This window comes from Dipodomys merriami, unplaced genomic scaffold (genome assembly GCF_024711535.1).
Source record: "Dipodomys merriami isolate MVZ:Mamm:240054 unplaced genomic scaffold, mDipMer1.0.p SCAF_49, whole genome shotgun sequence".
In the NCBI taxonomy this organism is placed as follows: domain Eukaryota; kingdom Metazoa; phylum Chordata; class Mammalia; order Rodentia; family Heteromyidae; genus Dipodomys; species Dipodomys merriami.
The window spans coordinates 5249744-5321832 of record NW_027206057.1 but is presented as its reverse complement, the minus strand read 5'-3'; the positions used below and the strand labels follow the sequence as shown (position 1 = coordinate 5321832).

The 72089-nt window shown below is 36.0% G+C and overlaps 1 long non-coding RNA gene across 2 annotated transcripts; it reads left to right on the top strand.

Annotated features, from left to right (window-relative positions):
• Positions 1-43724: 43724 nt before the first annotated feature.
• Positions 43725-64479, top strand: LOC138809292 (uncharacterized). 2 transcript variants are annotated; one of them, XR_011366778.1, is made up of 3 exons: positions 43725-44003; positions 51344-51472; positions 64402-64479. It is a non-coding gene; the product is annotated as an uncharacterized lncRNA (long non-coding RNA). The 2 variants fall into 2 exon arrangements; XR_011366777.1 differs by lacking the exon at positions 64402-64479 and adding an exon at positions 52421-52595.
• The last annotated feature ends 7610 nt before the right edge of the window (positions 64480-72089 follow it).

The following is a 72089-nucleotide window of genomic DNA, read 5'->3' as shown; positions in this document are numbered from 1 at the left end:
TATTCTGCTTTTCCTCAACATACCCGTGCATTGTGTAAGGTAAGAACTATGTGTAAGGTAAGAACTATGTGGAAAGTCATTTCATGCACCCTATCTAGGGCTGTCAGCTGAATTATTTTTATTTAATTCCTTTCAATTTCATAATGTGGATGAAGAGTAGTTGAGAGAAATACTTTCCCTTACATAGGTAGGAATCAGTATAACTTATTTATAGAAGTCAAATTATGCCTTGAAGACCAGCACTAAATAAAAGTCTATTTAGTGGGAATTAGAATTTAATAATCTAGAAAATTCACTTTACCACAATCTTTTCTTTTGGAAACCAGCCTATGCTAAGAATATGAAGTTGTGTAAAACCTCTGAGCTCTGGAGCCTTCATTCAACATCTGCCCGTAGAGAACCAGGAGTTTGTGTCTTATGAGAAAAGAGTTCAGTTTTGATCATAAGCCCTTGAATTTGAATAAATAAACTCAAATGATATAATTAATCTCAGCTTAATTTAGCATTAAACATAATAGCTCTTATTTTTGCTATTGTAGCTTTGTATTTTATCACACATGACATAAAATGTAACAAACATAAAACCATACATCTCTGACCACTTAGAAATTATAGCCTGGTCTGACAAGTGGTATTAAAGAATTAGGGAAAATGATAGAACAAATAGAGGTAAGTTTTATTCTCTACCTGGCTTTATAACAAATCAAAGATAAATGTCCCAAAATTAGAAAGCAATTATAAACTACTGACTCAGGCTAGGGATGTAGCACAGAGGTAAAAAGACAAAATGAAATAAAAAACCATTGCCGCATACAGGAATTTTTGTTTTTGTACTTTCATGAATAGCACCAAGAAGTATTAACTTTATTGCTTTTCCTGTTTACATCTTAACTCAATCACTACCCAAATGCTGAGTGTAATGAGTTTCCTAGTTAGTCTTCTTTATGGGCTTGGAAAGTTTGGGTAGAAGATTCTGCTCCCTCTGAGGGATGGTTGACTTAAGGGACTCAGGAAAGAATAACAGAAAATTCATTTTTTTCTGGTCTTCACTAGATTGTTGACACATGTTGACACAGTTACCGTGACTATCACAAACAACTGATCTAGAGGTGATTATTGTGTAGTTTTGATCTTTCCTAAACATTAAATATCAAAAAAATCTTTAAGTGATTGTCAAAAGGAATTTCAAGTCAAGTTGTCAGTTAATACCTACAATGTATCACCCTTTCCATTGTTCTCCCCATCTCTCCTAGCCTAATTATCTCCCCAAATTACCTGGCTCCATTTCACATATGTACACTGAATATTATGACTGTATACATCCAACTGTCCTCTCTCCATTCATCTGCTCTTCCTCTTACTATGACCTCCCCTTCCCTGACAAAATGTATTTCAGCTACCTGGTTGTTGATTTTTATTAAACTGTGAGTTACTTGTTCAAAGGTGTGTGTATATGCATATGACTCTGCATATGTTTTTCATATGTGTTTATTATTTAGATCTAACTTCTACATACGAGAGAAAACATGAGTGCTTTTAACTGAATTTTTAAGCAGCTTTTCATAGTACAAAGATCTTCAGTGTCTAGAGGATTTATTATAGTCTTTTAAGCCATATTCTAATACATATCATCATGTAGTTATTTTGTTTTCAAGACTTACTAAAAAATTAATCATACTCGATTGGCATTTATTCTATGAATAACTAAGATCAATTTTAGAGACTCTGGGGAAGTAAGCGCAAGTGATCTGTATTGCCTCTTCATCCAGGTTTGGTTTTGATCCTTTTCTTCTCTGTGTACTCTTTCTAGGAACTGCTTGTAGTCTTCCGTCTTCCCAGAGTCCAAGCCCAGCTCCTACTCTATCATCAATGTGAATGTTTTTCTTCAATGGTATTCTTAAAGTTCTTCATATTTTTTATAGACTTTCTACTTTCCTTGTATCTAAGTTTTCCTCACTTCTTTTCTAACATTATGCTGCCCTATCAAATGACTAGCAATCTGACCTACACATTTAATAACATCGTTTATATTATTAGTTTGACCTAAAAGACTTGACATTTGTAAATTTTATCCTGTAACTGACCCAATGAGGAAGACATTTTGAGATATGATTTCTACTTACAAGGAATCAGATCAAATCTGAACAATTGATAGAACAGCCCAAGCTGTATTTGAAGCTTTTTCCTTTCTCCAACCTCCATCTGTTTCTCTGATAATTTTTTTCTCACTATTATTATCTTTCTCACCTTTTATCCGTTCAGACATTCCAAAACCTTCTTTGTGTAATGATTAGGACATTGGATGTTGCGTTTCATACCACAGGAAATATTTTGCATGAATTTTGAATGTGCTAATGCTATATTAATGACAAAGGCCATGTTTTATAGACAGAATGTGTCTTTATAATTAGATCAGAGGAGAATGGCATTGATTCATGGGACCTAGTAATAAAATAGATTTTAGTTCTTTAATTATAATTTCAGATGTAAATAAATAGATGAATAAATAAATGAATTAATTAAATCTATTTTTTCCACATTATGCCTAAATTTAAAGGAGCATTAAATAGTAAGTTACTTGAAGGAAGAACCAAGAAACAATTATTTCTGTATCTTGTATTTCAAAGAACAATTGTAGTTACTATGGCCACAACACAGTCACTGTGATTCAACACTGTGAGCACTATTTAACTAAATTTTGTTTTATTATAAGTTTTGATACTATTAGAGTATCTAGGTTCATAATAGACAAACCATCAAATGAATCCACTTTTGGAAACAGACATAAGTAAAATCACTGTTGTTAACCTGAAATCTATATTTTAATAACTTGCGCATAGTAATTTCTTAGCAAATGGAGATTGACTAGTCCCTGACATCAAAGGAATTGTAGTAACAGTGCTCCACACAGAAAAGAGAAATTTTGGACATGGTTTCACATGTTTTATGATTAAACTTTTTTCCCCCATAGTACAATGAATGAAATTCAGCCATCATTTACCGAAGTCTATTGCCTAGGGCTTAGAACATTCTTGATATTTAGCAAGCAGGGAAACTAAACTGAAATTGTGGCTTATGAATAATGAAACAGGCAAATCTACTCCCTCTGGTGAAATGGAAATAAATACTGTACACCTCTTCAAATATTTGTTTATTTGTCCATTTTACTCATTCTTGCCCATAGGATTAAGTTTTCCCTCTCTTTTTAAATGAAAATGACTTGAAAGTGTTCCCAGGTAGGAATATATTTTCAAAAATGTAAGGTTTTTATTCCACCAGCAAGGAATATTTTCTGTTTATAACTATATCTAGCTTTTAAATAAGAATAAAGAATACTTGGTTAGGGCTAGATGAGGACCAGGTATCTGAAGGGGAGACTGTTGCTGAGCGAATGCCAATTATTCAGAAAGGGACTTAGAAATGGCTTGGAATAGCTGGTCTCTACAGCTTCAGGGAAGGTTGAGAGTTACAACGTGTCACTGAAGTTTGTCTTTATGTTATATTAACAGGTCTCAACCTAGAGACAGTGTCTGATTTATGGGTTTCTCTGGTTATAGGTTTATGGGTCCCCTTCTCACGGAGCTGTCCTGGGAGACAAAGGAGCAGCTAAGATGTCAGTTACCCAAAGGTCTAAGGTAAACAGCTGATTTCAAATCTTTGTTGCTGTTGTTGTTGTTGTTGCTGAAGTTGCCTAAACTATTGTAATTGTGATGACTCAGGTGGCCACAGTGTCTAAAAAATAGGCTCTCAAATATTTTCAATTTTTTTTCAGTCCTTAGCTCTTGGTCTGCGAGAATTTGATTAAAAACACTGTGATTAATACTGAATGAATATATAAAGAATAAACTTGCATTTGGGTAATCTTCTTAACACGGATCATTCATTATGTTTTATCTTGTTTTGTTTTGGAGGTACTGCTGTTATAACCCAGAGGCCTGCGCTTGCCATGCAGGTGCTCTGCCACTTGAGTCACACATCCTATTCCTTTTGATTGTTATTTTTCAAAACAGGATCTTGCTTTTTGCCTTGGCTGCCCTAGACCACAAATTCATGATTTATCCTTTCCTCATAGCAACAAGAAAAGGTGCATGTCAATATGCCCAGTTGTTTATTGGTTGAGATAGGATCTTTAAAACTTTTCACCCAATCTGATCCTCCTGATTTCAGCCTCCCATGTAGCTAGGATTCAACCTCCCATGAGCCACTGTAACCAGCTGGTCAACATGTATGAATGTTTGAAGATAGAGGATGAATTGAAAGAAACTGAATTTCTCTCTCAGATTTATTTATTCTTCTTGATAAATTGGTAGCACTTTAAGAATGGCTTTATGGAAGAGCACTTAATTATTTTCTTACCTAGGTAAAGGTGGATTAAAGGTCTTTAAACAGGGCCAGCTAAGAGAGGAATAATGCAATCCTATCACTGGGACGGGTTACAAACAGATTTTAAGCTATTCATGAGCTTAAAGGCACAGAATCATTGTTTTATTTAGGACAATTCATAGAATTTTCCCATTCTCAAATACATGAGCACTATTGGTTAAATGCTAATGTGTTAGGTAGACTATTTCATTTAATAAATCTAGGCAGTAGTTTTGTTGTTATTCTGAAGCTCATAAAGGTCAATTAACTTACCTAAAGGTCAAATAGAAAGTAAGAAGTAGAAATGATATTTAATCCCAGATCTTATTGATTTGACAATGAGTGCTTTTAAGTGTTGTAATGATTAGCAATAGCACCCACAGACAAAAATGGTGCAGTTAAACTAATGTGACATTTTTTTAGAGATTTGTCCTAGCTCTATTGCACAAACACTATTTTAGAATCTGAGCAGGAAATATTCACTTTTGTGATTCTGAAATACATTTTTATACCTCTTTAATTTGTAATACATAAAATAATCACTGGTAATCATTTTATAATTACTAACTACCAAGTAGCAATTGCAGCATGGCAATTATTGTCTTAATAAACTTGTTTTGCTATATTTTACTTTTTATGGATGCAATAGAGTGGCCTATTAAAGAAAAGTCGATGTCAAAATAAGACCAAAAGATTCTTAAAATAAATGTAGGAGATTTTTTTCGATGATGAGAAAACATCCTGCCATACTTTAGTAGGGGTTTTCTTTCTTACTGAGACTTAAAATGATGTGTTTTATAACACCTTAAATTCAATAAAATATAGTGTTCACACAGCATGTTAATATTAAGGAGAAAAGCATAAGGGCTGACTGACTAGAGCATGATGCAGGCAGTAGCGCATCTGTCTTGCAATCATGAGGTGTTGCATTCAATCCATAGTACTGTCCAAAAACACAACAACAACAACGACAAACACATAAAACACCAGCAGAACATTTCTCTTTGTACCCTGGAAGTTGCAACTTGCTAATTGTGTTGTGTTTATTACCTTAACATCATCCAGTGTAGTGCCAGGCTAGTAATACTGAATAAATCTATGTTGAGTTGTATATATAATGAAGTTGATTTTCTCTTATAAGCTGTAATATAAATTCAAACCAAGAATCCTAGTAATATTAAGAATTGTCAACATCATAACCTTTTCTGCTGATGACCTTCCTTGAAATGCCATGATAATTTTAATATACACATGCTAAGTTTAATATGCTCACCACAAGGAGCATCAGCCCCCAACCTCAGGGTGAACATAGCTTAGGCATTTAAGAGATGTTTATATTAATTTTAATTCTGACACCACTTTTCTATGGCTCCTTTAGGTAAATTATTTAACCACATTCTGAGCCATCTAATACTTCTTGTAGCTGTTGTTCATGGTCAAAGTCATTGGGACTATAGGCCAAATTAATAGTGTTGATTAATGTTCATGAATATAGTACATTTGTTAGATAAAATTCCTTTCAGTTCTAGAGCTCAAGGTCTCAAAAAAAAAAAAAAAAAGTCCAGAGAGCCAGAGTCATTAGAATAGGGACTGTCCTACATTTTTTTTTGGTAACACTGATCTTGGCAGGATAGCTGTACAGTACATGTTTGATTAATGAGGGTATAAATGAACATAGAGATACAATTAATAACAAATTTGAGGGACAATTCATACATTTTATTAACATAAAATTACATATCTTTTTGAAAAGGAAGCGAGAATAATGGAGTTACCTCATTTTTACTCTCTGTTGAGCTAGGATTAGAGGTCAACTTTGCTATGTGGTTACATATTACTTAAGAAATCCTACATCTTCACATTTGATCGGATATGCTTGAAATATTTGGGCAGAAGTGATAACATTTTCTCTAAGAAAACATGCCTAGTTTCCAGTCTCTGAGAGCTATGCATATTTCTATACCAACCAATGTTCTTATCAACCTAGCAAAATAAATGTTTTCAAAAACAGGGATAGAATCTGGTCGTTTGAAGCATATTCTAATTAATTCAAGTGAGTCTTAAGAGTAGGAACATATTTTTAAAAAGTGAAGTATATTTAAAAGAGAAAAAGAATTGGTTAGGTATGTGATACATTGCCACTTGGGGGCACTCTTTACTCATTTAAAGTAGCTTTGATGACAAGCGAAAATACGTGTTTGTAATAAGGAAAGTGACAATCCTGGGAGAATTTCAATAGTCTAATTTTAGACTCGGTATGCAGGTGTTTTGGAATTCTGATAACCTGGAACTGGTGGTTTCTGGAGCTTGCCAGGGTACTGGAGGGCTAAAGAATGCCACTCAGGTAAATGGAATGCATTGGGTTTGCATATAATGATGTTTTTACTCTGCAAAATTTGGCATATTAGATTCACCTCTTTGATTTTCCTTTGTCTCCATTCTGGAGGACATGGCTTTAAAAGTCTGTATACAGATAACAAATGCATAATGAATAACTTTCCAAAAGCATATTCTCCTCCTAGGCAATCACATAGATCATTAGAAATTCTACAAAGTAATCTATGACAAGCTCTTTCTTACTGGATAGCTGAGCCTTATTTACAAATGAGTTTTGGATAAGGTAATTGAGCAACAGCTGTCACGAGCCAGTTTATTTGTTAGAGAGCCCTTTTTAGGAACTGCAAATTGGGGGTATATGAACACATATCCCGAATGCAATTGATTGTTAAGTCAGTCAGAATGCAAACTGTTAATAATGGCATGCTGGCCAACTGTCACTCTTTTGTAAGATCAGCCACCATTCCTAAGCTTTAATTTGACATCAATTGCTTTACTAGAACATTAGGAAAGAAATTATATTAGAATATGTTCACTGGGATACATGGGAATAAAATTTCCAGCTCAGTCTGTCTTGTTCTTGTTATGTATGAAAATACTCAGTACTAACTATTTTTCAGTGTTTGGGGGTCTTAGATAGAATTAAAAATTCAACCCTATCTTCATTACAATCATAGAGTCTGGGCAGCAGTCCCAGCCTCCAGCACAAAGAACCTCCCAGAGCGTAGCACATTAGTGAGTACAGTTCAACTTTATCAGAAATGGCATCAATCACATGCAGAATAGTTATATCAGTTCCCCACCCAAGCCACTCAATTATGAAAATCTGTGCACGGTGGAACTTACCTGCCGCTACATTTAAAATCAACTTAGATAGCCGCATTGACACTAACAGACCAGGCCCCCATTTCAGTAGATGAAGGCAAGTGAGAAGTAGTCACATATTTGAGTTTATAATTCTTGTGAGTAGAGCTTTGGGATGCAATGTCTTGATATAATAGCTTGCTGATGGATGAAATGCAAGTTTTCAGGCCCTTCTAAGGCATAGGTGAGTATTTTCAGAAGCTCTTTGAGTGGTTTTCTTTCTCTTTTCTTTTGTAGTTCTAAGGACTGAATCCAGAACTTTATGCATGCCGGGTAAATACCCTACTTCCTATGCCCCCCAGTTGTCCTTTCCCCCTTTTAAAAATTCTGTTTCTGAGATAAGATTTTGCTTTGTCTTCCTCCGCTGGAGTAGCTGAGATGACAGGTCTACCCCACCACACCTAAGTCTCTGAGTTCTTTTGTTTACTGTAGTTGGAGAACTGCTGTTGAGGAACAGTTCCTGTAACTGTTTAAACATCAGTCATGTGTTGTGTGTTTCGTGCTGTTTATCTTTACTGTGAGCAGCTTCTGACTTTCATTCATCCTCTGGGGTTCTCTGGAACCAGAGGCAGGGATTTAGAAATACGGTGTACATCAAGTATCATAGAAGCAGAAGACTTCAGCACTAGAATGAAGTTTTCGTTTCTCAGAAGTATTTTGTTCTACAAAGTATTCTTTGCCTTCTACGTAATATCGAAGGACAATACTGAGGAATGGTACTTTCCCAAAGGAAGTTGTTGATCACCAGCAACAAGTTCTTGTAAGGTTATCTTTTCCATCTCCCACTCAGGAATCTCACGGAATGACATGAGTGTAATCACAGGGACCTGCCACTGCTGCCCACGGTTAACCACATGCCCTCAGAGATGTGCAAATGCTCATTGTTAACACACACTTTGAAGGCTGTTAAGAATTTCTGCACCATTGTTAGCTGTATTGTTTAATTTTTTTTCTCTTGAGAATCTTATATCATATGGGATATTTTTAGATCCTCCCACAGGCTGCTCTTACCTTTTATTCTGTGAGCTCACAATAAAATGTGGACTTGAACCAAAAAGTTCCATCATGTACTTTTCTTTTTGAGTTTCCACCATGGTGTTCCTTCTGCTGCCCTAGGGGTCAATGTTACTGAGAAGGCAAGCTTTGTAGCCTAAATAGCTGCTAGTCAAGTGTGACAACTGTGTTAAAAAGAAACAGATTTTAAATCTTATTTCTTAATTCTATATTTCTAGGTGGATATTCTATTTAAATGTGAAGATTAAAAAGAATAAGGGCTATGTGGATGCTAAATAAACCCACATCCCTCATTTCAATTTGTGTGTGTGTGGTGTGTGTGTGTGTGTGTGTGTGTGTGTGTGTGTGTGTGTGTGTGTGTATGTGTGTGTGTGTGTGCACGCACATACGTGGGTCCTGGGATTGAATGCAAAGCCTGGGTGATACTCCTGAGTTTTTTGGCTTAAGGCAAGCTCTCTACCACTTGAGCCACAGCTCCACTTTCTGCTTGTTGGTGATTAATTGGTGATAAGAGCCTCATGGACTTTCCTGCCTGGGCTGGCTTTCAACTATGGTCCTCAGATCTCAGCCCCCTAAGTAGCTAGGATTATAGGTGTGAGCTACTGGTGCTCAACTTCACTTCAATTTCTTAACCACTATGAGGACCTCTTGACAATGGTACAATCTTCCCAGAAGAGCAACCAAGAAAGCACACAAATCATATTTAAAGGCTCTTTTATAATATAGGAAATCAATTCCATGAGTACTACTGTGTGACAGGAGTGGAGTGAATATATCTAGGTTCATCAAGATTCTGTTCTGTGTTCTAAATCTGTTGATATGAAAATCATGTTTCTAATAATGGAGACTGTTTACTTCTGTCATCTTTCTTTAGGCTTGCATATTGATGGGAATCAGACATAATAGCTTCTGCCGTTTCAACTCTAGCTTGCTAATAAAGGTCTAAAAGTGGTTTGAGAGTAATTTGAATAAGACTTCTTAAAATTATTACTCAACTAAAGTAAACAGTAAGTGTAATCTGTTAATTTTTGAATTTTATAACTATAATCAGCTGTAGTGACCATGTTGTTCAAGCCTCTTAGTTGAAAAAAAAAGAAATAGGTTTAAGAAAACCAATTTCATTTTTATTGTGAAACAAAATTTACAGCTCTACATAATAAAATGCTAATCATATAAACTGCCAAGGAGTGAATAAAACTTGAACACTCAGGCTTGCCACTTCATGATTGAAAAGTCTCAAGCTGCCTTTTATGTTTGTTTTTATTGTCTTTTTTTTTTTTTTTTGCTTTAGGATAAGAAGGATTTTTTTTTAATATTATTTTATTCTATTTGAGAACATACTGTACAGAGGGGCTACAATTACATGGGCAGGATAATGCATACATTTCTTACCAAGCATTGCAGCCTCCTCCTTTGTTTACCCTTCACCTCCCTTCCCAGCCTCCCCCCTCCCCCCACCCAATTATACCCCCCTCCCCCCCCCCCCCACTGACATTGTAAAGCTGGTTTTGACATGACATTTTGTACTTCTCCTTGTTGCAACAGGTCCACCTGAATCCTTAAACGACTTGTTTGTCCCCATCTCCTCCACATGTTATACTGACATCAAATATAGTGAAAGCGGGGGTTACACTGTGGGGGAGGGACATACAAAGCAACAAAGAAATAATCTTATAAATGCGTTAGAAACATATGCATGAAAGAAACGAAAACATTAAAATACATATTTAAGGGTTCGTTTTCCTAACATCACATTATCTGACCTTTTCCGCTTGACTCATACCTATACGAGATATTGCAAATAAGGGAAACCATGGGACCTATGTTTCTTTGGGCTTGGCTTACTTCACTTAATATAATTTTTTCCAAGCCTTTCCATTTCCTAACAAATGGGGAAATGTCATTCTTTCTGATGGAGGCATAGAATTCCATTGTGTATATATACCACATTTTCTTGATCCATTCATCTACTGAGGGGCATCTGGGTTGGTTCCATATCTTAGCTATGGTAAATAATGCTGCAATAAACATAGTTGTGCTGGTAGCTTTAGTGTTGACTTTGGTCTGTAATTATTTACAGTTAAACCACATATCTCTAGATGCGTGATCAACAAAAGGCTTGATTTTCTACAGTTACTAATGTAGTAGGATATAAATTTATAGGATACATTTATTCTGATACTCATCAAAGTCTTGCTTAATAATGTCCACTAGAATTCACAATAATAATTCTCACAGATTAAAAAAAACATTGTTTTTCTTTGTCTTGGGTTGAGAGAATTTGATTTGGAACAGTTAATTGCTTATGTCGTTTATGATAGTCTGATTGTGTTCTTCGTGCTTGTGGCAGTTCCTATAAGGAAAGGCAGAGAAAGCAAGCCTAGATTGATTTCTTGGTGTGGCTGCTTTGGCTATGCTCTGTGAAAGTCTGAGTCAGATGGACAGCAATGGTGGAACACTGAAGAGCAAAACTGGGATTTCTTCCATCATAGTCTATAATGTGTGGCATACCACATTCTGTTATGATTCTCCTGGCTCATCTTACCTTTCCACATCTGTTCATCTCTACATCTCCACATCTTGTCATTTTCTTCTTTTGTATTTCTCTTTTTTATCAAATAGTTTACTCTGAAAGAATATTTAAAATGATTCTGTCAGTAATTACATGTCTGTTATATGAATCACTTCTATAGCATTTTTGACAGATAAACTTCCAGTTTTACTTGAATATTTCTAGTTATTAACTACTTTGCCAGAAATTTTATTCATGGGCAACTTGAATGGCTAGAAATTATTTTGCTGGTAGTATAGTGAAAATTCATTCCTCTGTGACTATATAGCCTTTTATTTTTGTTTTCAGAAATTATTCAAAATAAACACAAACCAAATTTTAGGTTATGATTCATCATTATGCATATAAAATCAGCTCCAATACTCCAGTCAATGGCCTGACCATACTTAGCAAACACAGAAGCACATTCTCCAACTGCCAGTCCAATATCCCCAGATCTTCATGGTTTGTAGACTGCTTGCCAACCTGTTTACTTCCTGTGGTTTTATGATAATATATCAGGCTTGAGCTAAAAAAAATAATACATTTTGCCTGCAATATATTATTAATCTTTCAAAGTCTGAGCCTAGCATTGAACCTGTTGGTTTGGTTACTTGTTCTAATAAAAGTCATATACTTACTATACAGTTTCACTGTTTCCTTAAAAGTAACAAAAATTTACACTGGAATCCTAACCTAGAAGTCGTGGTCATAAGCTGGTAGCACAGATTACACTATGACACTTTTATCAGTCAATCGGATTCTCCTATACTCTCTTATACTCTATTTACTACTTTTTGGGGGGGCTTATATTGCACTGAAAATGTCTACTATTATTTTTCTAGGCTATGATTTTAATTTGTTATGTTTCTTTTCAGAAAATAGCACAGTTTATTTATGCTACTATTTTTGGGAACATTAAAGAAGGTTAGGCCATGCCCACCAAGTTTATTTTACGTTTGTTAGTCTTTAATTGATGCTAAAAAAAAAATACAGGAGCTTGACAGGTGGTAGAAAATAGAGTTTGATAATGTGGTAATCATTATACTCATTAATATTCCTTTTTTTTGTTTTTCTAAAGGTAAACCATTAAAATTAACTTTGAATTAAAGAAATATGGAATTGGGGCTGGGAATGTGGCTTAGTGGTAGAGTGTTTGCCTAGTATTCATGAAGCCTGGGTTCAGTTCCTCAGTACCACATAAACAGAAAAAGCCAGAAGTGGCGCTGTGGCTTAAGTAGTAGAGTGCTAACCTTGAACACAGAGAGGCTAAGGGACAGTGCCCAGGCCCTGAGTTCAAGCTCCAGGACTGGCAAAAAAAAAAAAAAAAAAAAAAGGAGTAAAGGGAAATGAAAAATAGGAGTTGATTTAAAAGTTAAAAATTTTAAACATTTTTATTGCTGTTAGAAAGGTGATGTAGAGAGGGGTTACAATTACATGTCAGGTAAAGAGTACTTTTCTTTCTGGACAATGTCATCCTATCCCTCACTCTCTTCCAGTTTTTCCCTCCCATCTCCACTCACAAGTTGTGTAGTTCATTTTCAGCATAGTTGTCCGGTGAGTACCACTGCAGCATTTGTTTTCACCTTTTGTCCCTCTATTTCTTTCCCTCTCTCACCCTTCCAAAGACAGAAAAATAAAAAAGACAGAAAAGAAAACAAAAGTAGCAAGAAAGAAAAAACTTCCTATTTCCATTTCCTGGAGGTTTGTGTACACAGATGCACATAGACATTGCGCCTTTCTGTAAAGTTAATGTTTTTATAGGAATAACGTTTTGAAAGTATGTTAATTGTAATATTTTGTCAGTAAAAGTTTAATCTGCTTATAATTAACTGGATTACCAAAATGACCTTAGTTTTTCTTATATTTTCATTATTGGAGAAGCTAGTTGTTGCTTTCTATGCTTTATCTAATAAATGTTGCTTAAGAAACAAAGAAAAAGACAAATTATAAGATATATCATGGGTAGATGTGCAATGTGGGAAATCTCTTCTATTAGGCATTGTCTACCATTTGAAGAAGAAAGATGGATTGATAAAGGCTATTAAAAAGTGGAATTAATGCATATTTTATGGACTCTACAACATTAAGGGGAAGATTAAATTTAAAGGTGGCCATTTCAGGCTTTACACAGTACTTTATAATTTTATTTTCATCCTTTCAAGTAATGTGGGTGTAATGCCAGCAGACCAATTATGTTCCCGAGATGAAATAACTGTCTTTAGCAGCTTGGCAATCAAGGATCTATTGTCTAGAAATCTTCCTGGTGTTTATGATGTAAAATTGTTGAGGCATCTGCTTCTTTATCCTGATAGAATTCAGATGGTTCACAATGTCCACAGGCCCATTTATCATCTCTGACCTTCCCCCATAGTGTGCAAAAGATGTTTTATACTGAATTGCAATGTGCTTTTTCTCCCATCAAAACCCATAGCCATGAATTAAGGTAAAAGAGTTGCAAATAGAAGCATATGTATGAATCAGTGTATACACTGATTTGTACTGCAGGAAAATGAAAATGACAATGTTTTCCTACATAATATGTCCATAATTGTGTTTCCTTTTAATGCATTCAGGCACCAGTCATAGCTTTCAGCATTTACAGAATACACCTTTTGTTGACTAACATTTTTCTCTCATAAAACACTTGTGGGAACATTTTCTCACCAGTGAGGAAAATATTGGATGCAATGCAGCACTAGAGATACAAGAACAGATAAAATCTATTTGGCTATGAATGAAGAACTTGTCGATTGTGGGTTTTTTTTTTAGTCTCATATCATTAGGTCGTTGCAACACAGTTGTGCCATCCCAAAACATGCCTAGAGCGGTCAATATAAGAATGAGTATTGGAGGAGTGAGGTGAGGTAGATTTTAAGGAATAGCACTTTGAATATAAATCAGTGGTTCTGTGCTAACACGAGAGCCTTTTATTTGACATAGAATGAGGTGTTACGCAACTTAAAAAAGACTAAAAAAATAATATCAACAGTTATAAAACTTACCAAGTCTAACATACCACAGCCATATGAAAAACGATACAAAGTACTGTTATTGTTTCAAAATACTAATGAATTAAGAACTGCACCTTGTCACAGAGGGCTCAGTGATTTCTGGCAGAAATCATTTCTGGATTGGCATCTCCATACTGCCCCAAATGATGTAATATTTGGGCAACCAACTGGATGGTATTGAATAGGCTTGGAAAACTGGAGTCTCCATCTGATAACAGCTATGATTTTTTTTTTGATTCTCTTTCCAACTGTAGAGTAAACTCTTAATCATCCACAACACATTCTATTCTCTCATGATTAACTTGGCATGCTTGGCCGTGGCAGGTTCTTGCTAGCAAACAATTTGGGCATTGTTCAGTGGCTGTCAGACTTCTGGCAAACACCAAATGGATGGCAAGGGTAATCTTCTCGTCTGTGGAACATCCTGAAGTCATATTTCTGTAGCACATAAAATTGGAAGACTAACTGTATGCATATTTTCTTTTTAGATATCCCAGCTCATCATCAAGAAATGTAAATTGCCCTTGTAAGATGCAACTTCATCAGGAGTCAATGCTTATAAATCCATATGTTGTGTGCATATGTATGCATGAATGTGTGTGTGTGTGTGTGTGTGTAAGAGACAGAGAAAGGGGGGAAGAGAGGGAGAACTAATTTAGAGAGTTCAGATTTCAGATTCATAAGTCATAATTTCACTCACTGTTTGTCTGTCTCTCCCAAGTAGCCCTTTTAAAGCCTCAGTTGCAATCTTCATGAAGAATTTCAAAGTAATATTGTAAAGGGCTTTTCGGAGATCCTCCAAAGTGATTTATGTAATGATACAGTAATTACATTTCAAGGCTATCCGAAGCATTTCTTCCAAACTTGGTAAAATTCTTCTGAGCTTTATTATTTTCAAATGGAGGGTGAAATATTGAATTTTGATTTTATTTAAATGGATTGTAACTTTTGGCAATTTGCTTACACTTTGACTTTGATTTACTAAGCTAAAAAATAATAAAAATCCTCCTGCATAGATTATTTCGAAGATTGATGTAGATAAGATGACACATGTAACGTCCCTTAGACAGATTAGACATTCAATAAATGTTAGTTATCATTGGTCCGTACAATCACTGTTTAATGTAGTAACAAATATGTGAGAAAACGGTACAAATAAGGAAAAAAGAAGCCTGAGATGAAAAGTGATACAAAAAAAGAAGAGAGGGATAACAGGAGAAATGGAGTGTTTTAGTTTTATGTAGCTAAACACCAGAGACCAGTTACTTTATAAAGAAGAGAGGTTCACTTGCCTGACAGTTTTGAAGGCTGGAACTCTAAGTTTAGGTAACCCCATCTTTTGAGATTTCCTCTGTTTGCATCACAATATAGTGGAGCAATGGAAAGAGAACTGGAAGCAAGCAGGAGGAAGTAGTTTGGTGTCATGAGAGCCTCATTATCTCTCCTAAAGGTGATTTCCCCAATGACCTAGGCATCTCTCAAGGCGCCATCTATCAAAGATTCCACAATCTTTCCACATTACCACATTGGGGATGCTACTTCCAATGCATGAGTTTTAGTGGCATGCACTCAAACCATATCCATTCCATAGCACAGAGAGTGGAGAAGATGCAGAGGGCAACAGAAAGGGAGGAGAGGGACAAGGGAAAAGAGGAAAAGAAAGAGGACGGTATAGAAATGGAAAAGAGGAGAAGCAGGAGGAGGAAGAAGAGAGAATGAGCCTCGGATATGGAGATGAATGGATGGAGACCATAAGCAAATATGAGATGAAATAGAGAGCCTATAGGTTACATTGTATGTTTTGTTTTATAGTGCTGGAATTGAACCCAGGGTCTTACACATGCTACTATGTGTGCTACGTCCCCAGCCTTTATTTCTTTAAGACACAATCTCTCATATAGCCTGTGCTGGTCTCCAACTCACAATCTTGCTTCTGTCACTCAAGTACTGAAATTACAGGTGTGTCATAGTTCTTAGTTTACAATGATTTTCATGGTCTTTTTCTTGTGGTTAGCATAGGACTAAACTGGAAAGGGAAGGAGAAGGCAAAGATTGTCTCCTTCCAATCCAGAGATTATTTTATCTTTTCTTCACATTTGATTTGCCAGTTTTGTGGCTGAAGGAATTATTAAGGTAAAAACAATTCTTTTCTTTCATTTCCAGGATGTGCTAATCATAATGTATTCAGGACTAATGAAAAGTTCCAGGCATACAATCCTTCCTTTATTCGATTTTAGTTCTATCTCATTATTTTTCTATTTCAAAAGTTTTTTTTTTAATTTTTGGGGCTGTGGCTATGATGCTTAGCTTTCAGAAAAATTGAGGGACTTATAGTTGTCCAGAACAATAGAGAAATCAAATCATTAACTAGTGATTTAGCAACGAGAAGAAATCTGAAAAAGGAGAATATTTGATTGCTTTTTTTTCTTGAAGATAATGGGATTCGTTGATACAGCTTAAAACACATTGTTATACTGACTTCTTTATGGAAAGATTGTTAGCAATCAAACCATTAAAGCCTGTAATTGTAAGCTGCCAGGAAGTAGAGATCCCCAACACACAGAATTCATTCTTCTGATCTGTTGCTTAGTGAATCTGATATATTTCTAACTTAGTTCTTGTAAAGAGTTACCTCTTTACAAACTGGTATATGGTGAGTTTGATGTAGCATAATCACCATGTACTATATAATAGGGTACATTTTATAATGGGAATCTGGACTAGTAAAAATAAATTTTACTCTCCTCAATTTTTATAGCCATCCCCTTTTGTGAATCAACATGGCACAAAAATTCCTATGTACACCCCTCTGTATAGTATTTTCACAATAAAAAATTCTTATGTACATTGCTCTTATTTTATGTAATGTCTGCAAGTCTATAATGTGATCATTATTATTTTAGTAAACATTAATCTCTTTTAAAAATCAAATTTCCATTTAGAAGATCAATATTACTTGTCAAGAAAATTGCTTCATCTTTTATTTTTAATTTAGATATTTAAAATTATATTTATAATTTCTTCAAATCAAATATAGGACATCAGAGAGTTCATCCAATTTCCTGTTCCAAAGCTAGTTCCTGGTGACTTTATTAACATGATAAATTTTTTTTGAATCAGATTTTCTTCTCTATTTCAGGAATTTTTGAAAAATGACATTTACATGCAATTAAGTCTCATCATCTGCAAAATGTTGTCACAGTAGCTCCAGTTGAGGCTAACTAGAACAAACTGTTTTACAATATTACATGTGATACTATGCCAGAAAGCCAGCTTAGAACATGATGCACAACATTGCTGTCAGCGACAACTTTACTGCCAGTTCCAGTAATAATCAGTACATGGGAAGATACAAAATTAGATAGTCACTCTTTGATGAACTTTGATGAACTCCTAAAAGCAGTAGCTCACCGATGTACAGAATTTTGGAGAATTGTATCCAGTGATTTGTAAGGTTGGAAAAAACAAACAAAAAACAAGCTGGACTCCTGAGGCTCTTGTCTGTCATTTTTGCTACTTAAGAGGCTGAGATGTAAGGATCTATTCTCAAAGCCAGCCTGGACAGGAAGGTCTGTGGGACTCTTATCTCCAATAAACTACCAAAAAGTCAGAAGTGGAGCTGTGATTCAAGTATCAGAGCACAAAAGCTCTGGGACAGTACCAACATCCTGTGTTCAAGCCCCAGGATCAACACCCTACTCCCCCTAAAAAAAAAGAACAACAAACAAACAAAACCAGAAGACCGTCTGTGACAGGCAAACCCAGGTTATATTCAAACTCAAAATGACAAGTCAGGTGTCAGTTTGATTAAAGTATGGTATATTATAGGCTAACCACCATGAAATCCCTTAAGCCCTTTGGACAATTACTGTTCACTTTGACAAAAGCGAATACGAGGAAGGTGCAATATGTCTTATCTAGGGTATGGGTACTAGTATGAGGAGATTGATGAATGGAGATGGTGAAGGAGAGTGAATATGACAAAAATGTTTTATGTATTGTGTAAATAATGGAACACTAAAGTTTGTTGAGATTGTTTTGGAAAGAGGGAAAAAGAATGCGGGAGAGCGGGAGAAGGTGAATTTGGTTAAAGTACGTTGGAGGCATATATGGGCATGTCAAAATAAAACCCTTTTGTACAACTAGTTGATGAAAATAAAATAAAGGTGCATGAGAGTCTTATTGACAAAGCTTATAGGGTGACTGTATTGTCTTCTGTCAGGAATTTTAGAATCAACCCATCCAAGACAAAATGGGAGAACAAATCCCACCAGCATATTGGACATATGTTCAAATTGTGATTTTAATAATTTCATCCTCATAAAGGGCCTCACTGTATTTTAGGGTCTTAGTAAATTCTTATTGTCACTTTAGATGCCACAGTTGGACATGTGATCTGGTGTCAATGTTTTAGATACACCATTGTGAACAGCAAATGTGGTGAAGGTACAAAGCTTATGTTATCTTCTGGAATTTTATTCCAGTGACACAATAAGTGCATATTTTACATTTGACTTCTTTCCTCCATTTAAAAAAATAAACCAATTTGAGTCTTGAATTTGGGTCATTATTTTCCATATTTAAACCCAAATGCTTTACTTTGTTTATGTGCCGGTATGTCAGTTTTTCTTCATTGCATCATTGAACTTCCCCAAATAAGTATCTGTATGGATGGTCTTTTCATATTTCTTTTCTGTTTTTAAATGTGTTAAAATGCATAGGTCAAATCATAGTTTTGGTAAACTGTTAGAATAGTTCATTTAAATTTCATTTAACAGAGTTTCTTCTTGTGATCTCTTATTTAATCAGCTGGTTGTTGACTTAGCTTTCTTGCAACAACTCTTGTTGTCTGACCTATGGCATCACAGTAACTGTGGCCATGCTGATACTGATTCTTTGAGACCTGCTAAAGCAGCTTTCTGAAATGAGGTATTACTGCAAGTTAAAGCATGCGGCTTTAATTCCTACTACCAATCAAGTCTTCAGAAATAAAGCCTAAACCAGAAAGCAAATTTTTTTTCCACTGATGTTTTTGACGTAAACAGAATAAGGGGCAGGAAAACACAAAAGAAGCATCTGAGTTGGCAAGAGAGACATATTACTACAGTATCAGTGTCTTCAGAAGTGATGATACACACTTACATGGGAACAATTAAACTCTGGGAGAGCTGAAAGAACTGTTTTTAAATAAAGGAGTGGTAGTAGATGTGAGACATGATCTTTTTTGACTTCCGAATGGTGCCTTCATGAATGCAAACTATCTGAAGCACTGTGAAAATTTAATCTCTGTGTAGAAGTAATGGGAGATAAACAATAGCGATGATATTAATAATAAACATCATTGCTTAAGGACTTATTTTTTCTGGAGATTTTAAAATGTTTTGGGTGGGCTGGGAAGGTGGCTCAGTGGTAGAGCGCTTGCCTTGCATGCATGAGGCCCTGGGTTCGATTCCTCAGCACCACATAAGCAAAAAGAAAAAAAGCTGGAAGTGGAGCTGTGGCTCAAGTGGTAGAGTGCTAGCCTTGAGCTGAAGAACTGAGGGACAGCGCCCAGGCCCAGAGTTCAGGCCCCATGACCCGACCCCCCAAAAACAAACAAACAAACAACAACAATAAAAAACAAAAAAAATAAAATGTTTTGGGTAAACTGGGTGCCTGTGCCTTTGCCTCCAATCCTAGCTACACAGGAGGCTGAGACCTGAGATTATGGTTCAAAGCCAGCCCAGGCAGGAAAGTGTGAGACTCTTATGTCTAATAAACCACCAGAAAACTGGAAGCGGTGCTGTGGCTCAAGTGTAGAAGCTAGCCTTGAGCTGAATTGCTGAGGGCCAGCAGTGCTCGGGCCCAGAGTTCAAGCCCCACAACTGACAAAAAAAATGTTTTGGGAATATTTCCTATTTTTGCTTTATATAGTGTTTCAGGTGGTAGATGCTATTGTTCCAGTTTTACAGAGATGGAAACGGAGGCCCAGGAAGGATTAATGATGACCATAAAACAAGGACTTCAGATCAGACCTTGGCTTTCATTCCAGAAAGTCTGACTTCAAAGCCCAAGTGGCCAACATTGCACTTGACTTCTTTTGTGCCAACAAGACTGGGGGCAGAACAGAATATCTGGTCATTTCAAGCATCACACAGCATGGGGCCAGGACTTTGTCTAAGTCATTAGGCCCTGTCACACACCTGTGTAGAAATCCACATTTCTGTCTTTTTTAATTTTAAATGTTCATATTTTCCCATCTAAGTAAACCATGCATTTTCTGCCATGATACAACATGTCAGTGGCTACTTCCCTATACACACCATCAGGTGGAAACAGTAGTCAAAGGAAGGGAGAGAATTGTGCTAATGCTGCAGTTTTTCCAAAAGGACAATTTCAAGGAGGGTTAGAGCAAGTTTTAAAGTTGTTGCTAACATATTCTTTGTTTTACTTATTTCTGAATGAACTGAATAAGCTTCCAACTGTCATATGCACAATAGTTAAAATTCTGTAAACAAAAATGAGCTGGTGACTTGGGTAACAACCAACAGACCATCCAGTGGCTTTTTTTGGTGTGGTTTCTTAAGGGTTTCACAAGACACTGGCTTACCCTTCATAATTTCTCACTGTAACCTGTTAGCCCTTCTCAACCCTTCTTTAAGACTTACTTCCAAATATATGTACATGATAGAAGTAGTCTATATTCAATTTTATTGAAAATTATAAACACCTTTCATTTTATTTGTAAGAGAGCTTACTGGTAATTATAGTTGCATTAGTGGCATTTGAATGTCTTTAATAAAAGTAATATTTTGAGAAACCATTAGGGGAAAAGTTATTCATTTACCAAATGTATAAGGTATTTAAACAGGAGCACTAAAGTTAGGGTTTAGTAAGGCTCAAACAGAGGTGTTACCTTGATTATAAAACCTTAAAAAGAGACTTTATTATGTAATGCTTTTATTAAAGAGAGAAAGACCATTCAAAATGCTAAGATGAAAAAATATTTGAAATTTTAGAAAAGTACAAAGGAGAAAGTAAATCTGAGCCATGTCTCCTCAGTCTTCAACCCCATGTTGAAAGAAAATAACTCCATTTTTAAAATTTTATTTTATTGTAATATTTCAGTGTGGGGTAGCTTCTTTATTCTCCTTTTCTGGAAGGACCCCTTCTGATCTCTCAAGAAATACATAAATCTGGGAATTAGCATTCAGATTTAATTGGCTTGTGTGTCTACCAAATATGAAACCTGGATCTGTTTATCCTTTCCCTCTTTTACGAGTTCCTTAAACAGTATCTGCTTTGCCTCTTCATGTCAATATTGCCTGATTTCAAATAAAGGGACTGCAGCTATTCTAACACTTTTCCTGAGCCATCATGTGGGCATGCAAGTGACATTACCATAAGGAGGATTTCACTGAGTGCTGACATGTTTCTTAGTTCATTACCATGCAAGAGTTTTAATTGTTTGCACCAGCCATGTTATTTTCCAGGATGGACGTTCCAAGTTCTTTTGCTGGGTTCATTGCTTATTGTCAGATCTCTCAGCCACAGCAGCTTTTCAAAAAGCAACAGGAAAGGGGGCTGGGAAGGTGGCTCAGTGGTAGAGCGCTTGCCTTGCATGACTGAGGCCCTAGGTTTGATTCCTCAGCACCAAATAAGCAGAAAAAAAAAAGCCTAAAGTGGCGCTGTGGCTCAAGTGGTAGAGCGCTACCCTTGAGGTGAAGAGCTGAGGGACAGCGCCCAGGCCCAGAGTTCAGGCCCACAACTGGACCCCAAAAAGCAACAGAAAAAAAAAAAACTAAAACAAAATCGAACACAAAAAGCACCAGGTAACCTTGTCACCTTTTCAGTGGTGGAGATAGGGTCACCTTTTTACACAAAAATGGTCTAAGGAAGCATTCTATTCCCTACCCCCCTCCACATAATTCCCAGTCTATAACCATTACCGAATTAAGTTAAATATTATTGGTTACAACCTTGTCATACATTTGCCTATATAATGAATGAAATATCACTCATCTTTCTTACTTGTGACTATGATAGAAATAAAAGATTCAGGGCTGTGTTCAGCGTTAAATCCAAGAGACATCAAGTTATATTGCAGAAGAGGTATAGTTATTTCAAGGCAAATCAGCAAGTTGTTTCCCAGGAAAAAACTCAAAGGAAAATGCATCCATATTTAAACGTGGAATAGATTTGCATCAGCTTTTGTTCCTCTGCCTGTCTAGGTCCACCTAAGCTGTTGTTCTGCCTGATTTCATTTACCAAAATTGTAATAGTAGGATAGGAATTTTGTGAGTATGTCCCTACTAGTGTGTACACTGTAAAATAATAGAAAACAATTAAACAATAAAAGGTATCACAATTGTTTAAAAACATTATTCTAATTTTTTCTGAAATATTCTCAATATATCAAGAATTGTTTTGGAACAAGCATGAAATTCCAATAACTTTAATCACATTTCTGAAATTAAACTTATGATCTTAACATTTAGCGGATTTTTGGTTCATTACTGGGGTGGCCTATGAGAAGCAGCCTTCACAATCAGTGGGCTGTCTTCAATACCAGAAAAATCTTCCAAGGACTAAAACAGAAAACGGAAAAAGAGAAAAAGGAAAAATATATTTGTTGAAATCTTCACAAATTATTTAAAATAAATTTTCCTTCCATCAGTTAGATGCTGCAAATCATAAAACATTTGAAGGTCCAGTTATGCTATAGCTAATAGTTTTATGATTTCATTTCTAGAACATTTATTTTTCAGGAGGTAAATTGAGATTGTAGACGAGTCATGAATGAGGCAATTATTGCTGGTTCAGATCATCTCTGGGTGAGATTAGTTTAAGAAAAGAAGATGAAGATTTATATACATCCTATTTAAAACAATTCTGTCATATTGAAATTATTTAATCTTCCTTGCATGCAATTTATGATCCGAGGAGTGAATTTGTTAATATAGAGCATATTTCCTGACTTTATTACAGGGCTATATATTTTCCTGCCTGAAACCTTAGTCATTTTTATGTGCTTTCTTGAGTAAAATCTTCAACAAACATTAATGACTGACTGTGCTACAGTTTTTTTCTCAAGACTAGATGTATTCTCTTATCTGTTTCTAATGTCTATATAGCTAATGTGTACAAGATATTCAAACATAAAGTTATAATCTGTTGGACAATTGAGTGCTTTATCTTCTGATATATCAGGATTAAACTTGAGGTATTATCTTTTCTGGTCAAAAGCCTCCTTGCTATTCTGTGATGCAAACATGAAGCAAGTATATTGATCTTGCCTAACAAGTCTAGATGTTGGTTCAGATACTAATGGATGTGAATATAATTCATTTATGCAAGAGTTAAACTCTTTTTCCTTATGAAGTAGTGCATTTACAAGAGTACTTTATTACTGAGGTGAAGCCTTTTTATTTGAAACCCTGTGTTACATTTTACTGTATTACAGTAATTTTTTCTTTTGGTGCCATGCCAGGGCCTTGAATTCAAGGTGCTGTACCTGAGTTTTTCTTTCCTTTTCTTTTCTTTTTTTTTTTTCTTAAAGCTAACTCTCTACCACTTAAGCCACCACTTTACTTCTGGCTTTTTGGTGCTGAGTTGGATATAAAAGTCTCACAGGACTTCACTCCCTGGGCTGGCTTTGAACCATGATCCTTAGCCTCCTGAGTTGCTAGGATTAGACATGAGCTGCCAGTACCCGGCCTATATTATAATATTTTGTAGACCATGCTATCCAGGAATAACAGTTTATACTTGTCTATCTTTAATGAATGAACTTTTGAGTCATTGTATGCATTTTGGTCAGAGGGAAACCATATTTTTAGTCATACAAATAGTAAGGGTAGATTAAAATAGTCTACATTATCATATTGCTTATTTATTGCACTAACTTCAAGGTAAGAGTGGTAGAAGATAGCACTGTAACAATTTTGTTGATCTGGAATACAAAGTTTTGCTAGTATGTTCCCTAACAAGGAATCTGGAACACAAGCCACAGTTGCCATATTATGTGAAGGAGTCATGTGGTGTCTGGAGTCAAGTGGCTTTTGGTTTAATGTTTTGAAACATCATTAATTTCATAGAGGTTTATGAGCAGATATCCACACAGGCCTCACTGTATGACCTCATGTGGACATAAAAAATATGTACATACATGCATGGTGAGATTTTTACATTAAGGAGACATTTCAACCACAGCAAAAATGCTCTGATCTCAGGAGTAGCATGATGTGTTGCGTGCCTTCTCAGCTCTAGCAACACAGCACAGCAGTCTGTGGCAGGAACCAAGGAGTGAAATAAGCAAATAATGCAAATTTCCACAAACCAAATAAATTCTACCATCACCCATGATTAGTAAAGGGTTCAGCTCATTTTGCTGGTGGCTCTGTAGATTAAATTCCAACTCAGAAATGTACAGCTTGATCAGTAAAGTTTGCAAATGACTTTACAGTTGAGGGATACCGTTCAATAGTGAATATGAACCTCAATTATTGAAACATTAAAAGAAAAACAACTCCACAGCTGAGATATGCTGCATCCCAGAAGCAGGTGCGGGGATGTGATTCAAGTTAAATGGAATCAGCAGAGTATTCACAGCCACTAAGAGTACAGTGTAAAAAGACAGGAAATTATACATAGCAAATGTCTTAATTATTGAATTCTGCAAGTCAATTATAAGAGTAGACAACCATCTGAGCAGTACAATGTGAGACTGTCTGAAGACATTGTAGCTTTATCAGAAGTAATGATGGAATTGTGTTGTCCAATGCATCTAGAATTTAGCCTAGATTATAAGCATCCTTCCTTATGAGGACACATTTACAAGGAAAGATGATAAAACAAGAGAAAAGTACCACTTAACTGTTGGCTGATCTTGAGAGGTCTCACAGGAAGAGAACTCTGAATAGGTTATGGTTGTATTTTCTTTAATGAATCTCATAGCTTCATATAAAAACAAACTTATGGGTCAGTAAGGTCTATATATTTACAAATCCCTCAAAACCAACTTTTAAATTTTACTGCTGAGCTATGTATAGGGTGAAATCGAATGAGAGCTGGGAAGGCAAGAGGTGAGAAAGAGAGGATGAAGAGAAGAGACAGAGAGACAGAGAATGACAGAGACAAAGAGAGGAATTCTGGATTTTGCTATGTTAAATCCAGGTTGGCTTCGTAGCTTTAAGTCACAGCTCCCCTTCCTTCTCACAGATGGCATGTCTCCTCTGGATTCCAGCTGCACCTCAACCTGCCTCACTGGTTCTCACATAGGAGGTGTTAGATTTCTGATTTCCAGTAGTTAGCGCTATTATCATTACTGTCATACTCACCAACTCAATTTTCTTCGAATAACCAGCCCTATCATTCTCTCATTTGCTCAGGCCAGAAACATAAGTGACTTTTAAAAAATTTCACCCTTTCCCTTATACCTTACACCCAATCTATTAGTTGAGTCTACCAGTTCTGCTACCAGGACATGTCTGTATCATGACCATCATTTTGATTAAACTTTGATAACATCACCTCTTTCTTAGTCTCTCTCTCTCTCTCTCTCTAGTTTATATATATTATATATTATATAAAACACAAAAATACCATTGATGATTTGGCTTAGAGAGAGCATAAATTTATTTTGTACAATTCTGGAGGTTTGGAAGTCTGAGCTCAGGCACTGATTGATAGATTTTGTGCTATCTTCTTGTAAACTCACAAGATGACAAGGGTACATAGTCCTTATAGTCCTTTGGGATATTTTTTTTAGAAGGGCACTAATCTCATTTGCATATCTCTTTCTTTGTGATCTAAAAACCTCCCAATGCTATCACATTGGGGATTAAGATTCAACAAATGAGGTTTCTGGGTTGTTGTTTTTGGTGGAAGGAGCACAAATATTCTGGTTCCAGCTTAATACCCTCTTCTCAAGTAGGAGCAGGGCAACATCTTTATTTTCTAATCTCTTCTGTATTCCACAAGTGGAGTTATACTCTTTTTTAGTTTATTTATTTATTTATTTTTGTGCTGATCCTAAGGCTTGAACTCAGGCCTAGGCACTGTCCCTGAGATTCTTTTTCCTGCCTGGGCTGGCTTCTAATCATAATCCTAGTATCTCAACTTCCTGAATAGTTAGGATTACAGGCTGAGCTATCAGTACCCAGCTTAGAATCATAACTTAAACCATATATTTATTCATGGCTGTCCCCTGGTTATAATACAGTGGTGCTCTCCTGGACAAAAGAAATTAAACACAAATGTCTCAAAAGCCTGAAGAAGGCTGAATAATAAACTCATGTCTCCTTGATGCTTTTCTCTATGTGCTCCTGATATTTTAGACTGCTCTTATTTCTTCATGTACTTCCAAGTTCTTCCCAAACTTAGTGGCTTTGGCTATTTTTTTTTCTTTCTATCTCTTCCCCTTGACTCAATCCTAATAGGTTCTGTTGAGCTCTTTGGTCTTATCTTAGTTGACCTGTTATCTTTCTAAAGAGGTCAGTCCTAACCTTTCTCCTTGTTTCTTCTCTTTCCATTTTTATTTCTTAAATCACAACTGATAGAGAATTAAACTTGTTCCTTGATATTATTTTCTGTAAATAACAGACTACCTTTGGAGGTGTAGATGACTTTAATTCTTACTCAAGTAAACTGCCCTCTTCAGGCCTACTCTTAGCTTGTCAGCTGTCTAAACATTAAGAGTAGGTCTAGCTTTTAATAATCCATTTTGATTGCATCAGCTCCTTTCTTTCTTTTTTAAATGCTATTATCTTTAAGTAGTTGTACAGAGGACTTGTCTTTCTTTTCTTTTCTTTTCTTTTTTTGTTTTTGGTTGGTCGTGGGGCTTGAATTCTGGGGCATGTGCTCTACCGCTTGAGCCACAGTGACACTTCCAGTTTTCTAGTGGTTTGTTGGAGATAAGAGTCTCATGGAGACAGTATCCCTAGTTAACCACCAAGAAGTCTGAAGTGGAGCTGTGGCAAAAAAGCTCAGGGACAGTGCCTAAAACCTGAGTTCAAGCCCCAGGGCTGGCACACACACATAAAAAGGTAATAGGATTTGGTCATTTTCTCCAAAGGTTAATTGCTTATCATTTTAATAACTTGCAAGCTTGTTCTATTGGATTTACACAGTTGAAGAATTTCTATTCATTGGATGTTAGTGGCTGTTTGTAATCCTAACCACTTTAGTAGCTGAAAGGATTGTGGATTAAAGCCAGACTAGGCTTAAAAAAAAGTCAAGAAAGGGTCTGGCCAACAAAGGGTGAACCAATGCAACAGTGATAGTCACAAAACACTACACTGGAAATGAACTTTACAACTTGGGTGGGGGGAAACAAGGGGATGGGGGGAAAGTGGGAGAAAAACAAGGGAGGGGTAACACTGCTCGAAAAGAAATGTACTCATTACCTTACACGTTTAACTGTAACTCTTCTGTCTATACCTTTACAATAAAACTTAATTAAAAAATGAAAAAAAAAAAAAAAAAAAAAAAAAAAAAGAGTCTCATGGACTTTCCTGCCTGGGCTGGCTTGGAACTGTGATCCTCAGATCTCAGCCTCCTGAGTAGCTAGGTTTACAGGCATGAGCCACTGGTGCCTGGCTGGACTTGTCTTTCAACAAAGTAGTTTATCTTGATCAGTGAAGGGTTAAAGTACTTGAGGCAGTGACCATTTGTTGCTTGTTTCAGAGCAGAGCAACACGTGGTGCTAAAACACCTGGTTGTGTGCCTTTATAAGCCCTGCAAATCCTTAGCTTGGGCTCTCCTCCTAGCCTCCGCTGTGTCGGAGTGTAGGCCAAGGCCTGAGCTGCAGCCTGTCTAAATAAAACCTTAAAACAGCTGTAATGTCTGACTCTCATTGGTCTTCTTGGTGGGGGTCCTGGTATGGGGGTCCTGGTACCTGGGCACAACAATCAGTATTGCACCTACCCTTCCCAACCCACTCCTATCACTTTTCTTAATTTTGTACACTATGTATTGATGGGTGTTTTTTTTTGACATTTAACGAAGTAGCTTGTGTCTACAATGCATCAATATTTTCACCTCCTTTTGACCTACCTCTGTATACAAATGCATTCTCAACTGAATTATTTCTCCTTCCCCCTTCATTCCTTGACTCTTCTATTCCTTCAACCAGTACAATTCTCATGTATCTATTAGAACACAAACTTTATCTAAGTGATTACAGTTTTGTTTCTTTTCTTTTCTGAACTGTAGGCCTGGGTGCTGTCACTCAGCTCTTTAGCTCAAGTCTAGCATTCTACCACTTGAGCCACAGTGCTACTTGCTGCTTTTTCTGCTTATGTGGTGCTGAGGAATCGAACCCAGGGCCTCATGCATGTGAGGCAAGCACTCTACCACTGAACCACCTTCCCAGCCCAAGTTTTGTTTCTTAATAGATTATTAGATACTAAAATTTAATTATTAATAGAACAGTTCACAAAAGGTGACTGGCAAAAGTCTCAGTAAAGCTCCCTCTTAGCATACATGGGGGTAGCATATGCTATCCATTGGAAGTGCTAGAACAAATGAATAGAATTTAAGCAATTTAAAAATTATTGAAAATTTAATTAGTACTCAAGAATATTTCTTGCTCAAAATTATATTATTGGAAGAGATTGACTATTGTGTTCAGCATTGCTGAGTGGCTAAATTTCCTACAACTAGTGATTACTCCCTTCATTTATGATACACACGCTGAATGTGTATGTATTGATTGAATTGCCTCTTGAATATTTCTGTGCAGACTCTAAGATTGAATATTGAATGGGTATAGTAGACAGGACTAGGGTATAAAAAAGTTATCCTTAAAGCTGTGAACCTAGTTTAAAAGTTTGTTCTTCCCTCCCTCCCTTTCCCTTTCCCCTTTCCTCCTTCCGCTCCCCCCTCCTCTCCTTTCCCCATTCTCTCTTCCTCCCTTATTTCCTTTTTTCTTTACCTCCATTTTTTCCCCTTGTTTTCATTTTGGAGATAGTCATTAGAAAGAACAAATATAGTCTATAGTCTATGAAATGGCTTCCTTTCCCTATTCTTTATTCTTGTTCTGATCTATGAGTTGCTCCTAAGATTACTTTATTATGGATGGTCATGGTTATGGTGTTTTCCAGACTTTGGTATTACTTATTACTTTATTAGAGTTACAAGTAAAATAAAGCTGTATAATAAAAAAGAACAAGATATAGGTGATAAAATAAAGCAGAATTTTAGACAATTTTAATGACATAACACCAAGAAGGAAAAACAACATTTTGGTTGATTCTTCAAAATTGAGATTATTCATTTTTTCATTTACTTATCTTCTTAAAGCATAGTTTCTGAACAGCTACTGAGTTTCAGACACTGTGATTTTGTAGCATACAATAATTAGTAACATCTAAAAGTCTCCATAATTTAGAATAATTTAGATAGAAGATATATAACAGACAATTGTATTAGGGGCTGATAAGCACTATTAACCAAGACAAAATAATAAAATAGAACAGACCAGAGGGTGTGTGTGTGTGTGTGTGTGTGTGTGTGTGTGTGTGTGTGTATGTGTGTGTGTGTGTGTGTGTGTGTGTATGTGTGTGTGTGTGTATATGGGGGGCAAGGGGAGGGAGAGAGGGGAAGAAAGTAAAAGAGAGAAAGAGCTATCTGAACGAAATAAGGAAGACATTGCAAGGGGAATAAGTGAAGGAATAGAATGAACAAAGACTGAAACATGCACAGAATTGGGGTAGAGGAGCTGAGTGGGTACATAGGTGGGAGATTAGATCGTTATGATAGTGCAGGGCATGTAGGACTTTGTAGGTATGGTAGAGACTTTTGATAAAACTTAGCATTTGCCAGGTGCCAGTGGCTCATACCAGTAATCCTAGCTATTCAGGAGGCTGAGGTCTGAGGACCGAGATTGAAAGCCAGCCCAGGCATGAAAGTCTGTGAGACTCTAATTTCCAGTTAACCACCAGAAAACTGGAACTGGCACTGTCGTTCAAGTGGTGTCATTCAGCTTTGAGCTGAAGAGCTCAGAGACAACGGGTTCAGAGACAGTGCCCATGCTAGGAGTTGAGGCCCCATGAACCGACAAAACAAACAAACAAAAATCCCCAAACAAAAAACCTAGCATTAAAGTCAGCGCTGGTGGCTCATGCCTGTAATCCTAGCTACTCAGGAAGCTGAGATCTGAGGATTGTGGTTCAAAGCCAGCCCGTGAGACTTTTATCTCCAATAAGCCACTAGAAAACAAGAAGTGGTGCAGTGGCTCAAGCGGTAGAGCGCGCTTGCCTTGAGCTGAAGAGCTGAGGGACAGTGCCCAAGCCCACAGTTCAAGCCTCATGACTGACCAAAAAACAAAACAAAAACTCAAAAACCTACCATTATATGTAAAACCTTTAATTGTTTTGAAGATAATTATATTGTATAGTAATAAATAATCTATGCCTAAGTGCTACAGATATTATACTGTGCATACATATTCCTTTTTATTATAATCAATTTTTAAAAGTTTATCTGTCATAGTATATCTTAATGCTGGTGCTAGTAACAGGGGATCATAAAATTTCCATTTTCATGGTACCATTTTGACTTCTACAAAAATGATTTTTTGATGATTCTAAGAAAGATATTACAATATATTCTGTTATGAGATTATTTGTTTCTTAAAAGATCATAAAAGTCTATTTTGTATTTAAGAAAACATTTAAAGTATTGATGAAAATCATGTTTCTGTATTGAGGGTGGAATAGCTTTTCTTATTTTTCCCCCCAGGTGTGTGGCTTGAATTCTGGGCCTGGCCACTGTCCCAGGCCACATTTGAGCCACAGTGCCACTTCCAGTTTTCTGGTGTTTAATTGGAGATAAGAGTCTCACGAACTTTCCTGACTGGGCTGGCTTTGAACTGTGATCCTTGATCTCAGCCTCCTGTAGCAATGATTACAGGCATGAGCCACCAGCGCCCAGTAGAACAGCTTTTTATAAAGGCTATTTTCACGGGCTTCTCGAATACTAGGTGTAATATCAAATACTCAAAATTCTTACTTTCTACTTTAAAAGCTAATTTAAAAATTATTTATTTTTATTTTTTAATCTTCAAGTAGTTGTAGAAAGGAGTTGTCCTTTATCAAAGCAGTTAATGAGTACAATACATCTTGATCAATGCCACCCTTTCAACATTCTCACCTATCTCTCCACCTACCCCTGCCCTGCTCTTTTATTTTGTAGACTATACATTGGATTCTTGTCTGTGTTCTCTTCCTCTTTTCTTCTTCATTTGTTCATCCTTTGTCCCTCGACCCCATCCTACTTCTTTTGAGTGCCCATTTCCTGGTATAAAAACTAAAATTTTAGGGCTGGGAATGTGGCTCAGTGGTAGAGCGCTTGCCTTGCATGCTTGAGGCCCTGGTTTCGATTCCTCAGCACCACATAAGCACAAAAAAAAGCTGGAAGTGGTGCTGTGGCTCAAGTGGTAGAGCGCTAGCCTTGAGCTGAAGAGCTGAGGGACAGCGCCCAGGCCCAGAGTTCAGGTCCCACGACTGGACCCCCCCCCCAAAAAAAAAAAACTAAAATTTTAAAGGCTAAATAAACCTATATACATTTGTAAGTCAACCATAGTTGATGATTTCTTGTTTTCAAGGAACATTTTCTAATGTTTAACTGAAATATTTTTTCCCCTCCAAAAATGATTTCTTATTTATCTATATAAATATGGTATGGCCATATTAACACACAACAGATTCAACACCAGGAGAAAAGAAAAAGGGAAGTCAAAGTAGTTTTGATGGCTTTGCCTTTGAAATAGTCTAATAAATCCAAGCATGTAGATTGAAAGTGGCAATCAGAAATTATATGGACTCTTCTAGGCAGAGTTATATTTCACCAACACAATACAACACCAACGTAATGGAGAAAAATTTATAACTAATTGCTGCTATATCAGGCTTAATATCCACGCTCATTCTGAGAACTTGATATATTCCAACTCTCAAGAGTATGCCTATAATTATGCTTCTGAAGTGTTCAAGAGCTTTATCACAGAGAGATATTTGAACTCCAGTGTGAAAAGGTTAATTATTTAGAATATCCTTGAAAACATTCCCTAGTACAAGTAGATTACATGAAGACACTTTGAAGTGACTACAGAAGTAGTCCCAAGAAAGACAAATGTAAAAATCAATGATTTGTCTATGCTGAGTCTCTAAGGACTGTTTTAGAATATCAATAATGGCTACGAATCCTGTATTTGGAAGCGTATTTCTTTCTCTAACAATACATACCTCTGGAGGATTCTGCTTGAGCTGAGCTACGAATTTGAATTTCTTGACTTTTATTATAGGATTAATCCATAAAAATTTATTTGGTGATGAATAAATATGGCTTGTCTGCCAGGCATGTCTCTGTGGTCTTTAGTGTATGACTCCATGATTGCATGGTTTTAAATAATTATAGCAAAGATGTGTTATTCTGAATAACTACTCAGAACACTTGGAATATGGAACCATCCTCCATGTTTGAAATTCTTGTGGAAGAGAAATATATATATATATATATATATATACATACAAATTATATATGTGTATATATAATTTTGTAACCGTAAGTTGGGGAAGAATTCAAGTTCTAGTATTTTGCTTCCTTGTTTACCTCCTAAATATTCCAGAAGTATTTATGAATTGGTTGTCCAAGGTCTAAGAAAATGCATCATTAAATCATGATTTTCAATTTTCTTCTTAAGTGTGATTCTTCTTCACTGGTAGGTTTCCTCTAGAGATGCAAAATTTGCTTTCTTTAGTTTGTGAATGACACTGAGTTTATTATCACCTTTTCTATTTACCTAGGTTTTAATTTTAAATTTTCTTCAATCTTAATGGTCCATACAAAAGCTTTTCTCTCTCATTGACAACTTCTTCTCTATGGAATTGTGGGTTTTTCCAAGACCATCAGTTTGTCAGTAATTGAAACTCATAACAACTTGGCTCAGCACACATGTCAGATTGCAGGTCAGACAGGAACTTACATACTATATCACAATTATGAACATTCTCTTAGCCTCAACATAAGGGGAGATACATTAAGAGGATAGTGGCATAGCTCACAGATCATATAATTTGAAACAGAATTTGTGGATCTTCCCCCTGTCACATTGATGTATACATAATTTTGATCCCTTGACACCTACTTCCTGTTAATGTAAAAAAAAAAACTACAAAATCTTGGGGAAGAGATTTTGATTGCATAGCTTAGTGTCTGGTGCTTACCTCTAATTATCTGTGTCTATGCATAGACTTTTTCTATAGAAGTGTTAGATAACCTACATGAGTAGATTAGAGAATTTCCTTAGTAAAGGGGAGTGAAAATGAGGTAGGCAGTAGTCAGCTAAGGAGTTTCATAGGTCACTTCTGCTTTTTATGAATACCAGGAATACCTCATCCTGAGCTGCTTATGGGAGCAGCATCCACTATATATCACAATGAAGCTTTCCTATATTTCATGCCTCCTTCTCCTAGGGGACCATCAATGTAATTAGGAAGAGAGGGGTTTTCTAAGATCTAAGCATGGGCCACAAAATGTTCTTTTTAGATTTTCTTCCAGTGTTTTGTTTAAAAAAATTCCTAATACAGTGCCAGTTTTTCTTCTTCTGTTTAATTAGTTAAGCAGATATTCATTGAATTTATGCTGACCATTGGGCTAGGAGCTGAGAATTTAAGGATTACTAATGCTGTAATGTATTTTTCTCCATTGTTGGTTTAATAGTTTTCCCCCTTTGATCTTCACGTATCAAAGATCAATTAAATAAAAACAATGATTTACATTTTACCCAGACTGCACAGGTGTGTATCTCTCTCTCTCTCTCTCTCTCTCTCTCTCTCTCTCTCTCTCTCTCTCTCTCTCTCTCTCTCAGGGGAAACTGAAAGTCTTGGAAATTAAGTATGTTCCTAGAATTCTTATTGCTATTGAGCTTGCCGGTTGTAAATTTACTGTTCTTTCCTTATTACTGAAGATGTACAGCATGCTTTGAAGATATAGGAGTGAAAATTAGATAACAATGAATTCATCCTATATATATTCCATATTCCATATTTAAAGGTCTACAAACCCTTCTCAGAATTGTATAGAACATGGAGGAAATGGAGACAACATTTTGTTCTGCATTCCAATTGTATCTTAGCCTAAAAAAAAGGTACTTGTTTTAATTTGTTAAATAAATTTCAGAAAAACATTGAATCATTTCCCAACACACACTATATCTTGTGATGGCCCTTAGCCCTGTTTATAGATGCAGTAGCATGTATAAAACTGCTGTCTTAGAGAAAATCTCTCTCTCTCTCATCTATCTGTACATACACATATGCCAAGGAAATGCATATTTTCTCTTGGCTGTATTCTCATTTGTTGTTGCCCTTAAATAATTATATAATATTAAAAATCTGTCTCATCTTTGTAAGCCTTGATACGTTTCCCCACTGGAAAAATATGGATAGCCATAGTATCTTGACTTCCTACGAAATAATGTGATACAACTCATAAGAAGGTGTATTCAATGTGGGAAAGTGTCCAATAAATATCACATAGTAATATTACTATGTAATTTACCCTCCTTCTGTGACATCATTTTTGGCCCCAAAAGATTTCATAATACAAATTTGAGGAACCATCATTTTTTGTGCTGTTTATCTAGTTTTAAAATTGCTAGATGCTACAAAACACTCAGAATTCAGTTATGATTGCTGCATCAAAGGCTATTTAGCTGAAAGACAGCTATACTTACAAATATAAATAATTAATTCTTCTACCCAAACACTTAAGTGATTATCATGGTGACAGATAACAAAATTAATTTTTTGAAAAACAACAGCTGAGTCAGTGTGTCTGTGTAAATGTTAGCAAATGACATTTGAGTCAGTAATATTTATTAAATATGTGCTGTGCGACTGACATGATGTTACATAAGTGGAAAGCTAAAATTAAATGGATAAAAAATAAATAGGAATAAAAATGTCATAAAATGTTCTTTAAGACTGTTGGTATGTTGATTTGGTAAAAATGTTCACTTGGAAAGTCAGTTTATGATTTTTCTTACAAAAATTCCACTTATGATTTGAGACATCTCAATAAACTTTACCATTTGAAAATAGTTGTAAGAAAACATATTACTGGTGTAACACTTAAACATATTCAGTAAACTCTGCATTATTAAAGACTTTCTGCGGGAAAAAACAGAGGAGGAGGTAACAATGCTTGATAGGAAATATACTCATTACCTTACTCATGTAACTGTAACCCCTCTGTACAGTATCGTTAGAATAAAAAATAAAAAATAAAAGACTTTCTGAAAACAATGTAAATGATCAAACATCCATCTTCCATTCATGTACTTCCTTTCAAAGCTGTCTCATATGATATCAATTACCAATTTCACCTTCTAATCTTCCTACCTCCTTATGAATATGGACTCTAATATTTTAAAATGCTCTATAGGTATCACTGTCTGAGATGAGGATGAGGTTTAGTCAAAGCAGAGACGTTGGTGAGCTGTTATTTATTTATTTATTTATTTTTTTTGGGTCCGGTCATGGGGCCTGAACTCTGGGCCTGGGCGCTGTCCCTCAGCTCTTCAGCTCAAGGCTAGTGTGCTACCACTTGAGCCATAGCACCACTTCTGACTTTTTTTTCCCCCTGCTTATGTGGTGCTGAGGAATCGAACCCAGGGCCTCATGCATTCAAGGCAAGCGCTGTACTACTGAGCCACCTTCCCAGCCCTGGTGAGCTGTTATTAAGTGACTGTTAGTAAGAATGTAGAGACGTGGGTGACATTCAGTTATCTGGCCGTCATAATCATTATTTTTTGGTGGATGGGAGATACTGGAAGGTTTCCCTCTCTTGAAGCCTGAGAAGAAATAGAATATACTAATTGCTCAATAATTTTTTGTTCTGCAAATACAAATTGATTCTAAGCAAAAGAATTGAAAAATTATACTAATGTTCATGTTTGGAACAGCCTTATGAAAATAAACATATTTTGGGGGATGCATTTAGTTTTCCAGATATTTGTTTATGCATAATTATAGGATAAATTCAACATGATCAACACACACCTTTTAAATACAATTACCAGAAAAGAAAGTAGACTTATCAACAACTAAACAGGTTGTCAAAAGAAATCTGAACAATGTCAGAGAAACATTATAAATGCTGAACAAGTTTTCTTCATTTTTAAATCATCTGAAACAATCACCTTTTCAGACTATTCACCTGCAAACGAGTATTTTTACTGAGGAGGGATAATTTCATTAGTAGTTGAGATACCACCACCCAACTTACCAGTGAACACATGGTCACAGATGTTCTCACAGGGGCAGATGGGATCTCCACGAATAATTTGCATATCTTCTCAGGATCAAGTGTCAGTTTGGAAGAGGTTTGAAATCCTGCCAGTTGGCAATAAATAGTTCAGAACACTCTTTGGTTGTGAATCTGTATGCAGAGGTTACAATGACATAAGAACTTATATTGGGATGAGCACATAAATAGATGACCATGAGGAGAAAAGATGTTAACTTATAATACTTCAGTGCATATTCCTCTTATTTTCTCCATTTCTATTAAAAAAAAACCCCTGCATCCTTTGTTTGTTTGTTTTTATTTTAGTGAACTATTTCAGACTTTCAAGATGCTCACAGACAATGCATGATGTAGCTTCAAAATGATACTGAAAAAGAACAATTGAGGAGCTCTGTGTAGCACTTTCAGGATCATATTCTTCTCCATATCCATCAGCGTTGATCTGTTTAGAACTTCATGTGCTCTGTTCTCATGCAAGCTCACCAGTATATTAAGTAAAAAGTCTGGTAAACTTTAAGTACATGTTGTATGGGCTATCATTGGCTCTTTGTATCAATTTTTCTGCATTCTATAATATGATGCTGGGTCAGGGACTCTAGAAATTTCCTTTCTGCTTTTCCAGGTTGGTGGATCTGCCAATAGAGGCACTAGAGGTAGGGAACTAAATTAACTCTAGAGGATAAGGAATACCTGATGTCTTCCAGACCAGAGATTTTCCTCCCAATTTCCAAAAAGATTTCTCTCTGTCTCTCTCTTTTCCTGGAGCCTGGAAGCTTGAAGTTGGACAAAGAACATACACTCAGCTTCTTAACTCAGAACTCTCTCTCCCCTGTTGCTCCTTGGTGGTGGAAGACCTTCGGAATCTGAGCTTGGCAAACAAGTCAAACTGCCTGTTTTCTCTCTGGAGATTATTTCTGGCCATCCAGAAGCTTTGTTTCTTGTTACCATCAATTCCAACCCCCATGATTTCAGCTTTCAGTTACCATATTATCAGCGTTCCATTCCTAATCCGTTGTGAAGTCCTACTGATTAGAGTCCTGGGGATGGAACAACTGGAAGTTCTATTCACTCCTAATTCAGCCCGGCTGAATTGGGCTTCGATCTACAGCCTCTCACTTTTATGCTTTACAGAGGGGTGAGCCCTCTGTGTGATGCAAATCTCAGAGGTACATATGTGAAGAAGTTCCTTGGTATTTCATCTCTTTTGCCTTTGCAGTTTCCTCCTGCTGATTTCCTTGGCAGTTGTCAGTAGTGCATAGTACTCCAATAATTCTTTACAAAGGAATCTTCCCTACCAATATCTTCAACAAGCAGATCAACCCGCTAGCTGTGCCTCACATATCCGCATATAAAGTTTTGTACCATTGCTTCTTCAAATTCTGCACAGCTGGAGTGTTCACTACTTGCAGCCTACTGTTTCATTTCTGTCTTATGGCTTGAGCAAGCAAGACAGGAAAATGTCTCAGTTTATATCTATATCTATCTATATGATACTGTACAGAGGGTTACAGTTACATGAGTAAGGTAATGAGTATATTTCCTATCGGTCATTGTTATCCCCTCCTTTGTTTTTCCCCTACCATCCCTTCCCTCCCCCAAATGTCTGTTGTTGTTTTTTGTTTGTTTGTTTGTTTTGGGTCTGGTCGTGGGGCCTGAACTCTGGGCTTGGGCACTGTCCCTCAGCTCTTCAGCTCAAGGCTAGTGCTCTACCACTTGAGCCACAGCGCCACTTCCGGTTTTTTTCTTTTTGCTTATGTGGTGCTGAGGAATTGAACCCAGGGCCTCAGGCATGCAAGCGCTCTACCACTGAGCCACCTTCCCAGCCCCCAAATGTCTCAGTTTTGAACATATATTTCTAAGACTTGATGAGACTTAATTTTTTTTTTTTTTTGCCGGTTGTGGGGCCTGAGCTCTGGGCCTGGGCGCTGTCCCTCAGTTATTCAGCTCAAGGCTAGCGCTCTACCACTTGAGCCATAGCTCTACTTCCGGTTTTATTCTGCTTATGTGGTGCTGAGGAATCGAACCGAGGGCCTCATGAATCCAAGGCAAGCACTCTACCACTGAGCCACCTTCCCAGCCCCAGGACTTAAAAATTTAAATGGACTCGATTGGATGCATTTAACTTGCTTCTTTCCACCTTCCCATCTAGAACTTCAATTTCAAAATATGTAGAATTTTAATTTCTTCTCTATGTCTGTTAACCTGTTTTTTGCTTCTTTTCTTCTACTGTCTTACTGAATAAGTAGTTAAATACATTTTTTGTTGTTCATGATAATCGTTCTTAACCACTACTTTAATACATTTGTGGTACTTTCTACTTCTATGACTATACTATTTGTTACACTTTAAAACATTTTTGGTTAAAGCAGTACATATTTTTTCCTGAGTTTTTAGATCTAACCTTTCACTCTTTCAAAATATTAATTATATCCGGATGCAATTATTCAGAATTCTTCATTGAGACAGAAACAATAGGAAAGAAGGATATACCGAGGTGATTTACTAATGTGAATACAGAGACTAAGAAGTCAGATGACAGGTCTGGAAAACTGGACTACTAGGATAAGGGTAGTAGAGTTTAGTTTAAGTCCAAAGGCTTCAGAACTAGGAACCCTAAGGTCTAATTATCAGCCAAAGAGTCTTTAGAGCTGCCGATGCGAGTCTCCAAGAGTCTCAGGGTAGACAGAGAAGGGGTGGGGATTATCTGCCAATGTCTTTGCCTTTTGTTTTAGCCAGGACATTGGCAATTGAATGATGCCTACCCATGTTGGAAGAGGGCATATCTTCTGTATTCAGTCTGTTGATTAAATTTATCTCTTTCTGGACATACTGGCACAGACGTGCTGATAAATAATGCTTTAGCAGGTACCTAGGTATCCCTTAATTCAGTTAAATTGACAACTGTAATTCCAAGTGATTGGAACAAAAAGATTGACTACAATTTCAATTGAAATTATTGGAAATACAGCTTATTTTTCTTATCTGAAGACTTTTGTTCAAGAAGGTGGGAACACAAAAATTTATGCAAGAATAGATTTGAAATAGTATTCGTGTCACTGATTAGTGATTTTTCCAATAACATCTTAATTATATCCCCATAATGTAAAGGACAAAATTCATTCTTTACAAGGCTTGTCCTTTACATCCTCTAATAATGTCAAGACATCTTAATATGCATTGCATAATCCTATTTCTGATACTTTATCTTTTTATTTAGTATATTGCTGAATGTTGCCTTTTTCTTTTTAGTGATGAGTAGCATTTCATCATTATTACCTCTTCCTACCTTTACAATGTTAACTGAGACTATGGTTCTTTTCAGTTTGGTAATGATGGTCTCATCCAGCTATTCACAGTTTTCTAATTCAGTTTTTCACTGGCTCTTAATTTACCTTTTCTTTACATTATACTTTCATTTTCTTCATTGTCATATTTAAGTTCAGGGCATCTTATACTACTTAATGTTCTTTGTTGAGAATTTGTTTGCCATATAAGGAAATGACTGTTTCTGATTAAAACAGAAATTAGATACAGTTAACTTGAGTTTTAAATTACTAGCTAAAATAACTATCTTCTTCTCCCTTGTAACTGAAAAGAATTTTTTCAGAAGAGAATTTTGAATCTCTTTAGCTGAAGCTTTTCTACGGTATAGTTATATTAAAGGGACTATGTAATCCCTCTATACTCATAATAACTAAATAGTTCAATTAGACTAAAAGTGGACTTTTATAGGGTCAAATTCCTAAAGGGTATTAAAATTTCTAAAAGGAATTAAATGATCAACACAGCAGGTATATAATCAATTTTATCATTGAATTGGCTGAGGGGATATGTTATTCTCAGATCAATGAAGGTAAATAACCTGTCTTCTCTCTAGGAATATTGATAGATCTCTTGGAAAATTGCCATAATACTTGCTAGGGAAAGAGACCATATTTGGGGCATGCTTTATCTAGCTGTCATTGTCTAACATTCTTCATAATAAACAAAGCGGTAGACTTAAGTGGGAAAATTCCTACAAATTGTTGTATAAACTACATAATATCTAATATAATCTGGTTCATAGGTACCTCTTTACTGTTTATTTCTAGTGTGTTAGAGAGTTACTGTTTCTAAATTCCTGGTTTATTTTATACTAGTAATTTTTATTTTTCAGAGGAAAATATGAATTAGCTTTTAGTAAAATCTTGAGTAATAAAATATTACTAGGAGAAATTAAAAATACCTTCTACCCCTTGACTACAATATTCTGCAATTACTTAACAGTAATTGTTCACCATTCCCTTATTTATTATCTCCTCATTTTTATTCCTCAATTTTAAATAAAGTCTTTCCATTGTAACATTTATTTTTCTTTTGCCTTCAGCTCACCTCTGTCTTGAGTTTTCTGAAATATATTGGTGAATGTGTTCACTCGCCTTTCTTTGCTCCCCTATTCCAGCTAAATCTCACCCTTCTTGCACACACACACTCTCTCACACACACAAATCAGTAAATATGCTTTAGACTTCTTTACTCTTTTCATCCCTTAAATGTAAGCAATAATTAACTTTATTTTAGCCTATGGATTTTAAAAAATATACTTCAATGTGTTCTTTTATCCTCACTGTTTCAGGTTACCTCTGGTTTCATACCCTTAATTTCAGGGTATCTTGGGCTGTGTTAGAACTCGTTGACTGAACCCTGCCTACAGCTCTTAAAATTCTTGGATTTGTAGATTTTTAAATGTTCCATTATGGGAAAACCAAAGGAAATCACTAAGTGGAAAATTAATTTTCTGGAATATAGCAGCAGTGGCTCTCATGGTTGGATGAAATGAAGCTGTAGACTCCATGCAGTCTCAGTTCAGAGCGTTTTAATTCTCTGTAGGTTCTTAAACTCTGCTTGATGGCCAATGAGGAAAAGTGAATTGTATAAGAGTCTGGAGACCTCATCTGAATGAATCCAGATGCAGTAAAAGAAAGTGATTTAAAAATTTCTTTATTTTTCTTCATTCTACTTTCATTTGCTCAGCAGCGTTTATGTCATGTCCTTCTTCAAGGTCTCTTCAAATATAGTACCAGCTGTGAATAGCATTGCTTGGACTTACTGCTACAGAGAGATTTAAGAACTTGAATTTCATTTTGCAGCTTGTAGCTTTTCGCTGAGAAGAATGTGGCATAATGGTTTTCTGACCCTTCTTTCAATGTCTTTAACCTTAGAAATATTTTCTTTAATTGGCAAGAGTAGACGATTAAGTTATAAAGTAACTGCATCATCGACTTTTGGAAGCTGATATTTAAAAAAATACAGTTGTGGAATCATTCATAGAATGTGCAGAAGTTCATAGATTTTTGTTCACGTTTATTTAATCATTACTACAATTAGAGGGAAAAGAGTTTGGAGGGCAAAAACTCCAGCTTTTTAAAAGGAATTAGTTAACACAGCAAGTTTTTATTGATTATTTTGTTAGGCTCATTGAGAGTGTGGTAAACCAAATATTGATAGTTGCTGGGCAAGGAGACCATATTTTTGGTATGCCTTATCTGGTTATTATTACGGAAAATTGTTCATAGTAAACAGAGTTGTAGATTTATGTGGATAGCTTCCTAGAAGTTATTGTGTAAACCATGTAATAGCTCATATAATCTGTTATGTATGAGTTTCTATTCACCTCGAATTCTTGAAATTTAGTAAAATTTGATACTGCAAAAGATCTTTGATGTGTGTGTGTGTGTGTGTGTGTGTGTGTGTGTTGTGTCAATTTATGGAATGCTTAGTCTAGATATAATTACCTAAAATTCTTCACAGTAAATAATGCTCTAGATTTATATACCAATTTGATAAAATATGTAAGCATTTTTTTTTTTTACTGTAGAGAGCAAATTATTTTGGTTATGGGAAAGGTAGACCTCAGTTCTGGCATTAGATTTATGTTTCTTAACTTTTGCGATCTCCAGTTTGTCTAACCTTTTATAGAGGATACACATCTATTTTAATAGTATTGCTGCTATCACATGGAAAATTTATTTGAATACTTGCCACCATAATCAGCATATGTTGATTTCAATTAGGTAGTGGTAAGGCATGATACCTTCTATAGGTTGGATCTCAAATGTTCCCAAAGTCTCGTGTGTTAAACTCTTGGTCTCCAGCTCATGTTGCTGTTAGGACATGAGGGAATAATCTGAAAGTGGGGCCTAGTAGAAGGCTATTGGATCATTGGACACATGCCTTTGAAGGAAATACTGGAATGCTTACCCCTATTCTTCCATTCTTTCTCTCTCTCTTTTAATTTTCTGGTAGCCAAGAAATGAGAAATTTTCACCACTATCTGCTTCCACCAGGCTGTGATGACTTGCCACAGAACCAAGGCAATATATTCAGTGGCAATCGATTAGAAATTCTAAAACTTGAGCCCAAATAAACCCTTTCTCTTTATAAGTTGATTATTTTTAGTATTTTGTGATATAACAGTAAGCTGACTAATAAAAAATGCTTAGTAATTCAATATCGTCCCTTTCTCAACATAAATGTCATGGCTGATGTTCCTATAACAAAAAACGGCTGTCTCGTTTGATGTGTTATCTTTATAAAGAATGAAAAGCCATGTAAAAATATGACTAGGCCAGGGTATATGATCTAATGGTAATACATGGAATAATGCCTGTTTGTTCAGACCAAGAATAATTCTTGGCTGCTTTCTGTAGCAATGGTACTTCTGGTCATGGGGTAGGACAGCTCTGGAACACAAGTCTAATGATCTGTAAAGCCAGTGCCTATGCAGAATGGTGATGCAATGTTAGAGTAATATTTCTAGACATTAGAACCTGCCTTGGGGAAGAGGAATTCTAGTTCTGAGTTACTTTGACTTGGAAAGAAAGGGCGGGAGAAGATCAGAAAAAGAGACCTTAGGCCCTTCTACTATTTTCATTTTGAAACTACTCAGCCTGTCAAGCTCATCCTACAGAGTAGTATTTTCCGAGTCTCAGTGGATTGAAATAACGTTGCATCAACCTTCTAAAATTAGTACTATGTGTTAAAACAGGCTCCAAAATACAACTAGGCTTTAAGCCATATTTAGGATGACAAGATGAAAGGCACAAAGGTTGACTGTTTAACTAGATTTATAAGTGTTTGCAAAGACCTTGGAAGTAGACAGGTGTTTCTTGAGAAGGAAATTTTTCATTCAGTTGAATGTCGCCCAATTTCCCCAGGTAACTCATTTCTAGGATTTACCATTCTTCAATCATATTCCCAAACATAATAATTTAAATCTAAATATAGCTTAGCATCAGAAACAAATGGACTATCATGAAGAAAGCCCTCTTCTGGATATCTCATGTCTGTAATCCTGGAAGCTACACAGGGGTCTGAAATCTGAGGATCATGGATCAAAAGCCAGCCTGGGCAGGAAAGTCTGTGAGACTCTCATCTCTAGTTAACTACCAAAAAAGCCAGAAGTGGAGCTGTAGTTTCAGGTGGTAGAGTACTATCCCTGAGCAAAAAAGCTCAAGGACAGCATCAAGGCCTGATATACCTAGGGTGGGCACAAGCACACAAAGAAAGCCCTTTTTCATGTGGGGAAGGTAAGAAATGATTTTCTTCTATAATTGGCATTTTTCTTTTCTCAAATGTGAAACTACTGTAACCTGTGTTTGACAAGGATGGTGGTTTAAAGGTGTTTTTTTTTCCTCTTAACTTAAAATGGTTTTCTTTTATGTTTATCTATAACGAAGAGTATTTAAATTTTCAGGACACATTTCATTTTTGTAACATTTGAAATACAGGATCCATTGTTAATAGATTACATTTGAATAATGCTTTGAAACTAGAAAGCTCCTAGTGAGACTTACAACCTTGGGTATACTAGGAAAACCTGCACCCGATGGAGAAACACAATAGCATCCTAAACAGAGGACATTATAGTCATTCAGTCTGTAACACACAGAATCACAGTCATTTATGTGGCTTGTGAGAGAGCACAGCCTGAATTCTTTAAAATTATTTCCTTTCTTCCCTCACCAATTTTCTTCTAGTCAATTAGTACTTTTGCCTGACAAGGGTTTAATGAGGGAAATGTATAGAATTCTTGTGCTAGGTGGGTTGGCGCTTACTATAACATGGCCGTATTTAGTTAATTCAGTATTTTTAAATTAGTGGTGTACTTGTCATGCAGTTCAATGTAGGATTTTGGTTAGATGAGTAGTAATAAATGTAAAGTGTTTCTTGAAAGCAAAGATAAAAGTAACTGGGCAAATTTTATCTTTATTGTACTTACAATTTTCTCTCCATTTGAACTGTTAGAATAATGGCGTTATTGTCTTTATAGACTATATTACAAATGCATTATGATTAGTTCAAACTGTACAGAAAAAGAACCCAAGTTTTAGCACCAAGTAATTAATAATCACTGAGTTGATATGAAGCAATTATAATTCATATTTATTTCATGCATTGTGATAAGAAAGAACTATGTAGAAATAATAATTTATAAAAAAGGAAAGACTAATGACTTCTATCTAACAATAAGATATATTCATTTTAATCTTACTTGATTTTAGCAGAAGAAAAAAGAAACACGTAAACCATAGGAATAACTAAACTTGTTAGGACAAGGATTATTTCTAAAAGATCTCTTCCAAATAAAGAAAAATTTTTGAGAGACCATTGAATGATTTTATTGCATGGTACAGTTTTCCATTATTGACACATTTTTTAAAATGTTTCTCTTACTTGTTTAGTTTAATTCTATGTTTAGATATATTCAATGATAAGATCCTGAATTATTTCATGTGTGGGAATGTCTATAATACTGGAGGACAATTTTATTGGGTCTAAAATTCTCAGTTCACATTTCCTTTCTTTTAGGAATTTGTAAACATTCTTGCTTTTTTTTTTTTTTGGAGTAATCTTAGGTCATTGAAATTCTTTACTCCTTCAGATTACTATTTTTTTTCTCTATCCCAATGTTTCAAGGAATATTTCTTATTCAGGAAATTCAGTATAACAATTTTTAAACATACTGCTAATTATTCTATATTAATGTTTCCTATAATATATCACTGCACATTTTTACCCACAGGTTTATCTAAAGAAATTATCTTTTATAATATATTTACTTTTTCTATGCTGTCTTTGAGTTCAATCCTGCTTGGAAAGGTTGAATATATTTTTTTTAAATTATCATCTTTTCATGCCACCCATGAGATGATTCTTTCTCTATTTGCTTTAATCTTTTTATTCTTTTCTTCTGCATTTATTGGTGATAATCTCACTTGTATACAAAATTTTTTCTTGAGGAATTCATATTCAAATAGAAATCATTCAAGTAAACTGTAAGATTAGTCAACACTTGATATACTCTTTTTGCTTTACAAATCTTTTGAAGTTTTTGTTCCTCATTAGTTATGATCAATAGGAACCAAAGGAAATAATTCTAGTTTGGTATACCAAACTAGAAAAATGTCCACAATCTTACCTCAAAATACTGGCAAGTAGACATGTGCTGTAAAATAAAAATCATATGCTTGGATTGTATACTTTCTAACCTCCTGAACAAAATGAAATGATGGGTTCATAATGAATTTTCTTTAGCTCAATATTATATGTACACAATTCTTCCATGTAATTGGATAGAAGTGGAGTTTCTTTTATTGTTTTACATCTCAATTTATTTACAAATTAGTTTCTTATTCTCTCAAGAAGTTTGTTTTGTGCATTTCTTTCAGTTTTCTTAAATCACAGTTTATTGCTACTTGTGTTGATTATGACCATTCCCCCGCCTGCCCACGCCCCTTGCCAACACCCTGAATCTGCTTTTCTCCTTGCCTGAGGATTCAAGATGAGATCTTTAGTTTTCATCATGTTCTACTGAGAGGTGGTAAGACAGAAGGAAGTTTCTGTGTCTGAGGGCTCTTTTTTCCCCCACAGAAGAAATCTCCAATTTTTGATCTGTTTCCTTCTAATGGAGGTGAGGACTGGGAATGAGGATAGTATTCATTAGGATTCTTGGGATTTTATTGATTCACCTTCTCTTTGTGCAAATTTAGTGTCATTGAGTATGAAAACTGAATAAAGAGTAAATTGTTTCAGTATGTGATTATTTTCTTTATTACGAAACATCATGAAACAAACATCTGGTTGTTTGTTTTCTTGCTACTAGTGATTTAAGGTTGGTTTTTTTTTTAATAAACAGCAATGTTGTTTAGAGTGTTTTTAAAGAGTGGTTAATAATCAACCACAGGCCTAGGCAGGATAGGGGAGTAGGAACTTAGTGTGTCTGTGTGCTATGGTCCCAGGGGAGCATCAAATTGGTGTTGGTTTCTGGTGAGTCAAGGCCCAGGAGGGATGTAGAAGAAATGCAGGTGACTGAGGGGACAGTTAGCCAGAACCTATTCCCAAGTGGGCTCACAATTAGCTACTTCCAGTGATGCCTGAGAAATCTTGATCAAGATCAAAGCCATCCAGCCCTCCTTGCAGTACACGTTTGGTGGTGGTCAGGTCCCTAGAGGCCCTGCAGACAGCACTTGGCTGTTCTTATCCTTCCTATCTTTCTCTTCTCCCAGCCTCAGAAACAAAAAATCCCTCAGCAAAGACAGAAACCAGCAAGCCTCTATCTGTCCATAGCATTTCCTCCAAGACAGTAAATTCAAGCCAGCATCCCATATACAGTAACTTGCTGAGAAATCATTATAGTCTATTTTCTAAAGAAAGTGTCACTTATTTAGCTTTTTTTTTTGTGGTCAGTGCTAGGGACTGAACTCAGAGTCTTGAGCCATGCCTTCAACCCTTCATTTAACTCTGAGAGGAGATTCTGAATGCTTTCATTTTTTCCTGGTTAGGAGGATATTTTCCCTTGAAGATTTCTTACTATGTGAGAAATTTCTGATTATACTTGTTCCTTTAGGTATACATATACATATATATATACATAAAGACATATACATGTATATATTTATGAATATACACATGCAAATATACATACATATACACACATATGTATACATGTGTATATGTATATAAGTGTATATGTATATATACTTAAATACATGTATATAAGTATATATACATACATATATACATATATACATCTGCATACATATATACATATATATGTTTAAAAGCTCATATCTGTGCATTATGTGACAAAAATTTTAACATTGAGTTAATTATCAGAGTATGAACTTCTGTTAGTAGGCATAACTAAAATGAGTGAAGAGCATGTAATCTTATTAAGAAATTATTTTTCAAACTTTTAAATGACACTCTTTACCATTCCCACTTGTCTTAATTCAGGATTCCCACTCAAACATTTTGTAATAAAAGAATTCAGAATAATCCTATGTATCTGGGAATATGTCTTATAGTTTGTATGCCGTATTAAATTCTCACATAAACTCCATGACTCAAACCTCATACAAAAGTTAGGAAACTGAAGCCAGATAGAATACTATCCCAGGGCGACTGTGTGACTAGAAATTGGGTCTGGTGCTTATACAGATCATATAAGGTCTCTGCTTAGTCCTTTTTAACTACAACTTCAATGGCTTACTGCCTTTCTTCACGTATTTGAGTTTTTGGAGACCTGGGAAAAAGCAAGCAAGTCTGATTTTTGTACAAGTCAAGTGCTAAGTAACTGAAATATTTTAGAATTAAGAAATTCTGTCATTATTTGATATTTTCTTCATGGAATGTTAAGTAATAAATGGCCCAGATCTTGCCTTCATTAATGCACACATATATATTTCTTTCCTATGTTATTTAGTCATTTTCTTGTTTTTTTTTTTGGAGGGGGATATGGTCTTGGAATCAAATGCTGGCTTTCCACCATCTAGTTCTGCTGAGAGTGAAGAGTTTACACTTCTGCTGAACTTTGTTCTCTTTATGTCTGCTCACATTTTTCAACCATGCTACTTTTAACATGATGGGCTTTAAATTAAGTAAGTTTGTAGATCAAAGGTAGAAATTTTCTCTCTTGAAAACTATCTGTATTTCCTTCTTTCTCTATTTCCAGAGTAGTAACAACATTCAGATTGCCTTCGTTGAGTCATACTGACATTACTGAAAACCATTAAAAAATATTTTTGTGACAGTCGAGATTTTTCCTGGACATATATATGTGTGTGTGTGTGTGTGTGTGTGTACACATATATACATATATGTATACATATATAATCAGTCTTAGACCTCGAACTTTGGGCTTGGGCACTGTCCCTGCGCTCTTTTTGAGGCACAGCGCCACTTCCGGTTTTCTAGTGGTTTATTGGAGATAAGAGCTCATGGACATTCCTTCCCAGGCTGGCTTTGAACAGTGATCCTCAGATCTCAGCCTTCGGAATAGCTAGGATTATAGGCATGAGCCTATCCAGGCTTTTCCTGGATATTTTTATTGGTTCCCATTAGGACTGTTTGAACCTTAAGCCTACATTTTAGGGTGCAGGAAATAATGGTATCCATTTCTTTGTGGTTTTATAGTAAGATATTCCAGTTCTTTGCCTGAATGGTATTGTGACTACTTAATCCTATCCAGCATTCTGTCTTAGCTATTTCCCCGTTTTATGACTTCTTATTATGAGATATCTTCTTTTAAATACATACCTTGGTATTAAAAAATTGATTATCAGTGTTGGAAACAAGTCTGGCTACTGTAACAACAACAACAAAAAATATGCTAAAGAAGACTATGAGACTCTCAGAATCGCCAGTAGGGCTGGAATTACTCTACTGAACTGAGCTCATTGCAGGCACTTCTGCTTTCCTAAACCTCTAACTAGCTGTGTTGCTTCTGAAAACTGGATTTCATTATCCAACCCCTATTGCTGCCCCTATTGCAGAAAAATCCCTATATTATTAGCTTTTATTTGAAAGTAAGAGTAACTATATTTTAGAGGTAAATATTTCATTATGTTACAGCTCAAAAGTGATCTGTTGAATGTAAGAAATAATTAAAAAATAGGCACCAAAGACAGATCTATATTAGAGTTATTTCAAATGGTCATCTACAAAATGTTATTAGCATTGTGGAGGTATAGAATTTGTATGGCTTTAGATTGCTTGCTCGGTAGTGAATAAATCAAAATTTATATAATTATCTTGTATCCTGGATAGATGATGATGATGATGATGATGATGATGATGATGATGATGATGATGATGATGATCAGTATGGAAGTTTAAGTCAGGGCCTTACTAGTACAGGATTTTATGTATGACCTTTGTCATGTAGAGAAAATATCTTTCTATTGTTAATATTTTAGTGGTTTTATCATGAAAGGAGGTTGATATTTGTGCAATGTTTTCTCTCAATTTTTCTGAGATGATTGTGGGATTTAAATAATCATCTATCAATGTGGTATATTCTATTTATTGATTGGCATATGTTTAATCTTTCCTCACAGAAATATATTCTATTTGGTCACATATATGATCCTTTCAAAGTGTTGAATACAATAGGCTAATATTTAATTGAGGATTCTTGCCTTAATGTTCTTCAAGGATTTGAATTTGTCTTTTCTTATAGTATATTTGGCTTTGATATCAGAGTGACTGTGGTCTCACAAAATAAATAGAAAGTGTCTTCCCCTTTGATGTTTTGAAAGCATTTTGACAGCAACTGGCTTACTTTATAAAGCAATTAGAATTTCTTTAAATGCAGGTGAGGAAACATAGAAACTGAGGACTGGCTGTGCATGCATTATGCCCAATTTAAGTCAAAGTTATTCTGCAGCCGTGTATTAGTGTGAATCACCCTGAATGCTTATCCAGATTGAGTGTGAGTATTCATCATGTCAAGAAACACTGGTGCACACCTAAAGTCAAGAGGAATGAGCAACCACAGAATGTTCTACCCAAGAGCTACAGAATACATATTCCTCAGCACATGAAATCTTTCCCAAATAGACCTTCTATAGGCCTCAAAGCAAGCCTCAACAAATTCTAAAAAACTGAGAGAATTACTTATATTTTATGAGATAACAATGTAGTAAAACTAGAAATCTACAGCAGGAGAAACTACAGACATATTAATCCATGGAGATTGAACAGCACACTAATGAATGAACAGTAGGATATGGAAGAAATCAGAAGAGATATTAAAACATTCACTCAATCGAGTGAAAAGTGAAAGCAATGCAAGAGGGAAGTTTACAGCAATTAGTGCCTACACAAATAACCTGACTAGTTCAGAGGAATTTAAATTTGATAAAAGGCAATGTTAGTCAAACTGAACACTAGTTTCAGTATGCTTGTTACACAACATGAATTTTAACACCCTACCAAGCATGATGAGGGTATTTGATCTCTCTGTTTACAGTTCTTTTGAGTCTCAGTTTCCTTATTGGTATCTAACAGGTTTTTTTTCACATGCTATACTAGACTGCTGATAAAGAGATCCATGGATACTAATTTATCTGCATTTATCATATCTGTAATCAAGTATGAACTTTGATGTTTATCTCCACCTTTTCCCAAGTAACCTATACTGTTAAACATTAACTACTAGAATGAGATACAGTTCTAAAAGCTGACACCTAACATGTTCACTTGGAAAAAGATGAAGAGCAGACTTGCATGACAATCTTGTTCCTATTGATTTGGATAAGACAACTTTACCTCATTCATTGATCGATTTCAGCAATACATTATGGTAGGGGTGTTGAAACACACATGTAACATCCACTTATTGATAATTTTTTTTTGTCGGTTGTGGGGCTTGAACTCTGGGCTTGGGCACTGTCCCTGCACTCTTCAGCTCAAAGTGAGCGCTCTACCCCTTGAGCCATAGCACCACTTCCGATAACTCTTTTGAGCCATAGTTGTATCATTATTTTTAAAAGAGAAAATGTTATTACCTTTTAAAATATTTCCAGATTTACAAAAAAGTTTCCAGAATATTACAAATATTTCACACACTCCTCTACCTCTACAGAACAGAAGTGAGCAGATAACTGGGGCACATAAGACTGGTGTGAAGCGTGTCATTCCCCAAGTGCCCAGGAATGCCCCTGAACACCTTCTGTGGTTGTGCTTGTGTGCCTCATGCAACTAAGGTAATAAGGTAAGGAGAGATGATTGGTTCTCATTGAGGTAATAAGGTAAGGAGAGATGATTGGTTTTCATTTCTTTGAGGAAAGCAATGAGAAATTTTGCACAATGATGATGACACCAAATACCCTTTTAAATGTTTTCCCTTTATTAACAGCTGCATCTGATTAAAAACTTGGGAATGAGCATTCAGCACATGGGCAGTATAGCTTGAGTGATATAACCCATATATGTCAGTCAAACCCAAACTAATTTAATTACTTCCAAGTAGGAGATGCCCTAAACACCTTCCTAGAGAATAAATGAGAATTAACCTAAGCCACAAGGCTACGAGTTGCTAGACTCTAGCCCAACTGCCACTTTTTTTTGTTGTTCTTAATATATATTTTTTTATTGTAAAGATACTGTACAGATGGATTACAGTTACACGAGCAAGGTAATGAGTTCATTTCCTATAGAGCATTCTTATCCCCTCCTTTATGTTTCCCCTACATCCATTTCCTCCCCACCTCCCCAACTCTTCCCTCTCCCCCACCCCACAAAGTTGTAAAGTTCGTTTTCAACATACTGTCCTGTACAACTCATTGTTATAATGGGTCATCCTGTATCCTTATTTCAGCATTTTGTTATTTCCCTTCCCCTCCCCATATTAGAAAAATGTATATACAAGATTCAGGACACTGGATAACAGTGATATCACGGGGGAAGAACATACAAAGAAACAAAAACAAAATCACATAGTACATTATAAGTACATTAAAAAGAACAACAAGAAAGATAAAATCTCTTGTGTCCCTATCTTGGGTTTTATTTTGCTTAGCATCAGGTTATATGGTCATATGTACATAGCTTTTGACCTTTTCTGCTTATCCTAGACATATACTAGTTATTGCAGATAAGGGAGACCATGGGACCTGTTTCTTTGAGTCTAGCTTACTCCACTTAATATAATTTTTTCCAGAAGAACAGTGCTGAGGAATATCAATACCAAACTTCAAACTCTATTACCAAGCCATAGTAATCAAAACAGTCTGGTACTGGCACAAGAACAGACCTGAGGACCAATGGAATAGAACTGAAGACCCAGAAATGAACCAACTGTCACTCTTGACAGTGTGCTTTCACTTTTGAATAAACTCTACTGCTAAGAAAAATGCTTTGTCTCTCTGATTAATTCTTTAATAGAGACTCCTTACAAAACCCTCCAGATCCTGACACTGGTAACATTAACATTATTATCATACATGTGTCACAACTAATAAATCATCATTGGCACTTTCTTGCTAACTTAAAGTACATTTTTAGATCTCAATTTTTTCTCAATGTCCTTAAAAAATATGTTTAGGACCCTCCTTCCCCACTCGATACCACAGTGCATTTAGTCGCCATGTTTTACTAGGTTCCTGTAGATCATGACAATGGTCATTTCTACTTTTGAATGTTTTTCCATTTATCTTTGTACTATTAAGTTTAGGTATACTAGTATACTTTTTCACAATATCTGTAAATTCCAATAATGTTACTATCCCAACTAAATTTCTTTATATATCAATAGCAACAGCCTTACTTTTGATTACAGACCAAATTGTTGGGTTTCCCCCAAATTCATGAAACCCTAGCATCCAATGTAATAATCTGGAGGAGGGATTTGGGGAAGTAGTCAAATTTAGATGAGATAACGAGACTGAAGGAATTCATGATTAAAGGCCTTCATGATTAGTATCCTCATTAGGCAATCTAGAATTCCTTCTCTTAGTCTCTCTCTGTCAATTTCTCTCTGTGTCTCTCTTTCTCTCTCTCTAAATGTATGTTGTTTAAGCCACCCCAAGTATGGTGGGCATGTTGGGTATGAGGACTTTGAGAAGGCAGTGCTAGGACATATTTTGGTGCTGCTCTATTATGACACACTTTTAGAACTGAGTAATGGGTTAAGAGGATTAGAATATTCAGGTGCATACTGAAATTCCAAGATACCTATGAATGGACTATGAAAAGGGATTCTGATAAGAGCTCAAGAAGAAAAGAGGAAAGCTGTAGTGTAATATTCCATGTACTTACTGAATTCATGCATACTCATAAACCAAACATGAGCAGAAAGATGATGGTTAAGGGCCTTCCAATGAGAGCTCAATAATAAATATATTCTTGGAATTTTGAATAAAGGTGATCATTGATATAAAGTGGTAAAGAAGTTTGCTGAATTATGCTTGCATTCAAGTTTTGTTTTTGTTTTTGTTTTTGGTCGGTCATAAGGCTTGAACTCTGGGCATGGGCACTGTCCCTTAGCTCTTCAACTCAACTCAAGCGCTCTACCACTGCACCAAAGCATCACTTCCGGTTTTCTGAGTGGCTTATTGGAGATAGGAGTCTCATGGAGTTTCCTGCCTGGGCTGGCTTTGAACCATGATCCTCAGATCTCAGCCTCCTGAGTATCTAGGATTACAGACATGAGCCACCAACGCCCAGCTCAAGTATTTTTTAGAGGCAAATACATGATGAAATTGGATAGTTAACTGAAAGCATTTCTAAGTAAAGAACAAGGGTGGTTTGATTGTTCGTGACTGCTTATAATGCAATGTTAACAAGAGACAGACGTATAGAACAGGAATTTTTAAGCAAAAAAAGAAGCCCAATTTAAAAGAATTAGAGAGCTCTCAGCTTGTGCATAAGAAAGTATGAAGATCATTTTAGAAGACAGTGACAATGCTTTGGGAATATTACTCAATCAAGTGATTAGAAGAACATGTAAGCAGAAATTCTATTCCAGTCTGAAGTGATGGAGACTCAGGAGAATTAAAGGAAGGCTACTGGACTATTTAGGTTCTTCAAACTCAGGAAAATGAAGTATTTGTCTGTGAACACAATCTGCATTCTAAGGGGACAAATCAGCCAGTGGTGGTGCTTCATATCTGTAATCTTTGATATTCTAGAGGCTGAGATACAGAGGGATATAGGTTTAAAGACAGACTGGCAAAAATTTGCAAAACTCCATCCTAAAAGAGAGGGGCAAGGTAACATTTGCCTGTCTTCTCAGCTATGTGGAAAGCAAATACAGGAGGTGCACATTCCAAGCTGGCCAGCACAAAATGTGGGACCCTATGCAAAAAACAGTGAAAATATGAAAAAGCTGGAGGCATAACTTAAGAGGAATATTGCCTACCTAGGAAACCTAAGTTCCAGGATTCAAGTGTTACCAGCAAGAAAAGGAAAAGGGAAGAATAACCTTAAAGATAATTAAAAAATCATCAGAGTCAGTGTCTCACTAACAATAGGCTGATGCTATTTGACTAGAGCCCTAACGTGGGATCACCTACACCTAGGAATGAAGTGTCAGAATCCCTACACTTCCAAGCTTTACTGGGTATCTCAGACCTTGTCTGGAAGAACATTGGGAGTGTGTTCCTCCTCCTCAGCAGACCTGCAAGAGCTGGACCCTCATAACAAGATACCCAGAAGGCACATCATCAAACCAGAGAGCAGTTCTTGAGCCCTAAGACATCAATATAATGGGTTTAGTTTGCTCTGGACACATTACTTTTTTTCCTTCCTTGCTTCCTTCCTTCTTTCTTTTTCCTTACTTCCCTCCCTTCCTCCTTCCCTCCCTCTTCCTCCCTCCCTCCCTCCCTCCTTCCCTTTCTTCCTTCCTTCCTTTGGTTTCTTTCCTTTGGAAAGGAAACATCTCCTATATTAGTTTTACATCATTATGTCCAAAGCACCTGCCAGAACCAGCTTAAGGGAGGAATGATACATTTTTCTTACACTTTCATGTATTTATGTCTATATCTGTTCGATGGCTTGGCTTCATACACTTTGGCAGAACATAATGGTGGCAAGAATAGATGACAAAGGAGGTTCTTTATCTCATGGTTAGCAGCAGTGTGTGTATGTGGGGGAGAGAGAGAGAGAGAGAGAGAGAGAGAGAGAGAGAGAGAGAGAGAGAGAGAGAGAGAGAGAGAGAGAGAGAGAGAGAGGGAGGGAGAGAGGGAGAGAGAAAGACATAGTACTTCCTCTAGCTAGACCTCATCTCTTAAATTTTCCATACTTCTCCCCCCTTCCACAAATCACACTACTGCCCTCATCCCCCACCTGGAATCAACTGGAGGACTAAGCATTCAACATATGAGTCTATGAGAGAAATATCATATTCAAATCATAAATCTAACCCATACCTGTCTTACCACTGCATTCTATTAGCACATAATTCTTCTGGTTTCACAGATTCAAAGTTAGAGAGGAAGTTTACTTCAGGGTGAATTATTCATCAATTTCACTTGTCTGATTCAAGTGATATTTAGACAAGGATTGTAGACTCAAGAATTCATACTGGAATTAGCTAAAACTTCAGGAGGATATTGGATAGATTAACTGTATTTTGCTCATAGAAGGAAATGGATTTTGGAGTACCAGGGAAGAAATACTATTGACTAAGTGTTTATGTTCCCTGCCAAATTCATATGTTAATTGTCCATGCTTTAACCTCCATGTGACAGAATTTGAAGCATATTTGGAAAGATGAAGCCTTTAAGAGGTAAATAATTTTAGGTGAGCTCTCCATAATGGAGTTAATGCCCTTGGAAGAGGAGAAGATCAAAGCTCTCCTTGTCTCCTGTGAGTATTTAGCACAAAATCTGAAATGGTGGATGAAAGCCCTCATCAGAGAACTAGTTTCGCCTGCATCTCAATTTTTGCCTTCCAGAACAGAGAGAAATAAATAGCTGTTGTTCTTTCTATCTGGAGCCTAAACATTTGGAAAATATTACTTCAGTTATCACTTGAGCAAAAGGCATAAAGTTAAAGTAATTATTTTTTCTCATATAACCAATCAAAAGCCACTGGTGTATTCTGTACTTTAGAAGCTTCAGATATGTTCTTTTGTTTAGTGTCTAATTTTACCTTTATAGGTACGTTTTACCCTTCTTGTCTTTATCTGCTGTTACAGATGGGAAGCTTAAGACTCTAAGTACCCCTCTGTAAAAATTGCAAACCATTCAAGATCCTTCCACTTGACAGTATCTAATTCAGGGTATATATATATATATATATATATGAATGAATGAATGAATAAAATCAATTTTAGGAGAGACTTTCTAGGAAGTTGTTTGTCTTGTTCTAAAACTTACTAAACTTTGTCTGCATAGTCTTCTGTTTAGCTTGCCTTTGATTCCATGACCCCTGTAACCTACATTGTCTGTTTGGTGATTTTTATTCAGGACTGAGTCATATTCTGACCATCAGAGGAAAAAGTCTACTCAGTGCTCCTTTGGTATTCTATACACCTTTCCTTAGGAGCACAGACATAATTTGATGGACCTGATATTCTTCATTCTTTCTGTTGTTATTTTTACAAAGTAGACAATATTATAAAATTGTTGAATGGCATACTAACTGTCTGATTCTTTTATTTTCTGAAAATCTATGTGGCTATTCACTTCACTCAGAATCTACCACCTCCAAGTTCTTTTTTTTTTTTTTTGGGTCCGGTCGTGGGGCCTGAACTCTGTCCCTCAGCTTTTCAGCTCAAGGCTAGTGCTCTACCACTTGAGCCACAGATCCAGTTCCAGCTTTTTTTCTTTTTGCTTATGTGGTGCTGAGGAATCGAACCCAGGGCCTCAGGCATGCAAGGCAAGCGCTCTACCACTGAGCCAACTTCCCAGCCCCCCCACCTCCAACTTCTATAGGTATGTCATTAGTGCTTTTTCTACCTTCAGAGGTTGCAGCATTTGCCTAATCAAAACCAGAAGTGACCTGAAAGTAAGACTATAATCAAAGGATCATCATTCCCCTCCCCTCACCATTCTTTCACTCAGTCTAGCCATCATTTTTTTTTTAATTGTATTTTATTTTATTTGAGAACATACTGTACAGAGGGGCTACAATTACATGGGCAGAATAATGCATACATTTCTTACCAAGCATTGCAGCCTCCTCCTTTGTTTACCCTTCACTTCCCTTCCCTGCCTCCCCCCTCCCCCCACCCAATTTTACCCCCCTCCCCCCACCCAATTATACCCCCCTCCCCCCCCCACACCGACATTGTAAAGCTGGTTTTGACATGACATTTTGTACTTCTCATTGTTGCAACAGGTCCACCTGAATCCTTAAACGACTTGTTTGTCCCCATCTCCTCCACATGTTATACTGACATCAAATATAGTGAAAGCGGGGGTTACACTGTGGGGGAGGGACATACAAAGCAACAAAGAAATAATCTTATAAATGCGTTAGAAACACATGCATGTTGGGAGAAGATCTTTACTAGCCATACAACGGACAAGGGTCTCATATCTAAAATATACTTGGAACTCAAAAAATTAAACCACCCAACAACAAATCCTCAAAGAAACAACTGCCCAATAAATAAGTGGGCGAAAGACTTAAAGAGAAACTTCTCTGAAGAAGAAAGAAGGATGGCCAATAGACACATGAAGAAATGTTCAACATCCCTAGCCATAAAAGAAATGCAAATCAAAACAACATTGAGATATCACCTCACTCCAGTTAGAACAGCAAAAATCAAGAACTCTAATAACAACAGATGCTGGAGGGGATGTGGACAGAAAGAAACCTTACTTCATTGTTGGTGGGAATGTAAACTTGTTCAACCACTTTGGAAAGCAGTATGGAGGTTCCTCAAAAGACTTCACATAGATCTCCCCTATGATCCAGCAATCCCACTTTTGGGCATTTACCCAAATGTTTACAAACAAGACCACACTAAAGCTACCAGCACAACTATGTTTATTGCAGCATTATTTACCATAGCTAAGATATGGAACCAACCCAGATGCCCCTCAGTAGATGAATGGATCAAGAAAATGTGGTATATATACACAATGGAATTCTATGCCTCCATCAGAAAGAATGACATTTCCCCATTTGTTAGGAAATGGAAAGGTTTGGAAAAAATTATATTAAGTGAAATAAGCCAGGCCCAAAGAAGCATAGGTCCCATGGTTTCCCTTATTTGCAATATCTAGTATAGGTATGAGTCAAGCGGAAAAGGTCAGATAATGTGATGTTAGGAAAATGAACCCTTAAATATGTATTTTAATGTTTTCGTTTCTTTCATGCATGTGTTTCTAGCCATCATTTAAAATTATGAAATCAAAGGTCACCATAGTGTTCTATTCTCTGTACCAATTACATCAATTACACAAGTCAAAAGAACTGAAAGGTCCATAGGGCATATAGTTACATGAGATTCGAAAATTAAAAATATGATACATCAGGAAACATCAGGAAACAGAAACTGGAAGCTAGCATGAGGGATTTCTAATATTCCTAGATGTAATAGGACTGATAATCCTTTCTCAATTTCACAGGATGTAGTTTTCTGTGCATCGTCACTCCCCAGTATATGTGTAAGACAAGTTTCCTACAGAAAATGTCGTAGGTTACAGGTTAATATCTTACTTTAGATTGTGTAACTGGTTAATCAAAGTACAAATATCAACCTACATCCTCCAGGAGAAATGCTGACAAGTTGCCATTGGATGCTTTTAGTTTCAGAATTCCAAGAATTACACATTGCACATTCTGTTTGTTTATTTATTTATTTTTATTTGTTTTGTCAGTCATAGGGCTTGAACTCTGGGCCTCTACACCATTCCTGAGCTTTTTTTTTTTCTCTTAAGGTTAGTGCTGTACCACGTCAGGCTCCTCTACTTTCAGCTTTATTTATTTATTTGTGGCTAATTGGAGGTAAGAGTTTTACTGGCTTTCTTGCCCAGTCTGGTTTCAAACTACCATTCTCAGATCTCAGCCTCCTAAGTAGCTAGGGTTACAAGCCTGATCCACCAGTGCCTGGCTGCTAAGTTTCTTTTTATACCATTGTTTTGTATTTCATTATTATTCATTCTTATCTTCCTCACTTTTGTTTGGAGGCAAAAGTATTCCACAGCTAATCCCCTCATCATTATTCATTTCCCTCTTTCTCCTTCACTCAACAATTAAATACTGATTTTCCTTAAGGTTCTAGATACTGTGTATGTCCTATGAAGCTTAAAATTCATGCAGTAAGATTATCATGGGAACATACAATGAGTAGGAGATCACTGGAAGATGTTTAGTAAAAGAAAAATGTGTTCAGATTTAGAAAGGACATCCTAAGGTTGGGTGAATAAGGAGTTAAATATAGGAAGGACTGGAAACTTTCGTAACAGTCCTGACCTTTGTTGGTACATATTTCAGATTCTGTCTTCTTATCAGAATCATTATAGTACATCAATAAGATTGCCTATATTTCTGTAGCTGCAAACTCAGTGTCTCTTTTCAGTACATCCTGATATAGTTCGTACTATTTCCTCTTCTCTCTCCTGTGAAACTGTCTTCATTTGCCTGACAGGATACCATTTGCTGCAGTAAAGTATTTTCTGGATTCCTGGAGGCAGAAATAATAACCAGACAGCCCTGATGGCTGATGATACTGAGTTTCATTCAATTCAGGAATAGCTCATGTTGTAAACTTCCCTTTAAATAGAAGCACATTGATGATAAAAGTATACTTTCTTCTGGGAAGGGCCTCTAAAAACACCAACATAGCCAAAAATGGGCTTTCTAAATTCTAGCAGCCACACATTTGTGGAAAGGACAAACAAAATCGAAGTGTGCTTATTGTATATCCAGTTGCTTTCAGGACGCTTGGTTAAATATATAGGAAGAGTTCATGTTTTGGTGGGTGGCAAGAGAATCAATGGCAATAGAGTTGTAAAATTGCTTCTATACAACATATAACTCTCTTTGAAAGCTGCAGTGTAACATTTTTCTCATTGATGTAAGAAAATGCCCGAGAGAACAGCTTAAGGAAGAAAAGATTTGTTTTCGCTTAAGCTTCAGAGGGTTTAGTCCATGCGTAGCCCAGTGCACTTGGCTCCACTCACACTATCAGGATGAGGGAGAAGTTTCTTCACTTTGCTACCAACAGGAGGAAGAGTGAAGCAGCCACTAGGAGTCAGGTATAACCTGCAGTATTGAACCTTTATTGACCAGCTCCCTTCAGTTGGATCCATCATGTTAAGCCTCCAATATCTCCCCAAACAGGGCCTCCAACAGGGGACCAAGGAATTTACCCACGAAGCTGTGATAGTCAAGCATAACATGTTACTATCTCTTCTGGGTTATCTTCATTTGGTGCCTTCACAGTGGCCAGGCCTATTATGATAGACTCCACATTGGTGATGCTCTAAAACAGGTTTTTTTCGGCACAGTTTGGACTTTCAACACGACTCTCTTGACACCTTTTACCATGTCTTTTTTCCTGACATCAAATACTCCAATGCTCCACTTCATTTGTTTTTAATAGGAACTGCTTTTCTACTTTCATGTTAGGATAATGGAGTCATACTGAGAAGACCTGATGAAGACCGAGTCAGAATCCGAGTTTTCTATTCGGAGCCTCTGCTCAATTAATCCCTGAAACCTACCAATGATGATATTCAACAGCTGGCCTCTCACGTGGATGCCAGGCAGTTTACCCTTTTGGGTCTCTTCCTTACCATTTGGGACACAAGCTAAGTGGGTCTCAAAAGCCTTCTCTGCTGGCATCCAAACATTTTGTTTAACAAGGACAGAGAGTCAGTGAAATAAACCAAAGGGTACTGAGAAAAGCACATATTATGTTGGTAAACGTGAAAGAGCCATTACCATTACCAGTTACTTTACAAAAGGAAGTTAGAACATTTTGCTGAGTAAACCTAAGAATTAATTTTTCTCCTGAGATCCTTGGTGATATTAAGTTACATTTACCTTGAAGGAAAGTAGTCACTATCAATACATCATCTATTTAAGGATTTGAAAATTCTGCACATTTAAAATAAGGATCTTTAGTTTCACATTTTAGAATGGATGATGATGATGATGATGATGATGATGATGATGATGATGATGATAAGGATGAAAGCTGATTAGATAACACAAGCTTAAGTACTGGTAATAAGTATCACCCCCAAAATATTTTGAACATATTTGTACATAAATCAAACAAACCCTGGGGACTAGAATCTCTTCATATTGAAAGACTTCTACAGCTTGAAAGGACAGTATTTGGAAAGCTCTTAAAGAAAAATTATAGTAATTTTATTGAATTTAATGGTTGTTTATAAATCATGGAAGGAAACCACATGCACAAGGTTTATGGAAACAATCAGAACAGCTAAAATTATGAAGTGTGAGGTTTAGTGTTACAGAAAGACGTTTGCCCAATCAAGCTATGATATTTCATAAAGAACAGTTAATAATAATTTGAAAAACAACAAATAACTCAATAAAATATGATTAACAAGGACCTATATTATATAGGAAATCACATGCTCTTTAGAGCCAGGAATCAAGTTTTATTTTAGCAGTTGTAGTATGAGACTCTGGAAGAAGTCTCAGCATCTCAATTATTACATCCTATAATGGGTTATGAAATGACTTTCTACAAGGGTTGATTGAAATTAAATACAAATCCAGGCATTTGGAAGGGAAAGGAAAAAACAAAATTTTAAATAGGGATACAGGTTGACCCATTGTAACAATGATATGTACAAGACATTATGTTGAAAATGAACTTTACAATTTCAGCGGGGCTGGGGGTGGGAGAGGGGGAGTTAGGGAAGTGGGGAAGGAAGGGATGGTAGAGGAAAATCAAAGGAGGAGGCAACAATGCTCCATAGGAAACATACTCATACATTACTCATGTAATTGTAACACCTCTGTACAGTATTTTTACAATAAAAAGTATTTTTAAAAATCCATTTTTGTAAACTTACAACATGATATAAATGATCCTTCTCTCCTTCCTTCCTTTCTCCTTCCCTCCCTCCCTCTCTCTCTCTTTTTCTCTTTCTCTCTTTCTCTTTCTTTCTTTCTTTCTTTCTTTCTTTCTTTCTTTCTTTCTTTCTTTCTTTCTTTCCTTCCTTCCTTCCTTCCTTCCTTCCTTCCTTCCTTCCTTCCTTCCTTCCTTCCTTCCTTCCTTCTTTCTTTCTTTCTTTCTTTCTTTCTTTCTTTCTTTCTTTCTTTCTTTCTTTCTTTCTTTCTTTCTTTCTTTCTTTCTTGCTGTTCATGGGGCTTGAATTCAGGGTTTGAGCACTGTCCCTGAGTGTTTTCCCTCAAGGATAGCATGCTACCACTTTGAGCCACAGCCCCACTTCCAAATGATGCATTTTAATGCTCTGTTAAAGTTTATCATTACAAGAATGCCTTATTTTTATTATTATGTTAAAAGTTATTTATTTGCAAGTGAAAGGAAGTCATTTAAGTTTATTTAAATAAGAAAAAATACCATTAGAAAGCTATACACTCTGGATCCAGGTTCTCCACTTACTCCCATTGCTCAATTCGTTCCCCTTTGTTGATTTTACCCTCAGGAAGAATATTTTCAAAGATGAGCTCAGCAGCCCTAAGACAAAAATAACAACAACAACAACAACAACAAAAGCTTTTCTTTTCTAATAATTCCAGCCAGTCTGGGACTGGGTTTTATCTTGGACTACGTGATTATTCAAAACTGCTGGGGACAATCCTCAGAATGTTCTTGGTCAAGTACTCATCTTAGAGTTGGGGTAGAGAGAGCCCTGTTTGCTCCACACCAAATGTTTGGATGAGGAGACAGAATCATGGTCTAGATCATGGTGATGTTTTCATGGGTACATATTTACTTCCTAACACATTGAACTGTGTATGTTTTATGTAGACAAATTCTTTGTAAGTCAATTAAACTTTAATTATGAAATGGCTTTTTAACACATCATTTGAGATCAACAAGTTTTTATGTGCGAAAATATGTCATTTTCAAGCCCTCTTTCTTTGATCTCAAGGTTTAAATATAGTTATTTAATAGAGTATTAAAATAAGTTTCACTTCTTAACTTTCTTTTTCTTTGTGCTACTCTTTTTTTTTGGTCAGTCACAGGACTTGAACTCTGGGCTTGGGCGCTGTCCCTGTGCTCTTCAGCTCAAGGCGAGTGCTCTACCACTTGAGCCACAGCACCACTCCCTGTTTTCTAGTGATTTTTACTGGAAATAAGAGTCTTACGGACTTTCCTGCCCTGTCTGGCTTTGAACCATGATCCTCAAATCGCGTGAGCCACTGGCACCCGGCTTCTTTGTGCTACTCTTGAGACTTGAAATTAAGGGGGCCTGAGCATTGTCCCTAAGGTTTTCTGCTCAAGCCACAGCTTGAGCCACAGCTCCACTTCCAGTTTTTTTGGTGCTTCATTGGAGATAAGTGTCTCATAGGCTTTCTGCTTGGGCTGGCTTTGAACTGTGATCTTCAGTTTCTAGCCTCCTGAGTAGCTAGGATTACAGGTGTGAGCCACGAGTACTGGGTTTAACTTCCATTTTTATAGCTGAGCTAAAAGCTACAATGTGAAATGTACAGAACTTGAGGGTAACATTATCTGAATATTAACCATATAAAGCCCTTGTAACAACTTCCTAACAACTGAAACCCAATCAAGTTATATAAAGTTTTTATTTTTATCCCTCTAAAATTTCCTCAAATCCATTTTTGCTCAACTCCGCAGTCTGTCCTCATAAGCACAGTTATCATACTTTTAACACTTTAGATTAGCCTTCTCTGTTCTTCAGTCTTTTACAAATGTGTATGATTTTATACAAATACAACACATGCCTTTTCTCTCTTAATAGAATGCTTCTGAGATTAATGTTTATTATTATTGCCATCAATAGCTCGTTCTGTTATATTGCCAAAGACTATTTCAATATGATTATACAACATCTTGTATATTCTCTGTGGATATTTGGTTTGTTTCCAGTTTGGGGCTATTATGAATAAAGCTGTTGTAATTATTCAATTCAAGTCTTCTCTTTGACATATGTTTTCATGTCTCTTGGGTAAATGTCTACAAGTGGTAGAACATGCATGGATGGGATTAATGTCTTTGCAAGAGAGATAACAGAGTTCTTGCTTCTTTTGTTTATGTGACGACATAATGAGAAGATGACAGCCTGAATCCCACAAGAAAGCCCTCCCTCACCAGAACCCAACCATCCTGGCTTCCTGATCTTGAAATTCCAGACTCAAAAACTATAAGAAACAAATCTCTGTTGTTCCTAATTCACACAATTTATCCTACTTTCTTAAAGTAGCCTGAACTGATTGAAATAAAGATTCTCTTGTTTATTTGGCTTTGTGCTTTTCTACCAGAGTTGAATTGATACCATGAAGTTATTTTGAGGATATTTGCTAATTTCTGTGCCTAGAAAGTTGATTTATTTTGATTGATAGTTTATATCCTGAGGACTTTGTTCCTTTAATTTTTGATGTGTATAGGTAAGGTAATATATACATATATATGTATTATTTTATATATTACTCAATTATATGAGAATATATTTATTCACAGCATGTTAGGATATATTAGTATATATACAAACTATTATGCTTATTATCCTCCAGAATTTTTGCTAAACTCTAATACTTTTTTCTTTAACTATGGTTAGAAATTGGCAAGCCATATTTTGGCAGTGACCCATAATAACTGACCTCATAAGGAATGAGTGTACACATGCACATACACTCACACAGAGGAAAGAAACTATTTTTATAGAAATGAGGAATTTCAAATCAGAGAGTGGTACAATGTGTATTTAAGGATCTTGAAATGGGAAAGATTGGGGTAGTATAATTAACAATATTGTATCATATAGGTAATGTCATGCTAAGAAAACTGTGAAGTAAATATACCATAGCCGATGGCATCACATTCTTTCTGCAGTTAGAATTCAAAGGAGAATTTTGTACTTCATATACTTACTGTTTTTTTCACAATAGACCTTTAGCCCCTAGAATTAGACCTGGAACTTTCCTACTGCTCAGGGCAGGAGCTGGATATAGCAGCCAGCAGTATCCATCAGTTAAAACCCACTGTCTTAGATCTACAAATTTAGTAGCTATTTAGCAGCTATTTGTTGAATAAATGAATGATTACTGTGATGCCAGGAGATAGGTGATTAATATTAAGAAAATCATACAAAGGAATTTACTTAGGATGGAACACAGGACCAAGACTAGTGGCATCCAGAGCAATGTGATGACAAAGGTGGCAACTTGTCATTTACAAAATTCTCAAAGCTGGAAGATGGCCCCAGCAATAGATTAAGAAAAGATTCAGGGCTTAGTTCTTGGAGGTTCTGGAGAAACAAAACAAGTTCCCAGGCTGAGAGATCAAATGCAGTTATCAAGGCAAATAACCTAAGAAATAAGAGGGCTTGTAACAGGTTAACTAGATAAATAATTGCTTGAGGTTTCAAATAGGACAAAGGGGGTCCTAACATTTCAGTTAAGTTTGAACTTTTAGAAGAGAAACTGTGTTTCTGGTTGTAAGAAGAAATATCAGCATCAAATATGCTAAAAGTTATATTTACAGTGGCAGTTTGACTACTGTCTTCATTGGGAAGATGAATAGAAAAGAATTACATCTCAGGTGCCAATACTAGCACCCGAGGAACATCTGAAGTGGTGAGCTGCTTTCCTTTCTGAGATAAGTAGCCCCAGCGGTGCTCTGTACTATCTTGTTTCTTTTGCAGCTCAATGCTTCCTCTTTTTCTCTCAGGTCCTCAAAATTTAGTTGTAATGCAATAACAGCAGAGGGATTCCAGGGCAGAGACCAGTGAACCAAGCCGTAAAATGTGTATGTTATGGGGGTCATCTCCTCCAGAGATGGAGAATTATGAAAGGGGGTGACACTGACAAAGATATATTGTACTTGTAAATGACATGTTGAATTGAAACCTCTTTGTAGAACTATGCAAAGATAGTACAAAGTAGACAATTGTATTCAGAAAATGTTATGATACCAAAAATATGTATGTAAAGATGTTTCAAGTCTGAGCATCATTCTCCAGAGTTAAAAGAGAAAGTTTCTGGTATATTTGTAATTTTGACAAAGGGGAAAAGTGGTACTTTGGCAAAGTATTTGTTTGGAAATTGAATTTCAGGGATATTGATTTCTGACGAAGTGACTTAGAATCATCTGGAGTGGAAGAGAGTATAATATTAAAGGACCACTCTGAATTCCAAGGCAAGTTCTGTCTTTTCCCAGACTTGGTCCTAGAGTTTGGGATCAAGTGAAAACACAGAAAATGGAGACATTTCATTTAAAAATTTTGGATGTTTTCTTATGGCTTGAGAAGAAATGAAAGTTAGAATTTCTTTTAATTTATTAATCTGATAGAAGTAAAAATTAAAACAGCCCTGGTTTAGCTACTCCTCATAAGCTTTACTTTGAAATATTGAAATGAATGAAACAACATTTTTGACCCTATATATACATGGGACTTACTTTTTTAATCCAATCCTAGGCAGCTGACATAAATTTCCTGTAGAGCTTACTCACCTTGCTCCCAGAATTTTTAAAACAAATGACACCAATTGCAATTTGCGGAAAATGTCAGAGAACTTTTGGTTATAGGTTAGTGGCCATCGTAAGTGATCAAGATCTTTGCTAGCTAAAGTATTATTAAAACATTGGTGAAAATAAAGGTTGTGGTGATGTATAATTTTGAATCTATTTGAAATGAGTCTTTTTTTTAGTTTGGCTTTTAATGCGCAACATAAAACCATAGAAATTGTACGTATCCCTGGGCTTACCATGTAAGATTTTGATATATGTACACATGATGTAAAGTTTAAGTCAGGTCTAGCATACATACAAAATATTTATCATTGCTTTATGAGGAAACTTTCCAAATGCTACATTCTGTCATTTTGAAATGTACAGCAGCCTACTGGGGTTTAGTCATTCTGTCTTTCAATAGCACACCAGAATTTCATGTCTCTGTTCACCTGTACCCTCCTTTCCACTGATCAGCCTTTGTTGTCCCTCCCTACTTACTTCTCTCCCCAGTCTCTGCTAAGCACTATGCCACTTTCAACTCCTGTAAGATCCACTTTTATAGATGGCAGATATATCTACTCAGCCCAAGTTCATGGCATCCAGGATCATAGCAATGATCCTTTTAAAGAAGCATACATCTCACTTAGTCCAGCAAACTTATGTGTAACAATTATGAAGTCTTCCTTTCTCTGAATTCTAGCACTGTCATTTGGACTATAAATATGGGGCAATCATGTGCCACTTGTGACACCTCTTTTGTTTGTAATCTTCATATGCCATTTTACATAGCTTTATTTTAAGAGCATGTATGTTGTTACATTGTCTCTAAAATCATAATCTCTTTAAGGGAAAAGGAAAATTTTTACCAATTTTAACTTCTTCTCAGTACATAAAGCCGTGCTTTGAAATTTTGGTGATCTTTAAATTCATGTGGAATGAAGTGGAGAGCTTAGAATGATAAGAACAAATAATTACATTATGCGAGTTTGCCAAACACACTGTTTTTAATCTGACTGCTTATTCTCATGCTGAGCTCTCAGACACAGATTTAATGTGGTAATTCCAAGAGATGCAAAGTAAAATGCAAGTCCTGAGCATGGAAAGCTGTAGGTACTTGGTAATAATATACAATGAGTTTATAGACTTTGAAGCACTATTTTAAACCACTGCTTTCATTTCAGGATGTGTTTTCTTTCATACTGTTTGTGCTAAGATGCTGGTGGGATATTGTATTATTGAACTGAAGAGTTCATAGTACCTTCATCATTTGTCAGTATAGTGTTTGGAAAACATGGCATTAGTAAAGAAGCTGTGATTTATAGTGCCAATTTTTAATCTTCTTTGTGACAGTTTTCTAGAGAATATGAGATTTAAGCAATAGCTGAAAATTAAGGTAATGCTTGACATTTTATTCAGACAAAAGAGATAAATGATATGACATTAATTACTCCCTCTTGGTATTTTTACCATCTGCTTGCATGATAAATATTCATCATTATTCTAAATAAAAATTAGGGTTATAACATTTTACAATGTTAGTATTGGGCAGAACCATATATAATTACTGATATTTAATATTTTCAACTTACTAAAATGGTTAAATCCTGTGATACAGCCTATCTAGTATTCAGTTATGTAAACTTTTGTTTTATGTGTGTAGTACTTAACAACATGTCTTGGAAGCAATCTTTTCTATCTATGAATGCACATTTTCATTTAAAATATGTACCTCACCCAGTGCTGGTGGCTCACGCCTATAATTCTAGCTACTCAGGAGGCTGAGATCTATGGATTGTGGTTCAAAGTCAGCCTGGGCATGAAAGTCTGTGAGATTCTCCAATTAACCACTAGAAAAACGTAAGTAGTGCTGAGGCTCAAAGTGGTCGAACTCTAGTCTTGGGCATAATAGCTGAGGGACAGCCCTCAAGCTCTGTGTTCAAGCCTCACAAACAATTAAAAATGAAAAAGTAAAATGTATTCCTCAACTCTGGCTGATTCAGATGACTACTGAACCTTGTTTGCTTTTTCTTATGGAAGGTGTGTCACACGGAAGAGTACTCTCAGGTTCTGTCCATCCAGTGCAGACCTCATGCAGGCTCCTTACAGCATCTAATGCCAAGGTCTGAATGCCAGGTTGTAAGCATCTATTGTCACTGGCACTGCCTCAAATAGCTCAGAAATTTCCCTAGAATTGCATTTCCTGTTTTCAGTTAGTGGAATCTCAGCTAAGCATTAAGATTTGTCATAGGTAGGTAGGGTGGTGCAAAGGTTATGTTTTGCATCTGCGAACTGTGTCATCGTAGGATATTGCAGGAAATAAACATTTGACCAACGGGAAAAAAATTAAGTGATAATATCAAGGGGCTGCTTTTAGGACAAATCCTAAAGATTAGGGACAGTGAGTGATATAATTACAGAAAGCTGTTAGAAATTCAGCTAGCAACACAAAAAAAAGTCAGAAAGGAAAATGTGACAGATCTTAGTGATAGGTTGGGCAGTTTGACAGAACAGTGAAAGCTTCCACCTCGGGGTACAAATGAAGATTTACAACACTACATTACTGGGTTCTCTGTGTACAAACTACATTCACACAGGCTCACAACACCTGTTATGGCCTCTGAAGCCCATATGTTTAGTACTCTATTTCACCTGGAAGATTACATTTACATGAGTAGATTGTTCTTGTTGTTGCGTAAAGTCATTTGTTTTAGACCAACCAAATGTAAAGTGACTAAGCTAAAGTACTCAAGCTGAGCTCGTGTCACTAATTTGTCTGTGTGAGGAGATGAAAGTCTCTATTATAGACTAAAAAAAAACACTCAGGCTATGTGTATTACATTCCTAAATGTCACCAGTGTCTGGCAGTTGTAAATGATTTACCATAGATTTCACAAGGTGTTAATGGTTATTCAATTTTACAATGCAAACAAACTCCTTCCAATTATTTTTGATGAGAAGCAATGAATCATGTAATTTAAAATATCAGTTCACGTACTGTATGAGGGCAAACCCTTCTATCAGATGTACACCTCTCATTGCTTTTCATTTCAGGCTTCAAGAGACATGTTTCTTCATATTCACTTTGATAAGTGAAATGCACATTAATTCAAGAAAATATAATGTGTTTATCATGTGGCATTCTAATAGCATAGATACATTATAGGAAGTGTGTTGTGGAACCACACTGTGCATCATAAATCCTGGTCTGTTCATTGGATTGCTTATTTATCCTCTAGCAGGTCTAGTTTCACCAAGAATCAGGTTGGGTTTTTTTTTTGTTGTTGTTGTTTTTGTTTTTGTTTTCAATGTAAGGTCTCCTTACATAGCTCAGGATAATCTTGAACCGGAGATTCTCTGGCTTCAGCCTCCAAGTGCTGTGTCTATGGGAATATACCACCAATCCTGGTGAAAATCAGTTTTCTGTACCATGAAATATAAATAAAATTGCCAGCTCATTAAGTTTTCATGTATATTATATGAATTTAATACATGAAAACCCTCAGAACACTGCCTATACCAGTAACAAACACCGGTAAAAGTTAGCAATTGTTACTACTCACTATTCTCAAAAAAATGCATCATTAAAGCTTAATAATTATGTTTAAACAAAATGAATAACAGGAAGCTCCACTGTGATTATATTAAGGTCCAGAGTTTTTGAGAAGTATTAGTCAGTTGAGTCCTTGATGGTATGATTCTCATGAAGCAATTAGTGATTTGGTTTGTTTGGAAGAAGAGAAAAATAAATTAGAGAACTTTTATATTCTCTCTCTCTCTTTCTCTTCTCCCCCCCCTCCCTCTTACCACTCCTCTTTTCTGTCTCTTCCTACATTTATAAAGATACATCAAGAACTTAACACTCTGTAAGCTAGGAATCATGTCCTCACCGATCACTGGCACCTTGATCTTAGAGTTCCCATTTTTCATAACTTTGTGGATAAATGTTGAATCTAATGCATTGTATTTTGTTACAGAAACCTGAGCAAACCAACACAAGGAGCAATTAGAGCACTAACTTCTCTCCTTAACATTTCAATATTCTTACTAGTCATGAAGAATTTTCTTTTCAATATAATTTTAACTATGCATCAATTTAAAAAAACACTTTTTAAATCTCCTAAAATCAAGCCATTTTGAACTATTAAGTTTAACAATACACTTTAAAATTAGTATGGAACCTAAAAGACATGAAGTAGCTTTTGTTTCTACATATCAATATTCTACTTAAGTTTCTCTAACTATTGTCCCGTGAACAAAAGATTTAGAGTAAAAGTATCACTATATTATCTGATAGATTTACCTGTTCCATCCTCTAAAAATATTTGGCATCTTTTTATAGTTGAGGTTCTAGATAAGATCATTTTACTTCATAAAAAAGTAATTAGAATCTGCAATTTTCCTGCCCTGACCTTTTTTCCCCCTTTATTAAACACTATTTATTTGCTTCCCTTACTTTGGAAGTCCTAACATCTAAATACTAATACGTAACATTCCTTTTTAGTTTTTTCTCCTCAGTTTTATGATATTCCATACTATTGTAGATTGTAACCTATAAACTCAGAATAATTCAATTAACACAAAATTTTAGGATGCCATTTTGAGAAAAACAAAGCAAAATAAGGTAACATTTTTGATGCATACTTTACCCTTGCTACTATTTTTCTGGTGGTAGTATAGTTATTATAAATAGAAATTAGGAGAGCTTTTTTTTTCTCTCCACAGAGCAATGTACAATCAAGTTATCCAACAGATTATTATTGGCTAAATTATTAAATTAGATTCTGGAATGAATATCAAGGTATGGAGGAGTATGTGATGGTCAGCAGACTTTTAGTTTGGAATAATATTTTTCACAAATGATTTGATCATCTGAGCACCTATAACATTACTTTTTAGGTTTCAAGCATTTGTTTACATAATAGAACTTTTCAGTTATTATACATTCATAGATCAAATCTTCTTTTACATAAAATATAATCTTTCACATAGAATGAGGAGGTGCTAGAGTTTTCAGGAGTATGGGAATTTTTATGAGCATAATGACCTAGGCGTAGACATTACCACACAAAAGTAAAAAATTCACTTGTATTATTTTGTGTATCAGTAAGAATGAGATACTCAAAAGAAGGAGAGGTGTAAGAATCTATCACATATAAAGGGAAAATTATATACATAGCTCAATTTCCATCAAATTACAAAAATCCTTAGAGTTCAATGAAAACTATATATGTAGATAATTAAAGAGTGAAATACAGTCAAGTAATTGATTTGGTTGAGGGTTTAATAAGCT